This window comes from Watersipora subatra, chromosome 11 (assembly GCF_963576615.1).
Source record: "Watersipora subatra chromosome 11, tzWatSuba1.1, whole genome shotgun sequence".
NCBI lineage: Eukaryota > Metazoa > Bryozoa > Gymnolaemata > Cheilostomatida > Watersiporidae > Watersipora > Watersipora subatra.
The window spans coordinates 43,600,965-43,662,238 of record NC_088718.1 but is presented as its reverse complement, the minus strand read 5'-3'; the positions used below and the strand labels follow the sequence as shown (position 1 = coordinate 43,662,238).

Below are 61,274 nucleotides of genomic sequence, written 5' to 3'. Positions count from 1 at the left end.
GTAATTAAACAGTGTCATACTAACTAGGTAGTTACTGCAGAAAAAGATCAGGTAAGGTAACAACTAAAGGTCTATTTTTTGACAAGTTTGTTAGAATTTTCAGCTGTTCTGTGATCTGTGAACAGCTTTCTTAAAGCTTTGTAACCTACTTGATACTTGTTTAAATAATTTCTTTGCTCATTTTATTGTGTATGTTATGATATTACACTTTTAATTTTATATCAACAATTTTACTGTCGTAACACCAGGTTTACATTATATTGCCATTTTATGATAATATAATCAATGCTGAAATAAGACTTTTCCTAAATACTGTGTACCATTGCAGCAGGTAATACATAGTGTTGTTAGCATCTTAGCATAGCGTGGTTGCATTTGACATGCATTCATATATGTAAATTATTCACATTGCAATCTGATCGTTATTTGTTCTAACATGGATGTAAAAGTAGCAGGTGTTATCTGAATTGTAATGTAACAATTATCTAACCTTGAATTTTCTGAGCTGAGAATTTTTATTTCTTATCCGCAGCTCCAAGCTCCGCCATCTGAAAATGAAGTCGTAGACTACTAACTGTACCCACAACTCATTTTGCAGCTTTCTATATGTTACAGCTCTTTATTTTACTCTTGCTTTCAGTTCATTTCTCATCAGCCTTCTTTAGTCATTAACCCATTTACAGCTTCTTCATTCATTCATCTAATAAAAATAGGTGACTTCTGCTGATCTCCTCTTAATGTTCTCTGTTCCTCATCTCTCTTCTCTGCTGCAGTTTATTTTATGATACTATGTAGAAGCAAGAGTTTGGTTGCATCCTTTGTAAGTCAACAATATCCTAAGTAAAAAACAAGGGCAGACTAAGTTGAATGCAATTCCACAGCAAAACGCTTGCTTTCTGTCATGAGAACATGTTTTGCTCATTTTTCAAGTGTGCCTAAAAGTCTACAGTAAAGGTAATTCAATAAATATTGATTTATAGCCATTGTTTACAAACACAAACTTTTAAAGTGTAAAACACAGTTAAACTAGAGTGCATTGATCAGATAGAGCAAGTTTGAGAAAGAGTGTAAGCCACAAGTTGGCTTTAAGGCGACAGTCTGTCCATGCTTATTCCTTGCAATTTTCTAGAAGTGTCTTACTTACACTAGAAAATAACTTAGGTTCTCCTAATAAAACCGTTGCATACATAGATATATATACCTAGATTGGCCAATAATAGCTATTCCCATTGGTTGCCTTGTCAGACTTAAATAGCACGACGTAACGTCACTGTATTGTACCTCACGCTTGACTGCACTGCTGTTTACAATGAATCTAATGGGAAGAAGGTAACAAAATTACATTTATTTTCACATAAAAACCTTCTTGTATACATAATCCAGTAAACTAAAGCAATTCTGTGATAATATCTGATAACCACCATAGATTAAAACTATAAAAGCTATGAATTGTTGCACACAAATCATGAGCCATCATGGCTTTATTTGCAACCCTCTCTTATCCCCATTCTCTTTTTTCCCCTTCTCCAAAGAATAAGTTAGAAGGGGAAAAGAGAGAAGGGGAATGGGGAGGGGAGGGGAAATAGCTCACCCACTCAAAGAGCCAGACCTTGGCTAGGTAAATAGACTAATATGCTGAACTAAACATGACTAAATATGATGAGTATGCAAGTATGTCTGAAGTCAAAAATGAAACAGAATGATTATTTTACAGCTGGCTAGGTCACCAAAGCTGAAGTGTAATGATTGTATCACTAGCATCGTGGATGTTACCAACGTTGATGTAAACCAAGCAACGAATTCCCTAATTACAGCTAAGAATCAGGGTGGCTTGACTTTGTCTTCGCCTGTGGTGATTGAGGTTTGCAACCACAGCGAGAAAGCGACAAGAGTGTTGCTTAGTAGTGCTGGATTGGTGAAAAACTTTGCCAGGCTAGCACTAATTGCCACCACTAAGAAGGCAGTCACAAAAGGGCAATACCAAGTTATTTGTACAGTATGCAAAAGCAAGTTAAAGGTTGACTTGCAACAAAATTCACATTGCAGTTATTTGGTATCATAAGATTCACCATGCCTTACTCTGTTGTGTTGTAGGTGTGAAATATATGAGAAGGTGATTACAAGCTCTTAAAAGCTAAAAACTTATACAGTCATACTTCAACTTACGAGCTTAATGCGTTCCGAGACTGAGCGCGTATGTTAATATACTCGCATGTTGGTGCAATTTATTTACATATCAAACAATTAAATATATATTGCTTGGTTTCCATACTCTAAAAATGCAAATAAAACACTCAAAACAAGATATTGTAACAGAAAGAAGATGTTGGTTATTGTCATAATTTACTACATGCTTTCAAAAAGAAACAATCAAAAAATAATACAAGGAAATGTGATTATTTAAAATGTAAAATTAAATACATACAATAGCAGCTAATGCTAGCATTTGCGAGCGAGGGAGATATAAGTTATCCTTCATTACAACAGTTGTCTTTGATAAATTTGAATTTTATCAATGTCTTAAAAGACAAACTCTAATGTTGGTATGGTATTGGCCTTCAATCTAGCTTTTTTCCCAATACCAGGTGATACTTGGTAGCTTTCACTAGTGAAGTGGTCTGAACAAAGTACAGAAGATTTACTTGGGGTCCACTGTTCTCGTTTCACTGCTTTAATCCAGGCATCCTTGCGATCAGCAGCAGTAGCAAAACTTAACAAGTAATAAAAGATACATACAATTAGTGGTGTTTTTTGCTCATTGGATTATTGACTTTTTGCCTTTGAGAAGTGTAGCATTAACCTTGCCAAATAATGGAAACTTTTAAGCTTGATCATAGCCAAAGATAACCATGCTCCAAGCCATGCTCATGTAGTATGTTCATGAATTCTCCCAATGATTAGCAGGGTGAATGTTTGTTATATTGTCCTACCTGTGGAAGCTTTTCTCTGGGCATTTTCTTGGATAATTGGAACATCCAAAAGCAACGCAGCAATTCTTACTAGTCCTCTCAGGTGACTGTGAGCTTGATGAATAATGGTGAGATCGCTGCCAAAATAGCAATGAATATGAATTCAATTCTGACTTAGTGATTTATAGCAAGATGGTATCCAAATTAATGACTCAAGCATCACAAAGTAGCAGTATTACACAAGCAGCTCCTTGGGCAAAGTTAAGGAAACCTTCCAAGAGAGTCAATCAGTTAATGAATCAAACAAGTTGAAGTTGATAGTAACTTGACAAACAATGATGTCTGCTGATTTGATTGTCTTCAATAATTTTTTCAAAGTGTCAAATATGGGGAAAATATGTCCACTATTGGTATGAAAACTGTTCTAGTTTTTACTATAAAGCCTTCAGCTGATATTTAGGAGTTCCAAGCTTATCTTTGATATTAAAAGTAGTAAAAAACTCACCTTAGTAGCAGCTGACACACCCTTCTCAGCTTCAGCCATTGTAAACTAATGATGAATCTTGCGGTCAGTCAAGCGTAAGGTACAATATGATTACGTTGCGTCATGGCATTTAAGTCTGACAAGGCCACCAATGGGGCTAGCTATTATTGGCCAATCTAGGTATATATATCTATGGTTGCATACAAGAAAAAGAAACGCTCGAAAGATTTTGCAGAAATTTTTTTTTAAGTTCCGCTAAACGACTTCGGCAAATGTTAAAATTCTATATAAAATTCTAAAATAATTTTGAAGTATTTTACAGTACTCTGACTTGTCTTCATCAAAAAAACCATATCAAGATAAACCAATTATTATCTTCCTACAAATTTTTGCCAATTTGGCAGCTTAGTAAGTAATATGATCGAACTATCACTGCCTGCAGACCTTGAACCAACTTTTCTGCATACATCTGATTACTACTAGCTTTTATTAACTAATTTAGTAACACCTTAATACACTTTTAGGGTTGGTAATCTGAAAAGGTATAGTTACTATCTAGCACCTTCCTTAGAACCTATATATTTGACACAAGTGGTAAGGTTGTTACATCCATCCTATTTAAAAACAAAAGAGAACAATCTAGAAAAAGTTTTATCATTTGTTCTTTTTACTTTTGCTTGTAAGTTGTACTTTAGAGAATGCAAATTTTTATAGGTAGTATGAACTAAAAATTTCAGCATAATCTACATAGTTGTAACATAATTTAGATTTAAACTATGTAAATTATGTTGAAATTTTATTTTTAAGTAGATCTTACAAATAAATATTTGCCTTAGTAAAATATCGAATTTGTAAAATAAGAGTTAACTACTACTATTCAGGAGCCACAATAGCTTAAGCTCTTCAAATTCTCATCTTACTCGCCAACTGCACAATGCTGCTATTGATGAGACAGCTTTCAGTTTTACAAAAGTTTAAAATGTTACTGGCCTTTGAGTTCAAATACAGACACAATTTTGAGGTAATTCTTCACATTTATGGTGCTCATAATTATAAGTAAATACGCATGTATATATAAATGCCTAAGCTGTGTTTTTAAGGATCTAAGCTGTGACTACTTGATTGTCCACCAAAAGAAATTGACATTATTCATGCTCTCATTCATTTTTAAACTTCTGTTGAATTTGAGTTGTCAGTCTGTTTACATATAATTTGGGTGTTACATTTTGTTTTACATTTTAGAGGTTCCTACGTAATGCAAGCTTTTCACAGACTGAGTTATAAACTGGCTTCATGTTTTCCTTGTTAATTACACCATTCAAGTATGATTGTCTTGTAAATATGTAGTCTAGGAAGTGCCAGAGTCCTGATCATCGATACATCAAAGTAGTTTAGTGATTTATTTTATGCGTTAAACAGTGCTTTGATGATCAACTTGTACTCCTACCTAGAATTCAGAAAAGTTGACAGCCCAAGTTGTAGTTGTCTGTACTTGTTGCTCCCAAAATAGCAAGTGTTGCTCTTGTATAGTACAACACATGTTTGTTTGAAGATGTACTTGCACAAAGTTTTAGTAGATTTTATCATAAGGCACCAGTATTATTATATTACTAGTAAATGTTCTTAACGCTTGAGGTGATCTGACTACCATAATGTTTCAAGACAAAGTCGGCAATTACGATTAAAATTAAGTCAACAAAGCTGGATCACGGGTGAAATGCCCAGACCTTGCAAAAGTGTGTTTTTGATGTTTATATACAGTTGCAAAGAGACTGACAGTATAAAAAATGTGTAGGCTGCAACTTGACCACGCAATAAATATTTATGGTGTCATAAATAAATTTATGACATCATAAATAAATTTATGACACCATAAATTTTAGTCTTGAAACATATTGACAGTCAGATCACTTTAAACATCAAAAATAAATGCAGAGAATAAAAATAATGATACTTTCTGTTAAAATCAGTAAAAGCTTTGTTCAAGTTCATGTTTAAGAACCGTTAGCCTGAGATTAAATTCCTCATATACACGATTGAGGCATTTAAACAAGAAAAATTATGCAGATAAAAAAAATTAAAAATAAATGGAACAAAACTGGAAATGTGGAAAGTTTCAGTATTTGAAAAAGCGCTGTCATCATCAAATACCAACTCTGGTATTGAAACAGAAAACTGACATTGATCAGTCATTACCTTTATTGAATAGCTAACAACAAAAGACTTTTAAAATAAAAATTTAAAGACAAGAACTGAGTTTATGGTACACAGAGCTAGCTTTGTGCTAACAACACTGATTCACAGTTTAAAAACCTGAGTAACCTTCAGCAATGACCTTCAGCTGCTCAAACAATGATGTCAAGAAGTTTATAAAAAATGAAAAATTCTTAATGCATTCAATATGCACTGGTAAGAATATTGTACCAGAAACAATGTTCATACAAAGTCAACGGTTTTTAGCATAAAAGTGCACATAGTCAAGAATAGGCTCAGATAGACAGTTTATTTTACACAGTTTAAACACTATAAAAGTCTATGTTACACAGCTGAAACATGATAGACTTTCATCAAAGCTCAAGTATAGAGAACTGACATATGACAAACAGAAGCAAAGAGATCTAAGAAAAAGCTTTAAGTATAATCTAAAACGTTATATAAAATAAGAAACTCTCTCACCTTAAACCTGGGAGTATTGTTTACATGTAGATGATAATAAAATGGAATACAAAAACATTTCAGATAAGGAGATATTAGAAAAAGGAAGGATACAGCATCACAACGATTTCAAAAATGCTAAAAGAACAGCATCAGAATTTTAGCACAGAAGGTGGTGACTTCCTTTGCTTCCTGACTTCAGCTTGATATAAGATTCTTGTTGAATAGAAATGTACTTCTAAAGCTATTTTAGAATAACCTGAAGGCTGTTTTACTTGGCAAAGATTATTGAAAGTTTCTATTTTCTGAATGCAAATATTTTTTGTCAGAGAACTTGAGATATTGTCCACTGTAAGTGAGAAAAATCTAAATATCTTCAAATAATTATCACCGGTGTGCTGTGGTCCAAAAGTCGATATGTGACTTACAGAATTTTTACAAATTGCTAAAGTAATTCAATGCGATTCAAAGTTAAAATTCGTTTAACAGTTTCAAATTTTTTGTTGGTGGACTACGGTTATAAACAATATTCATAGAACTATTTTTGCAGGAATTTTTAATTACACCTGGAATATGCAAAACATAATCTTGCGACAGAAAGTGAGCATATTGGTGTAGAGTTACATTCAGCCTAGTTTGCCGCTATGTATAATGTGAGCAGATTTATTGGGGACAAGACATGTATTACTCCCGATATGTGTATCGGGGACTTGTGTTCCTATATAATGTTTACTTGATGTAGAAAAACAGATGCAACTACGCTGTGATTTTTACATACTGTTGGAAGAAAAACTGATGAGGTGTCAGTGACTGGGTCATTAGCTAAGAAAGTCTCAGCACAAAAAGCATTACAGCGATCAGGAAGGTACTATTGAAAGGGTACAGCTGTTGGTCTAAAGTTTCATTTTAATTGATGGTTTAATTGATTGGATCTGTAAATAAGGAATACCGAATTGTTGCTCCAAAAACCAACGTTGACTAACCGCTGCAATAACATTCATATGACATCTCCTGCTTTCACATATACATGAGAATTAAAAATGATGAGATTGCAGTTTGAATAATACATATAAATGCGTTTATATGCAAAACTGCCTTGCTAAAATGTTCTAAAAAATTATATCACTATATAAAGACAATATAATATAAATATGTTATCACAATTATATTTTTGTTTATGTAACAATAAATGTGTAGAATCATGACTCCCGTAATAAAGTGAGCAGTGAAACTCATCAAATAATAAATTATCCTGCGTATTAAAAAGTTCTGACAGAAATATTGAAGAATCGCAGATTTGCATCAGACTTGTACCAACTTAATCTAGTTATAGATTTACAGCTCCTGCTCAGTGATAATTGCAGTTGCCATGTATGAGGATGTGGTAACAAAACCGACAGACATAGACATGAAGGCTTTGTCTAAATTTTCAAAGAAATACAGAAGCTGGTGACTGTTATCGTTTACCGATTACATCATAGGGATGTGCATCGGTTGATGCTTCTGGTATTTCATATGCGGCATTTGCATTACCTAAATTTTTGTTTTCAAAGCTTGAAAAACCGTTAACAGACATTCCTTCTCTAAGCTCCAGTGTATCAGCAATAACATCATACTCATTATTGATTTGGGGAATTGCAACTCCTTCATCTTTCTTCTCCTCTCTCCGAATCAGTTTAATATGTCTGACTAGTAGGATGGTCAGAAGGCAAGTTAGAATGAGGACAATTATTATCAGAACAATGACTCCAACTGTCCATCCAATTAAACCTAAATAAAAACAAAAAAGTATTAACTACTTACTCTTTTTAATTATTAGCAAATGTATTTTATTTTTTCAATCTGTATTATCATGTTTGTCACACCAATGTGTTCAATGATAACAAACAAGAGCTAAGGCAATATTTGAAGTTGCATCGCCAAATGTACATTGATACTAAAGAGTAAAACAAAGAGGTGCCAAAAGACTAAAATGTTGCGCGGTGTATATCACAATCATTATATCACACGGGACACGGGAACACACTGTCATGCAGCTCTATTAAATGTATGTCGAATATGTAGCCTTCGGAGTCAAATCTGCTTTATCTGACCTTCATGTGTAATGCAACTTCTTAGCAATAGTTCTACTAGAAGAGTACACGGAGTAATCTTTAACATAAAAATTCAATCAATTCAGAAAAACCAAGTTGAACTTCAAACTGCCTGAATAATGAGTTAAAATAAGTTATTATAAGCCTAATGAGAAAGGTCTATTCTAAATGTCTGTACATTTATACTTTTACAACAAAGACACATGGCTAAGTTGGGTGACACTGTAAACAAAACTTTCTCAGTCAGGTCAGGTGCTAGCCTGCTACTGGTAACCATGTAATCCAGTACTACCTGTGCCATGGGTCGGGTCGCCGGCGACTAAACCGGCAACCCCTCCCCTTTCTTTGAAAGGAGGGTCTGGAGGGAACCAAAAACAACATCCACCCAACATTCGGGCATGTACTATCCCGACAGCAAAAACACCAGTTGGAAAGGGCGAAAGAATCTCTTGCAGATCAACGGCCGCGTACTGCAACTTGTCATACTCCCAATTGTCTAGGTCTTCTTGCCATTGGATCTGAGTATGACTAGCCAAGTTAGTGGATCTCTGCAGTGCATCAGAAGAACTACTTAAATCCACGCACAGCTTTCTGCTTGCACCAAACCAACCAACCAAGCCCTGCGGCGTTTGGAAGGTGGCAACGGGGACTGGGTAGTGAAACTTGGGAGTCCTCAGCTCCCAACCAGCACGCAGGCGGTGGAAGTTTATCAGTCGCTCGTCTCTTGAATGGAACAGGAGAGATGTTCGGTAGTTGCTTTCACGACTGAGCAGCCCTTTTTAGGGACTGCCCTGCTAACCTCAATCCAAGGAAGGGACTAGAAAAGGTGTCCTATACATGGTTTGTTCCTTTCTCACCTGGCTGGATTACCGCGTCCAGATGGTTCACCTTATTTGCAGTAGAAAACAGCAGATTACACTAGCAACATGGAATGTACGCACGCTCATGGACAATCAGCGCAGTGATCGACCTGACCATTGCACAGCTTTTGTGGCACGTGAGCTCAGAAGACATGATATTGATATTGCTGCACTACAGGAGACAAGACTTGCTGATGAGGGCCAGATGACAGAAGTGGGAGGTGGTTATACATTCTATTGGAAAGGGAGAGATGGTAAAGATCATAGGCTGTATGGAGTAGGTTTCGCTGTTAAAAATGAGCTTGTTAAGCACATGGACCATCTTCCTGTCGGCATTTCAGATCGACTGATGACCTTACAACAAAACATCAGTAAGAACAGGAAAGTAACACTGATCAGTGCCTATGCTCCGACCCTTATGGCCAAGCAAGAGGATAAAGAGCTATTCTATTCAGCTCTTGATGACACTGTATCGCATATTCCTAGAGCCGACAAGGTTGCGCTTCTTGGAGACTTTAATGCAAGAGTTGGTACGGACAGCACGACATGGAAGAACGTCATCAGCAAAGAGAGAATTGGCAGTATGAATGACAATGGTCTCATGCTTCTCACCAAATGTGCAGAACTTAACCTTGTGATTACAAACACCCTGTTCAGATAGAAGAATAGAAGGAAAACAACCTGGAGGCACCCTCGCTCCGGTCACTGGCACTTGATAGACTATATAATCACCAAACAGCGGGACTTGGCAGATGTAAGAGTAACCAAAGCGATCAACTCAACAGATAGCTGCTGGACGAATCACAGATTGGTGAAAACTCTGCTGAGTTTCACTCTACAGCCCAAACAGAGAAGAGCTAAACGGACAGCAAGGCCAAAGTACAACAAGAATCTACTCAATAAACCGGATGTGAAAAAAGACTTTCAAACAAAAATCAATGAAAGACTATCAGCTGAAATCTATGCCCAAAATGTCAACTCGACTTGGACAAATCTAAAGAGCTGTATTACTGAGATATGCAAAGAGGTATTAGGCAAAGCGAAAAGGCACCACCAAGACTGGTTTGATGAGAATGACCTAGAAATAGAACAACTTATAAATAAAAAACGATCTAAATTTGCAGCCTGGCAAAACGATCTTAGAAACAAGGAGAAACAGAAGGCATACCACAGCATACGAACAGATGTGCAGCGACGAGTTCGAAGGATGCAGAATGAATGGTGGACACAAAAGGCAGAGGAGCTTCAGAGCTTGGCAGATCAGAATAAGACAAGGGATTTCTTTGCAGAGACACGAAAACTGTACGGTCCTCTGTCACATGGCTCTGTACCTGTTCGAGACAAGAATGGTGTGCTCCATAAAGACAAAGATGCCATCAGAGATTGTTGGAAAGAACACTTTTCAAATCTTTTGAACCAAATATCCACTGTAGCTGATCCAGTCCTGCAGAAAGTCCCACAGCTGCCAACTCATCAGCATCTAGGAGAAGAGCCAACACTAGTCGAGACAAAATCTGCCATTTGAGCAATGAAGAGGGGGAAGGCTGCTGGCGCTGATGGAATACCTGCAGAAGTTTTCAAGCATGGTGGAACTAAACTTACCAAGAAACTGCACTGCCTTTTTACACTTGTGTGGACAACTGAGAAAATAACTGATGAATTACGTGATGCACTGATCGTTACCATCTTCAAAAACGGAGATAGGACAATGTGTGGGAACTACAGGGGGATATCCCTCTTGTCAATAACAGGGAAGATTCTAGCTAGAATTCTGTCCTATAGACTCTCCAGTGTTGCGGAAAAAATTCTTCCAGAGACGCAGTGTGGTTTTAGGCCTGGCAGGGGCACAGTAGATATGATATTTGCTGCTAGACAGATCCAGGAAAAATGCCGAGAACAGAACAAGGACCTTTACATGGCCTTCATAGACCTTACCAAGGCTTTCGACACTGTTGACAGACAATCTCTTTACAAAGTACTTGAGAAAATCGGCTGCCCTCCCAAATTTGTGGCTATTGTGCAGCTTCTGCATGATGAGATGAACGCATCAGTTTTTGTGGATGGCTAACAAACGGATCATTTTGGAGTAAAAACTGGGGTGAAACAAGGCTGCGTGATTGCGCCAACACTGTTTTCTATCTACTTATATGCTGTACTACACCTTGTGAAACAAAAACTCTCTGAAGGTATCACATTGAACTACCGACTAGGCAATCTGTTCAACCTGCAGAGACTTCGGGCTAAAACTCTAACTTCGAAACAAAGTGTTCTTGAGTTCCAATATGCTGATGACAATGCTCTCGTGGCTCATACAGAAGAACAACTTCAAGAAGTCATGACAGCTTTTGAAAATGCTTACAGGGCTCTTGGACTCAAGCTGAATGCAAAGAAAACTCAAGTATTGTACCAGCCGAAACCTGGAAACAAATATAGTCACTCCACGCATTGTTGCCGGAGGTGAACCACTTTGCCCTGTAGATGACTTTGTATACCTAGGTAGTAATCTCTCCTCCAAGGCCGACCTAGGGAAGGAGATAGAGAGAAGACTGCAGGGAGCTAGCATAGCATACAGCAAACTGAGACAAAGAGTGTTTGAAAATCCAGTCTTGCAAGTCGACACCAAGCTAAAAGTGTACAAGGCAGTAATTGTCCCCACACTACTGTATGCCTCAGAAACGTGGGCTACTTACAGCACTGACGTCAAGGTTCTGGAGAACTATCACATGAGGAAAATGAGAGAACTACTAATGATCAAATGGTCTGACAAACGCACTAACAATTGTGTGTATCAACAAGCTAAGATGTCCAGCCTCGAAAGTATGATCGTTAAGAACAGACTTCGTTGGGCTGGACACTTGGTTAGAATGCCAAACTACAGACTACCAAAACAGATTCTGTATGCCGAACTAGAAAATGGGAAGCGGTCACAGGGGGAACAAAGAAAGCGCTATAAAGACTGTCTCAAAGATAGCTTGAAGCGTTGTCACATCAGATGTGAAACCTGGGAATGGAATGCCACGAGAAGAACTGGATGGAGAACTCTAACTCATAAAGGGGTGAAGATACTTGAAAATGAAAAAATGCGTCACAGAAAAGAGCTCAAAGCAGCACGAAAAGTGCGGCTTAGCTTATCTGATACTTTGATGAATGATGACTACCAATGTCCACATTGCAATCGTCAATGCAGAGCAATGATCAGACTACGGAGCCATCTTAAAACACACCAAACACAGCAATAAAGCAAGCAGACATCTTACTCTAAAGAGAGGGATTGCATAGAGAGAGAGAAACAAAACTTTAGTTAATAATCTAAATCATCCTAGTAACAATGAAGTGTTATGCAAAGAAACATTGCATGGAAATGCATAAAAAACTATCTTGTCATTCCAAATTTATAAACGAGAAATGTTCGGCTTCATCACAGAAACTAGTGTAGTGACTCAAATACAACACAAAGCTGGTAACAAGAAAACTAAAGTCTCCATCTACCGTAAAACCTCTATTTGAGCGCCGTGGTGGTGTATTTTAAACCCTTTCTTATCCTGGCAGTTTATTAGTGGTAAAATTTGAATAAATAATGGCAATTTGTTTTCTGAAAAGATGGTCAGAATTTTAAGAAGTTATATTTAAAACTTTAAGGGCTAAGGGATGCCGCTAATGTTGTATATATTTTGCCATTTCTTTTAAATTTTGAGGAAAAACACCAAAAAACTTTGAAGTTATAAAACAAACTTTGACATGCCGTAACATTGGTGTCTATTATGTCGTACACTTGCTGAAGAGTAGGCCTATTCTCCTTGCTCATCGATATGTTTTGAAGTCTTCAGATCAGATGAATGTGGCAACAAAGGATTGGGTTTAAAGCTTAGTGACTTTAAATCAGATTGTTGTTTTGTTGGTTGTGACAATTGATACTCTTGACACACCGTCACTAAATCATAGCAAACACTACGGCAACGATAAAACTCTTAATTGCTGTAGATGTAATCGAGTCATTATTAATACCATTTTGGGAAAAAAAATTTCTGATCACTATTTAAGCTTGGCTGTTAAAAACCCCAGCATAATGAGGGGAACAAAGCAGTGCAATAAGGTGACGTTCAATCAAGGTTGATATTCAAAAAAAGTTTCTCGGTATTTTAAATAACAGAGGCAGTGTTTCATGAACCTACAAACGGAACTAATAAAAACAAAAATGTCAAATTGTGTCCAGTTAAAAATATCCCGCTTCTTACCTGCAGCAAAAGTGCTTACATGGATAACAGCTGGGAGACCTTCCTCTCTCTTTTCATCTACATTTATGTATGCAGTCAAATTAAATTCATAGAGTGTGTCCGATCGTAAATCAGAGGCGGTGTATTGGTTTTCCTCTTCGCGGAGATCAACAGTGGCAATACTTTTAGAGGTAAGGTTGTATCTCAATATGTACCCTCTGCAAGTGCATACATGAAAAGTTTGTTTGAATAAAGTAGATACAAAGACAATGCATTCCATTGCAATTCTACTAAAACTATAGATTCTCAAGTTAAATTCAATGCTATGCCCTACATATTCTCTGGATGAATATGGCTTGTTAAGCAGAAGGCGTGCATCAAATGTGGCACAATATCGGCATATAGTGCATGTGACTGCATAGATTCACCATCTACTATCCAACCTACTAGCTAATCAAAGAAGTGAACACATTTTATTTCTTCCTTCTGATATACTTACTAGTATAATACCTAAAATAATAAAACTAGTACGAGTCCTGATGGTTGTTGAACCCAATACAAGTTGTTGTACCTAGGCCTACTACAAAAACAACTGTAAATATTATAAAAGTTGAGGTTATTAGTTCTTGCTTTTGGGGAGTTGCTAGATATAAATTGTTAAATTTTTTACATACCCAACATTCTTACTTCTGGTCCAACTCAGGTCTACTGATACTGATGAAATGCTGGTATCTATAAACCCTTGTGGAAAAGCTGTAGAGAGGAAAAGACAATATCAGTTTATAGAGAGTAACTTTCAACTTCATATTAAAAATAAACTTACCTCAAGTGCTTAGTAAATGTTATTAAAATGAATCAGCATATTTCTATTAGTGCTATTGGTTTTGATGTTTTAGGCGATCTGATTACCAGGAAGTTTCAACATTCAAATTGACAAAACGGGATAACGGATAAAATGCTCAGATCAATCATACATGTAAGCATGCCGTCTATAATTGAAAAAAAACCGACAGATTAAGGAGGCATAAAGCCTTAAGTTTAACACAAAAGCCGATATCAACCATAGCAACGACGACAACTGGTGATGTCATTTTGCACGTACTTTTCTTCTACATTTTCTCATCAATGTTTAGTTTAACAAATTTTAATCTTCAAACATCATAGCCTTACGATAGCTTCAAACATCAAAAACATTTGCAAATGATAAAAAATATGAATAACTTCTGATGAAATCTTCAAAGATTTTGTTTAATTTAATCTTTAATTAGAAACTAGTTGCAAGCACAAATCGCTATTCTTTCAAACAATATTTAGTTTTCAAAAGTCTCCATAAATTATGTTGACGAGTAAAATGAGTGCTAAAAATTGATATGCTCTAAAAAGGTAGTAAAATTGGACAGTTCTATTCACAAAGATTCCTTGGTGGTTTAGCGAGTATGTTAACATTAAAACGTTGCACCCTGAAGGGATTAAAAAGTGATCGCTTTATTGTGGTACTAAAACAAGTAACTACTGATTATGACTCAGTTTGTATTACAGCACACTTACTTTATGTAGATTTTTAGAGTTACTACGTTATTTTTAATGGCCCAAATTGTTTTTAGGGAGAGAAAACTTTTCTTTAAACTATTTCCTGAAAATAATGAGTTGTTCTACATTTATACTGGATAGCTTACACGCTCTTCTAGACCAGACTCAACTGCTAGCAGGTAAACCTATGTTTTTTGTGTAGCAGGAAGCTTTTGTACATTATACTGAATGGTGGCAATCTTGTGATAAATACTATAACATTCACAATGATGAAAAGAAAAGCGAACTGAGTATAGAGACATTAATTATAAACATTTATTTATTGTCATGAAGGTATCAAAAACTTCCTGAAAGTATGTAGGTGCTAGCAAAGTGATTTCAAATTGATTTTCAATAGTACCAACTTAATATTCAAGATACCTGGTTTATTGGTTGTCAAATATATCTCAACAACTGAAGGAACTTTGGTGTTGATAGCAAAGACTTTGAATCTATAATTTGTAAAGACTTTGAGATCAGTAAACTCATATGAAAACGTGTCTGTATTTTCATAGCTCCTGTCAGGTTCCTGATGTAAGCACTGACTTTTCAAGTTGATAACAGTGGTGCTGTAGTCATATTCTCTTCTCTGGTAGACAGAGTGAAGGTAATAAAGGCGAACAAATCAAGTAATCATATAAATCAAGATTGGACTCACTCGAAGCTTCAGTTGTTAAAAACTGGGTCAGGCAAGAAAGCAATCAGAAAGCAAAGATACTGAACAGTTTGTAAAATTGTGCATAATTTTGTAAGAGTGACATAAAAATATATATGAAAATATATATTTTTATATAAAAAATATATAAAAAATAGATAGCTTTATATATTTTTGCTTAATTTATTTCTATAAAAAAGTATATATATATATATATATATATACTTTTTTATAGAACTGTTACTAAACTTAACGTAATTGTTTGCTGCTAATTTTTAACATATATACAGTATTTATATAAAATTCCGATGAGTTTCACCAAGGGGTCTTTGCATTAAATATTTACCATGGGCTTTTACACCCTTTTATACCTAATGTTTTGTCTTACAATGCCAACACTAGAACGAATTAAAATCACATGATGAGGGTCCACTGTACTTTATTTTTAGGTAGTAAAACTATGAAGCAGCCTTTAATACTGATTCATAAAGTATTTATTTATTGTTAAATGTTATTTTGATAGATTGGAGCTTTTAGTTTAAGACAAAAAAAACACTGATGTCACACTGATGGATTTCTCATTATTTTAACTCAACATTATATTGCTGTATGACATGTAACACAGGTTAATCAAACTAGTGTTTATCAAGTAAAATGTACACATGCAAAGTTAATATGTTACAAACACTGAACTGCCTCATAGTTTAAAACTGTTATAGTGGAGTAACTTTCCTAAAAGATCCATTGTGATTGATATAATTCCATTAACAGTCTAAAATCTATTAATTCTCATTTATAAAAACTGCGAATGATTACATCAAGTACAAAGCAAAACTTTATTGAATATTGACATTAATAATGTGGTAATCAATAAAAGCTATTTTTATTCCTTCACAGCAATAGGAAGAAAAAAGTTTGTTCGGTTATTCAAAAGTTCAGAGGTAAAGGAGGGTAAAAAAATGCAATAGATAGACAGCTCCAACTCGTCTGTTAATGTTTACTGACTATATACCTTTTACTGTTTTTATGTTATTTAATTTGGAAATATTTTTAAATTATTGGATAACACGATAAATACTTAACTTCACCAAAGCCTTAAGTTGTCTACATGTTCTATTGATCTTTGAACATTTCACCTCTAAAACAAAAAGTGTGAGCGTGAAAGTTTAACAAACTGTTAGCCTTCAAAGGCTGAATACTAAATTTTAAATAAAAGCGCACCAAAGACAAGGGAGAATAAGTCAATAATGTTTAGATGTTATAATGGATGAAAGGAACTACATTTTTGATGTCTTTGAGCTACATGATATTTTCATATTATATTTTCTCATGATATTATCACATCAAGTATGCTGCATTCTAATAATGAAATAGAGATTAAAATCTTTAAATTGTTTTTAGTAAAAAAAGTTATTTTCAAATTGAAATATATTGTTTTATGAACCGCCTTCTGGAATTAAATCTGGTTCAAAATCAAACTTGGACCATACCTGTCTGCAGCTTCAACTTTTGAGAAATTTTTATTCTGGTTGAACTTTTTTCAGTAAATATTAATTTCAAGGGAAAAAATTGATATCTTGTTTAAGTTTATTATACATTATATATTATTTAATTTGAAATATGATTTGCAATTAATCTTCTAGCAGTAATAATAATAAAAACTTGATATTTAAATAATAATATGAAATGTATTGTTTTTATGTGTTTCCTCTAAAAATAATATTATGGTTTTATGTGTAATGGTTAGCATCTGGACCTTGAGTTCAAGTTCTCCCAAAACAAAATTTGACTGCAGAAAAGTGGCACTTCTGCTCACAAAAATCAAACTGTTGCTATAAGGCAAAATTGAAACAACAACTCAATCAATGGAGATTGGCACTCCTATGGTTCTCCTCGCAATTTGTTTTGGCAGTAACACTGTTGCAATGATGAGCCCAAGTATCAAAGTTTACAACAAGTAGTATTGATATTGTAAGGTTTACTACTACTTGTAGGGAATTATTCTAATAAACAACAAGAATACACCAGTGGTTTGTTTTCAAGTGTCTGTAAACTCTATTTCCTTTCGAAGATCAAAGATAACAGTAATTCTGTCAATACTCACTAGTAATAACTAGCCAAATCAAAATATTATACATTTAGCCCTAATGCATGTGGTTATGGCCTTTCTAGGTTCAATAGTTACATGGGTCTACGAGGTGTGTAGTGACGGCTCCTTCTGCTGGTGAGGGGGGTTGCTTAATAGACTCTTCTCTCAGGGCTTTATAGTTTCCTGACATAAATAGTTTTCTATGTATGTCCTTGCTTGTGCTTGTTCCACTGCAAAGTTGTTTGCTCTGTAGAGTAACCTGTGGTACTTTTTGTGATGTATTGTTCTCTTTTATTTGTAGTTGTGAAATCATATACGGTCATACATCTACCAAGCTTGTTAATGTTTGTCATCAACTGTAATGGTTAGATGGCTACTACGCTTGATAAATGGGAGCATAGGGGTAATACATAGTTTTCTACGCTGTTTGTAGCAGCGGGAAGAGATTGCCATTTCTCTCAGTTTTTCCATGTTTCCTATGCTGGCATTACCTGTCAAACAATTTACTTATACATTGTTTGACAAGTAATGCGCTGTTGCAGCAAGGCTTCTAACGCGGATGCTGTCCTAGCTTGGCAGGTTTTTCATGGTGCCCTTTCAGCACTTCCATCACTGATGCAATTCTATCTTTGGAGTATGACACGCTGATCTGTCAGAGCTTCTAATACCGATGTATTCCTAGCTTGGCAGTTTATCACTCTTTTGTTTTAGCATTACAACACTCACGATGCCAATTTTAACGCGATTGCTGCTTTCTGAAAACTTTCAAAATTTTCAACCCTGACACTAATGTTATAGCAGGTATTTATAGATTCAAAATAATGATCACAGTTAAAATTGCCTCTGGTCATGTTTTAGAATGTGGTAAGTTTATGGTTGATCCAAGAAGTCACAGAAGGATATTGAGCAGTTTTCGGTAAAAAATTATTTTTGTTTTTAATTTTGTAATATGACCGATAGTGTTACTGCCTAAAAAAATTGTTTTATGAAATTTGAACTTTGGTAATACACATTAGTATTTCTACAGGAGCAGACACAGTGTGTATCTGTGACAAGTAGAATAAGAAAAAAAAAGAACATAAAAGAGTATTACTGATTATTACAGTAATTAGAACTGACCATCTTAACCATTTCAGTCATACAAGCCTCTGTGGAGGCTTGGAGTTGTCTGCACACAGTCCTCCTAGCCTCTGTAGAGGCTTTAGTGTAACTCTATTTGGCATAGACTAATTTCAGCCTTTGTCCAATCCAAATGAAGTTTTAGAGTAGCCAACCAATAAGAAGAGATGCTAAGCTTCCCTTATTGGCTAATATTGAACCATGTTACAATGAAAGTTTTCTGAGTAAAGGCCAATGAAAATATACGGAAGGAAACTCACAACTACGCGGCCATTTTTGATTGTTGAAAGTTGTAACATTTTGAAGTGCTGGCTTATTTATGGATTTTTCTAGTGATTTTGAGTATGATTCAGATGATTTTGTGGACAATGCTACTGGAGCTCATCCTAGAACAAGGGACATTGTTTTTGATGCTGATACTGGTGATGATGACTCACAATTAGGTGCTGATTTCGACTCGGATTCAGATTTTGATCAGCTGGACTCAAATTCTACTAGTACTGCTACTACTAGTAGACCTACTAGTACAACTGATACTGGAGCTGCTAGTACTAGTACTGCTACCAACATTTCTACTGGAGCCTCTGGTGATGACGGTAGTTCAGGAAATCTTGCAGCACCAGGTTATCTGGGATTCATCCTGTCTGACTTGGATAATACCCCAACACCCACGTTCGACTGGCAGCCTACTGAGAAAGTAATGTGCAGCCCTAACTTTGACCCAGCTGCACCACATGGACCAACAAGAGTAATGCCTGCTGATTCAAAGCCAGCTGACTTCTTCATGCTGTTCTACGATGAGAAACTTTTACAATCAGTATGTGATTTCACGAATGAGAATGCTGCCAGACGAAAGATAAGCGAGAGTACCATCCACAGCGGTTATGGAAAGTGGACTAAACTCGAGACAGACGAACTCCGAGCGTTCTACGCGCTCCGAGCATTCATAGAAATGTTCTGCAAGGATAGGCAGCGAAGTATCTGGAGACCGAAGTACGAGCTTCTCCAGATGCCTAAAGCTTCAACTGTCATGTCATTACGACGGTATGACCAGATAAGACGTTACCTGCATTACTGTAATGAAGAGACGTTAATTCAGGATCGTAGCCATCCTGAATATGACAGACTTTACAAAATCAGGTTCCTCATCAACCACATGAAAGAGCGATTCACAGCAGAGTACTCTCCCTCCCAGGATCTGTCAGTAGACGAGTGCATGATTCCTTTTCGGGGTCGCTGGAGTGGGAAATGTTACGACTCCTCAAAGCCAATCAAATGGGGAGTGAAAGTCTGGATGGCGTGTTGTGCTTCCAGCGGATATGCGCTAAACCTAGATGTCTATTCTGGGAAGGACAGAGACTTTGAGGACTTGACCACAGTGAAAAACTCTGCCGCAGTAGTACTGAAACTAGTTCAAAGTTACTGGGGTCGAGGCTACCATGTAGTTACTGATCGCTACTACACGTCACCTTATCTTCTCCACTGGCTACGTGAGCTTCAGAGTACCCGAAACAGCTAATAGCCACCAAAGCGGAAGCTCGGAGGTTGGAGCAAGGGGATTCTAAGTGGCTCCAGTGTGCGAAAACAGGAATTGTAGCAACCCGCTGGAATGACAAGAAACCGATCTACTTCCTGTCAAACTATGCCAGAGCTGAGCTGTCTGAGCCACCAACTGTAATCCGTAGAAATAAGAAAGGTGAGAAGCTGACAGTGAAGGCCACACCATCCGTCATCGTATACAATCAGATGATGGGTGGTGTGGACCTCAATGATAAAATGGCAAGACTCGATCGCTCTCGAAAGTCATATAAGTGGTACACGCGAATCGACCGCAAATGCTTTCACTGGTCCCTGTACAACGCTTATGTGCTCTATAAGCATGGCCAGGAAAAGCCGATGGAATTCAGAGACTTTGTCCTGCAGATACTGACAACATGGATAGGTGAAAAGTCATTCTCTCGACAGTCAACTAGGACAAACACACCAGCTGCCACTCCCAACAATCCGGAGATACGTCTAGACATGAGCAAACTACACTGTCCCGAGTGGCCTACTGATGGGTCAAAAGATCACCGCTGTGCAGTCTGCCAGAAAAAGTACCTGATAGAATCGCAGCAAAATCCAAAGAAGGTTTACAAAGACTTACAACACAAATCAGTCAAGAGTTCAATTTGGTGTGAAACCTGCAACGTGTACTTGTGCATCAAGCGCGGTTCAGACTGCTGGAAAGCGTACCATACCAGAGTTCAGTATTGGAAGTGAAAATCTCGAACATTTCCTCTTTTTTTGCAACTTCGTCAATCCTCTGTTATGTTTTCAGTCATGTCATAATAATAAAAATAATGTCTTTGAAATCATGTACCATTGTGTTTTTGTCAAATTTTTATATTCACCAAGTTTGACATTCTATACATTCTTCAGTAATTGAGCTACAATTTTGCTACTTATACCATTAGAAAGCCCAAAGATTTCTGATTTGAATGAATATAGGTGTTCTTATAAGAAAATTTACTCCCAGATGGTCTAAATGACAATATTGTAAAATGAGACATAAACCTTCACTCTAACAATGAGAATGGAGAATAATTAGATAATTGCTTAATGGCTTGGGGACTGAAATGGTTAATCCTCCAACCATACCTGACAGCCGGTGCAATTGAAAAACACGCTCTGTGCACAGTCACTCTCATCTTCCATGTATCTATGTACAACATATCCAATAACTACACCATTTGGTTGATCAGGTGGATTCCAACTTATGGTGATGGAGTCAGTAGTTGATTTGACTTTTCTCAGAGCAACTACCTTGCCAGGATCTGTAAATAAGTGACCCCTTACCATTACCAAGAAGAGATGCCTTGTAACAACATGTTATATACTTAGAACCTGAGTTGATAAAGCCATACGTTACAGTTTAAAACAGGAAGACTGGATACTCAGCTGACTGCTCAATAAGTCTAAGACAGAAAATTATGATAAGAAGACAATCTGGCTCTGCCATGTCTCAAGAGGATGTGTATCTAGTAACTGGTAGTTAAGGTTTGTTTCTACTTTCAACTTATTCACAATTATAAATCTACTTTAAAGCTTTTTTCAGGGAGTAAAACAATACTTACTGAACTCATCGGTTCGTCCACTAGCGGTGATAAATTCACTAAACTTGTAACTACTAGCACTAGCTGCATCTTGAACTTGTGTTCCGACTCTGAAATTATACTCAGTGTCCACAGAAAGACTGCTGTATTTCAAGGTAAAAACATCAGATTCATTCATCAGGAATACTGTAATAGAGAAGATTTCTGACTGCTAACTTGAGTTCTATCCAGCTAATTCATAAAGCATGAGAGACTAAGGCTATGGTAAGTTACCAATATACAGGGGTTGTTATCACATACTGGTGGAGGTAATAAGAACTACAGCTTAATAATACTATAGAAACTTTAATTGAGTTGACTTCTGACTTCTGAGTTGACGTCAATTTACTCGTTACTTAAGGGAAATTATTTCTTATAGAAAATAACTAAATATAGTTTAACTTGTTATTAAACTAAACAAAAACTACCCAAACAAGATACTCTGATAGAAAAGTGTATCCAACGGTTAATTTAAGTACCTATGCTAACAAAGTAACAAACAACTATTTAGTTGTTACAATCTGCAATAACATTTAACATCATTATGTACACTTAATGGAGTTTTTATCTGAATAACGGTAGTCTGAGAGAGTCTTGATAGCAACACAATTTGGTACACTAAACTTTTTTTTAACTTAACTAATAGAAACTTTGAACTTAACTTTAATAAATTTAGCTTACCAAACATACACTGGAAGCTAAGTTTCAATCTTTCACTAACCTATTTTTATTTTTTCAACATAAATTTTAGTATTTATTTTCGGCTATAAACTTTGACCAATCTGTTAAAAACTGTTTTCATACTCATTTGAAAAAAAATACTGATCGATGCTGTTCTCGAAAGCGTCTTCTGGCATACTTTGCCATATAGGGTGGTTGCCATCAAGAGCTGGCTTGCACGCTCATTTGTAGAGATTACTAGTCTCTCAATTAGCTTTCCATCCCTGCTAGAAAGTCAAATCATATTGCAAGTTTTTTGCTTGTTTGGGCACTGGAATGCAAAAAAATATAGGACCCAAAGGCAATGGTATCACACAAAACTTTTCAGGACAATATTAGTTTCTAGTGATGTTAACTTCAAAAGATAGTGTACCATCAGATAAAACAATTCAAGCTTTTTTGTGTTTGGGTTATACAGTACCAAACCTTTTGCTAAAATCAAGGTGTATACATATAGTCGATGTTCTCCTTTAGCTTCTTTCCCCACATAAATTGCTACCACAAGTCGCTGCCCAACAACATTAAATAGAACAAAATACTACAGTGTTGTTAATAATCATACCTTGACTGCCAGGAGTATCAGGAAAGAGACTGTAGGTAAAGTTTTCATATCTGCCAGTAAAGTACCAGGTAAATATAAGTGTGTCATGAGAAGGAGGCTTTAGAGTTAGTCCAGTTACCTCAGAGGGATCTGTGAAAACAAGGACAAATAATCCTATCAAAGTTACATTTAAACTCATACTAAACTCTTATCTAGAATGTATGAATATTCTTGTAACCTTGCAAGAAGATGATAAAGTAGAACTGCCAGAAGCCAGCCTGAAGTTGACCTTATGAACTCTTTACAAATAAAGAAATAACTGGTTTGCTTCAAAGTATGATAAAATGCATTAATAATTATCTAGTACCAACTGCCATGGTATTAACAATGTCCATTATTGGAGAACTCATGAGTTACTCTGGTCATAGTAGCTTCAGTAGAAAAAACCAGAAATAATGCCTACATACAAAGAAGTACATCACAATAAAACAAGTTGGTTTAGAAAATAAATACTTGTATAAATATAATATGTACAATCTAGCAAAATGTTTGAATAGCTTTAAAAGTTGTGCGGAGGAAATCTAGACTTCCATAAAATGCCATCTGCAACTTCTCAGCAGAACCTAACCAGAAATTGTTCAAGTTTGTTGTGACTGAGTGTATAGAGAAACATAGTTATTGTGTAGTAGTGGTTTAGGACACCATCAGCTATTACTGAAATATAAACATAAGTATCATTACACACATAGATATATTCGAAAACACAAACTGAGATTGAAACACATTTTCTGCACATTCTACCTATATCGATATACACCGCATATATAAATCTCAAAGTTGTTTTTGGCATCTCTGTGTTCAGTTATAGCTTTTAAGATATAGTAATGAAGATTCTGAACAGTACTGGAATTGGACTCACAATGATTGTGATTGCAAGTAAGTTTGCAAACGCGCGTAGCTAACCACAAAGCTAAGCTGTCCTTATCATCACAACTCTGACATATACAGGCTACTTATTGTGATTGCAGTTACAAAATGAATGGGTATGTATTTCTTATTAATAAATATTACCGTTTCTGTTTATTTTTCTTTTTAAAAATATTTAAAACTCTTTTAGAATCTAATGCCTTTTTTATTTGTAATTTTCGAATTTGACACTTTAATTTCAAATGTAACATTACAGTGCATCTGTAATGCCGCAGTTTAAATCTTCAATTTCCTATCTCAATTTACAATTTAGAAATTGTGAAACTAAAAAAGTTTCACATGGATATTCTCGACTAGGAATTGACTCTACATTCGTTTTTAGTTCGGTCAGGCAAAGTACTTTTGCGGGCGTCACTGATGTATTTAAGTTCAATATATCATTTTTAAAATTGAGCCTGTATCATAAGGTGCCAGTATCAAGAATGACATAGTGAATGAGGGTTTTAATGACTTACATTTCTATTTGATGATCCTACTCTTTAATGAATGCACATTCTGAGAAAGATTTGTTTGAAGGAATAATTCTATGTATTTTCATTACTATGGGTCAAATAAACTGTAAAGAAGACATGCTTGTAATACTGTACTTCACTATAAGTCATAAGATAACAAGGCAAAAGATAATAATGTGACAGGCAGATGGCAACTGAAAATTGCCATAACGGATGATCAATAATGATATTTCAAGAGATTTTATTTTGGTTTCTCATGTTTTGTAAACATTCCTTGTTAATGTTTACAAAAGTATAACTATTCCAATATGATGATTATGAAAAGAACTAGCAAATGGTGGTAACTACAACAACACCAACTAAAATATAGTTCCTGATAGCAAAAAAAAACTGTTAAACAGTCTCGTTAATTTGCATTAAACATTGCAACATTGCAATATTTTTATTAAATGGAGACGAGCCTTTTTGGTTGTTGAACAGCAATAAGCAAAAGACGTTGCATTGACCAAGATCCTTTATTAGGTTATTGTACATCGCCAACACAATTTGAAATCATCTCAACTTTGCTTAACACTGCCAAACATATTTTCAAAGAAAGGGAAATTCTCAATTATAAAACAGAAGTTTTACAAAATCATTCATTCATTATTTGGCTCAGACTTTCTTTGCTTACGGAATGCTTTATATTGCTTGAAATCCCTTTTAACATCGGGCTTCATCAAAACATAGTTTTGTCCTGCACTCAATATTCGTCTAAGTTTTACTATATCTGGTTGTAGTTTCTCATTGTTTCATATGCTAATTTCAATTCTTGGTTTTGAGCGAGCTGCACTTGACAGATTTTCATCATGCCACAAATGGGCCCTTTTCTTTTTTTTCAGATTACTACAATGGGTTGGAAGTAGTTTACATATTCTGCTCTCTCTTGGATTTATTCTGCGACATCAGAAACCAGCCTTCTTATCAAGACGTCAAACGTAAAACATAGAACCGGTTCTCAATAAGCTTGCTTTTACCAATTGCACAGATACCCATTGGCATATGATGTGTTTATACATTTACAAGCTGCAGTTTACCATTTCATACTCGTATCAATTTTAACAATTAATGTTTTATTGTATCACCATGCTAAATCGTTATTATTTGATGTATACTAGGTAGTTTAAACTTCTTTAAAGCATCCTCTTCATTCGACGCCAATTACAGTGTACTAATTATGGCGCATCGATAAAGACTTTTTGGATTTTGCTGCGCATACAACGCTATGCATACAATGCGTACAGGCTACACTTGGACACGCATCGCAATACTGTTGCAAATAATGCTACATAAAATCTTCTTTTTTTTAATATCGAAACTCAGTTACGTAGATGAAAATTTACAGGTGATCGACTAAAACCACAACACTTCATGAGAGATTGTAAGTAGTGACAATGGAATGAAATGCTGCTATAGAAAGTTAATGACTTACAAGCTGTGTATGAGATCACATTGCTTGCTGAGCTCAGAGCCCCAGAGTAATTGAAAGATGCTACAGAGAAGTCATAGCTGTAACCTGGCTCAAGTGTAAACACAGTGAGAGTTGTAGTTGTGCTATCCTTAGTATCTGTGTAGTTACTCGGTGCTCCATTCTGTAGTTGTATAATATAAATTACTTAGACTAGTACTTATTGTACTGACACAGCAGATTATATAACAAATGAATTAAACTATGAACTATGCGAAGTGGTGCATACATGTTGCTAGGTAACTCTCCCAAAATTATCAGGTAAGGTAAACCCTCAAAAACTATTTGGCTATTTCTATGGCTGTTTTCACAAGCCAATGAAATTCAGAATAAGATAGCGCAGCTTTCTCTGGCTAATAAGAAATAAATTTTGTTCAGAGCAACTATTTTCTAGCAACATAGACTAACCAAGTCTACAGTCTAAAACCACAGTCTAACAAAATGTTTTATTCCGACATTTGCAAGCTAACCGTAGCATTCCAGTAGAGTCTATAAGAATGCAAAACGGCGTTGTAAGGGGCATTCCATCGTAATGTTACATTATCTCTGTTCTCTTCAATATTATGAAGATTTGATGGACGGGCGGCATCTGTAGAACAAAAACATGTTGGTAAACAATCCAAAAGAGACAGTAAAAATGCAGAAAACAGAAATATGAAGATGACTGTTGATCAGCATACAGAACTCAAAAATTTTTTTTAAGTAAAATGAAATGAGATTAATGTAACCACCAATGTAACCAGATTTTAGAAAGAATTTTAACGAAGAACATTTTTAAGTAAGTAACTCCCAGTATGGGTATTGAGTAAGTCAAATAAAACTGTGGTGCAATAGTGGCACATCTTTCAAAGAAGAGATAAATCATATACTAGTTTGTACCTAACGGGAAGCAAGAGATGGCTGAGCCTAATTGTAGTACATGATTGTATTACAAATAGAAATGAACTTTTGATTTATCCTGTAGCATGGAATACTAGTTATTGACCTTAGAAATACCTAAGTATGGCACCAAAATCATGGTATGTTTTAGACACAGAGTTAAGCTAGCCTAAATTGTAAATCTTAACTTACAGAGAGTATTTAGACCCATTTGCTACTAGATTCTAAAGATTTAAATGTGCTTATATATGATTGAGGTTCATCATAAGGGTCATGGTAATCATATACCCTTTACTTAAACCTGAACTCCTTTAAGATATCAAATATCAAAAACCTTGGCAATGACTCACAAATAGAGGGCAACTTTGTAAACAACTGCTGAAATGGCCAAATCAACTAAATAAACCTGAGTTAGCCCGATGAGATCCTTGCACCCACACTAAACCTACTCTCCTATATACATCTACATACTCAACGTTTTATACATACAAAATCTATTATCCTATTTACATATACATTGTACATACCTAAATTGATTATCACAGAAGTTCCATCACTGTTCACTTTAGAGGCAGCAGGACCAGATTCTGCCTTCAACGTGAGCTTGTATGTCTGACCAAGTGTTGCTCCAACAAGGGTAATTGTTGTTGAGTTTTCACTACCAACTGGTTTCCATGTACTATTGCAGCCATCTGAAACAAGTATATTATCAAAACTAAAGATGTGTTCACATTTCTACTCATTCTTATTATTAATAACTGATTGTCTATATTAGTCTAATCTTGTTCCCTAAGAATCTCAGTCAAAGACAATGCGCTTTTTGCATGCACTTTTTGCTGCTTGATTCTGATTGGTTAACCGAGGCATTTCCAATATTTTTCATATAATTTTTAATATTCAGTGTTTTAACACAAGTTATATTCAAACACAAATAAATTTTTTGATAGTCATAAGTAGAATACAACAATGATAATACAAAATAATAGTCAATTTTGAGAAATATACAAAATTCTACATGAGCTTTTAATGTTTGCGTTAAAAAAGTCAATTATATTTTCTACAAATCGATGGCCCCAATTAAACTTTTGTGCAAAGTAAATAACCTATTCTGCAAAGTAAAGCTAATCACAAATAATTTATATGTCTACAATGAAGAAGTACAACAAAAATTATTGGTAATATAAAAAGAACGATACTACCTGTTTGTAGTTTATCTGCATCTGGGAGGATTAAATTATTACAATAAAAGATAACTTTTGACAATACCATAACTTGTGACATTCAGATTGGTAAACTCAATGTTGTAACACCTATGAACAATTGTGCAGCTACCTTGCTCTCTGTTTTGTTGACACATCTGACGATTTATCACAACGAACTAGAATGTCGCGAAAGTTTAATATATTATTGATATTTCGCTATACGCACATCATTTTTTCTCTTGCAAGTGCCTTGAGATAGGTTACCATTCATTTTGAGGAGTAACTAGTGGTAATGGTAGGGCAGCTAGTGAGTTATGAAAGAAGCTAATATGTTTTTGTTATCATTAGCTAAACAAAATCCTTATTACAATAACACTTGGTACACATGTCACACTACTATTCCTGTGATAGGTTATCAATAACTAAACTATCCTAATTTAAGTTAGCATAATCATAAAATATAAGCAGAATGAAGGGTGTATATAAACAATTTAGCCAGAAAAGTTATAAAGATATACAAACCAATAGATGGACTGCAAAGGAGAGAGAAGCCTGATGTAACATGACCAGCTGGGTAGACCCAGCTAAGAGTTATGTTCTCACCATTAGCACTGGCCCGAAATGATGCTGGATCAGATGGCTCTATGAAAGGAATTACAACAGAGTACTAAACAAGCAGTAAATAGAATGATTAAATAATGTTTCCTGTAGTCTGGCAAAAAGAATTCAGGCCAAGCTAAATTTTAGAACATTCATGCAATGAAAAGCGAGAAATAAAGCAATAAAACAGTTGTTGTTTATTGTTGATATCTTTAGCTCACATTTTAAGATATTTTAAATATGGGAAGGTCTACTATTTAGTATACACTATTATTGATACATGACTTCATCTTGTAGCTAAACCATTTTAGATAAGTCTGCTAGATTCTAGAGAATCTCATGAGCTGACCTAGTAGCCATCAACATACGTGGTTAGTAAGAACAGGCCGTGCGCCTAATCATTCTATGACTCATCGGCTGAAATATTTTAGCCGATGAGTCGACTTGACACGTTTAGACATTAAGCAAAAGACAAATAGGTCATAGTAAGGTTAGCACAGGTTTTAACACCTGTACTAGATTTTCTCGACACCGCTGGTCATTTTGAACATCTTCAGAAGACAATGTTCCCTTACCAAATATGGTTATTGCTGTATAGTGTCACAACTAACGATTCATACTGATTTTAACTAATGACTGCACTGTTCTAACAAAACGTGTCTTACTTTCTGGCCATCCCTGCAATATATCCATTTGGAGTGTAAATATCAAAAGTGGTCAGTTTTAAAAAAGCCTGTAAACCAGTTTAAATGAATTTGTGGTGGAGTACATTGTACTTGTAGACTTTCTAACAGTTATGATGAGGTGATCCATGTTTACACCTGATTTTCTGATATGCATTTCTTAGAAACTACATTCTGATTTTGTAGAATTGCATAAAAACCAGGATAGCTGAAAAAAAATATATCTTTTTTAACGTTTTATTCCTAAGTGCAGGTTCAAAAGGGAACCAAGCAGTTAAAAAGAACAGGAGTCTGGACTAAAATAGGCAGGTTCTGACAAAGACATGGCACACAGAAGCAGCATGCTGAAGGTAGTTGCTCATCTTGCAGTAAATTAGTTTGACACTATAATATATTTAATTGCTCAAACCAACGCTAACTGTTCTGACAGAACAGCTATTGCTTAAACAAGCAGTAACTGTTATGTCAGAGCAGTGATCGCGCAGTGAATTCTTCAAAATCAACGTTTTAACTAAAAATCAACAGGGAATAGTGCCAAATAGGACAATTATAATTTGGTTGTGTTTACATCAATGGTTCACTCAAGTTGTCTACCCTCAAACATTACTGATAAAATCAAAGCTGGTTTTCCAAATTGCTGAGGTGAGTGTAAATTATTTCAAAATAATCTATCGTTCAAGTACAGGACAAACAGAACAAACCTAGTATTAGAGTACAGAAGTACAAAGATAAAAGAACAAAACAAAATGAAAATATTGAAAGCGAAAAAAGAATATGGTTTAAAGATTAGAGAAGGCTTCTGATTACCAAGGTATGGTAAGATCGAAATCTGTGGCAAACTCACAGTGCATGAGCAAAAAGGAACCAGTATAAAGATGAGAATATTCCAGCAACTAGAGAGAGAAAAAAGCTGACAATGATGTACAGCTATGATTTCAATGTCAGAGCTGTAGCGAGTGACTTTGGTATTATTTAAGCCAAGCATCTGGTGTGAAGTTACTACAGGTAATACTTAGTGCAATAGAAAGTGACATAGAAAGTCTCAATTAGGTATTTCTACTTGCCACTACAGTCATGAAAATGTATGTCTACCCAGGCAACAGTCCAATAATTTTAGCATCATTAGCAGGAGTTTAAGTTTTTGTCTGCATAACCTACAACGCCATAATTTCTACAGTATCTTAAATGATGTACCATTTATTGGACCAAGTCATCAACATAAGTTGTTATTATGCAATAAGAAAGGTGTGGCAAAAGGGGTTAAATATGTGCTGTTAAGATATTTGTCTGATCAAGTTGCAAAAAAGTTAGTAAAACCTATGTTATGAGACTTAAGATTGCAAGTGCCGCTAGCCTACATAGCAATAACAGAGCATTGAAACTAACGTACACAGAAACTATTCAAAGAACCAGTGTGAATGTTTACAAACACCAATTTGTGGGTCTACCATAACCTAATGCTGATTTGAGACTGCATAACCTACTGTAGGACCTAGTGTATAACAAACCTGTCTATTATTGAAAATCTCAAAAAGGCTTGTTGCGCTACACAAAGAATGCAGGAAACTCTGACTTCAGCAACAGTGTAGAAACATCACAAGGGAAAGGGCTGTTTATAAATTTGGGCTCATACCACCACTGCAAAAACTGTTTAAAAGTTTTTTGCAACAACGACATGTTTCAGGTTTTGTTGAATGAAAACAATAAAATTAAAGTAAAGAAAGTTTCAACCACATGTGTAAACTGCTAGCAAATTCAGGATAAAACATTTTGGATATATAGAACTTATCTCTGCCGATTTTAAACACGGAAACCGTAAAATAAACATAACATATGGCTTATTATTAGGTTGGTTGCCGTCATTTTTACACTTTTGTACTCAGGTATAACATTTGCTGGAAAATCTAGAAGTGTTAACCCTATGATGCTCACTAGTGGTGAGCAAATTGTTACTACTATTGTTAGCCTTGTAACCAGTGATCAACATCAACAACACACTAAATATCAAAACCTTGAGAAATATCATTCACAAAAAAGTTTCCCAAAATTTTAATCAAAAAGAATTAGTAATTTTTCATCATTTGCAACTTTTTTCTGTTTCAAGATCAAAATCAACGAACATGATTGCAGTTGAAATACTCCAATAATGTGAAAGTGTGATTGTGAGGTCTATAGTTGCAAAGGAGCTGACAGAATAGAAACATATATATGTAATGTTGCAATTTGAACGCAAGAGATAGTATCAACTATAGCAACATCGACTAGTGATGCAATTTTAAATGTATTTTTTTCAGAGCAATCTAACCGCAGTCAGGTTTTGATGATTTTAATCTACTAAAGCTTTGTGTAAGTTTTTCTTGGTTACTCCATTGAGGCATTGCATCAGTGCCATTGAAGTTAGCTTCAGCTGAAAGATGCTGGACTGGAAAGGGCTCTGTACTCATTTTAAAAATCTTAACAATGATAATAAATAACGACTCAGTCAAGGCTTGAAAGAGCTTTGAAAACGCTGTCAAAAAAAGCAATTCAAGTCTTGCAAACAATATGCCTGACACTAATTAATATTCAGAACCACTTAGGTTGGACCAACTGTAAGATAAGTATTTCCCTCAGAACCATTGCAAAGATTTGAATAAAATTCTTGAAAAATTTTAAAGATTCAAGGTACTCCCAAAACTGATAACATGTTAAAGTAGTTTGTAACACACAGAGTGAGGCATATACAATACTCAACCAATTCATTAACTCTCAGCGATGAACCTTTGGCAGACATGGGCTCTGAGGTCTGACATTTTAAACATTTACAGGGATAAAAATATCGGAAACCTTTAACACATAGAAAAACTAATATGGCCAACTTATTTATGTACAAATAATACTAGTTACTGTACTTTGTGTGACTACTGCATTCATGCTATTCATTTTAAAGGTAGCAAAACATATTGTCAGATAAACCAAGAGATATGAACTATAATACATAGAGACAGGAGACTTGTTCTTACATCAGCCTACACTAATGGTGGTTGACCTCTAAACGATCTAGTTTTTAGAACACCCGATGACAATTGCAGCACACACTGCATGTACAATGTATCTAGGCAGCTGTCATATATACTGTAATCGCTACAGTACATTACACATAACATAAACTACACGTGGTACCATGGTCTAAGTTTTGTTTACATAAAAATAGAACATAATAGCATATTTAATAATATAATCTATTATACTCACATAAAAAAGAGAACTAATGTGAAATAAAGTAGATGATGATAAGAAAGAGAAGCAAAAAGAATGATTACTATATGATAAGAATACATACTCATTGTGAGAGGAGCAGATGTCTGACTGGGACTAGATTTGACTCCATAGCTAGATACAACAGTTGTAAAGGTATATGTCTCTCCAGGTGTTAGCCCAGTTATATTCACAGTAGATGTTGGTTTATCACCTGTTTGGTTGGTACAATATGGTTGACAGGAAACTGTGACATCATCCCACTCAGTGTTAGTTGGATTGCTCCAAGACAGAGTAGCGATGGTAGAGTTGTCAATAGAAGCTCTCACAGCAGTTGGTACTCCAGTTGGGTTAGGAACTGAACAGCAAAAATTAAAAGCAGTGTAAGCATAAAACACACAAAGCTTAGCAAAATAGGGATAGATGGAAACACTCAAATTTTTAAAAATATAAGTTACAAAGCAAAAGCATGGAGGGCAGGAAACTTAAAATTATGGTTTCATGTATTTTAAATGCTCATAAAATGTTAACAGCAATGCAACATTCATACATACTACATTAATACACTATAATGAAAAACATCATTGCTTCTGCCAAACAAGCACAATACTTGATATAAAAATTTAATTTATAGTTTTTTAATAGAGCATCATGGCATTCAATCCATTTCTATAACAACTGCGTTTAAAACAAATAATTAATTTTTTTTAAACTTGCAGACAATAGATTAATAATGCATTATTTAGTAAGGAAATATTGAGACTAGAGAACTTAGTAATATATAATAATCATCAGTAGTTAGACCTTCTATTACTGGGAGTGAAAGGTTTATCAGAAATCTTACTTAAAGTGGTAGGACCATAGTCTGAGTTACTAGATGTTGTGTCTTTACTCATAGTAACAGCACGGAATTTATAGCATTTGCAATAGTTTTTGATGTTTGAGATGATCTGGCTGCCAGGATGTTGTAAAATTAAAATCAACACAACTTGATTGCCATTAAAATGCTTGGAGAAAAAGTTATGCTAAATGGTGTTACTGGTTGTTATTGCTGATATGACTGATATTGGCTATAGTTGATATTCTGTCCAGTCTCTTTACAACAATTATAGATATCAGTCACACTTTTGGGGATCCGAAAATTTTAACCCTAATACAGTTTGATTGATTTTAATCGTGAAACATTTAGACAGTCAGATCACCATAAACATCAAAACAATTATAAGGTTAAGAAAATACTGATACTTGTTGATAAAATGTGATAAGATTTAGTGCAAGTTCATCTTTAGACAGTCAGCTTCCTCGTGTCCTGAGTAAAAGTTCTTTTTTTGTAAGTTGAAATACATTTGACTGCATAGAGTTACAAGTTACACTCAGCCTTCATTCCAAAACTCAGAACAACCTTGTCAATTATTGCGAATCTCCAAAGCTTTGTTGTGCTACAAGAATGCAGAAAATATCTGAGGATTTCCGCAAAATCTCAGATATATCGCAAAGCAAAAAGCAGTCAATAATTTTGGGCTCAACCCACTGCAAAATTATTTCAAAGTTTTTTGCAACTTGAAACTCGTGTCAGGTTTTGTTTAATGAAAACAATAGAGAAGAAATATATAAGGTTTTATAAGCGTATTTAAATTACTCACAGATTTTAGATAAATACATGAATACATCAAGTTTTTTATTTCTTTTGATTTTCAGCATGGCAAACTTGAATCTAACAACATACGACACATTGTTTAAGGAGTTTCCATAACTTTCATGCCCCTGTACCTGTAATATTTGCTAGACATTCTAGAAGTACTAACCCTGAAGCACACTGGAGGCAAGCATATTGTTACTACTACTGTCAGCCTTGCAATGAGTGTTGAAGAGCAACAACACACTTAAGATCAAAACCTAGAGAGACACTATTTATCCGGTAACGGTGCATCTTAGGTCGGTACGTTGCATATACAACGCATGAGCAACCCACATACAAGGCACTAGCAATGCACATACATTGTGGATACAACGCTGGCACAAGTAATTAACGACACATTAGCTACAAAATGTTTATACTTATCGTCTGTTAATGAAACAGGTCTAAAACATTACACAAAGTATTCTATTTATTTTCCGTTTTCAAACAGGTCTAAAAAATTACAACTCTTTTGTTTATGACAACCCTGAGCTCTTTAGTGCGTTTTTTTTCCGTTGTGATGCTAGTGTATATAGGCTTTGTATCCGCAATGTTTGTGTGTTGCTAGTGCCTTGTATATGCGTTGCTAGTGCTTTGTTTTGTACATTTAATTTCTAAGTGCAGGTTTAAAAGGGAACCAAGCAGTTAAAAAGAACAGGAGTTAAGATTAAAATAGGCAGGTTTAGACAGAAACATGGCACACAGAAGCAGCATGCTGAAGGTAGTCGATCATTTTGCAGTAAATTAGTTTGACACTATAATATATTTAATTGCTCAATCCAATGCTAACTGTTCTGACACAACAGTTATTGCTTAAAAAAGCAGTAACTGTTATGTCAGTACAGTGATCGCGCAGTGAATTCTACAAAATCAATGTTTTAGTTAAAATCAACAGGAAATAGTGCCAAATAGGATAATTAGAATTTGGTTGTGTTTACATCAATGGTTCACTCAAGTTGTCTACCCTCAAACATTACTGATAAAATCAAAGCTGGTTTTCCAAATTGCAGAGGTGAGTGTAAATTATTTTAAAATAATCTATCTTTCAAGTACAGGACAAACAGAACAAACTCAGTATTAGAGTACAGAAGTACAAAGATAAAAAGACCAAACAAAATGAAAATATCGAAAGCAATATAAGAAAACAGTTTAAAGATTAGAGAAGGCTTCTGATTAACAAGCTATGGTAAGATCAAAATCTGTGGCAAACTCACAGTGCATGAGCAAAAAGGAACTAGTATAAAGATGAGAATATTCCAGCAACCAGAGAGAGAAAAAAGCTGGCACTGATGTGCAGCTATGGTTACAATGTCAGGCTTGTAGCGAGTGACTTTGCTTGGCTATTATTTAAGCCATGCAGCTGATGTGAAGTTATTACAGACAATACCTAGTGGGATAGAAAGTGACATGGAAAGTCTCAAGTAGGTTAGTCTACTTGTCACTACAGTCATGAAAATGTATGTTTACCCAGGCAACAGTCCAATCATTTTAGCATCATTAGCAGGGGCATAAGTTCTTGTCCGCATATATTTTGGCGCCACAATTCCTACAGTATCCCAAATGCTGTTTAGTTTAATGGACCAATCTAGCAACACAAGTTAGTTTTGTGCAGTAGGAGAGTCATGGCAATAGGGGTTAAAAATGGGCTGTTAAGATAATTGTCTGAGGATGTTGCAAAAAAATTAGTAAAACCTATGTTATGAGACTTGAGATTAAAAGGGCTGCTAGCCTATATAGCAATAACAGAGCATTGTAACTAAACAACACAGAAACTAACCAAATAACCAGTGTGAATTTTTACAAACGCCAATTTGTTGGTCTATCATAGCCAGAGGCTGATTTGAGACTGTATAATCTACTGTAGGATCAAGTGTATAACGAACTTGTCTATTATTGTAAGTCTCAAAAGGTATTGTTGCGCTACGCAAAGAATGCAAGAAACATTTGAAGACTTCAGCAACAGTGTAGACATATCACAAGGGGAAGAGCTGTCTATAAATGCTGACTCATACCACCGCTGCAAAACTGTTGAAAAGTTTTATGCAACAAAGACATGTTTCAGGCTTTCTTGAATGAAAACGATAGAATTAAAGTATATAAAGTTTCAACCACATATGTAAACTGCTAGCCAATTCAGGATAAAACATATTCTGGGTATATAGAATTTAGCTCTGCCAATTTTATGCACAGCAATCGTAAAATAAACATAACATATGACTCATTTTTAGGGCGTATGTCACCATTTTTACACTGTTGTACTCAGGGATATTATTAGCTGGTAAACCTAGAAGTGTTAACCCTATGATGCTCACTAGCGGTGAGCAAATTGTTACTACTACTATTTGCCTTGCAACAAGTGATCAAGATCAGCAGCACACTAAAGATCAAAACCTTGAGAAATACCATTCACAACAAATGTTCCAAAAATTTTAATTGATTTTATCAGAAAATATTAGTAATTTTCATCATTGGCAACTTGTTGATGTTTCGAGGTCAAAATCAACAGAACATGATTGCAGTTAAAACACTCCAATAATGTGAAAGTGTGCTTGTGATGTCTATAGTTGCAAAGGAGCTGACAGAATAGAAGCATATACATGTAAAGTTGCAATTTGAACGCAAAGGATAGTACTAACTATAGCAACATCGACTAGTGATGCTATTTTAAATGTATTTTCCTTTGAGCAATCTAACGGCAGTCAGGTTTTGATGATTTTAATCTACTAAAGCTTTGTGTAAGTTTTTCTTGGTTACTCCATTGAGGCATTGCATCAGTGCCATTGAAGTTAGCTTTAGCTGAGAGATGCAGGACTGGGAATGGCTCTGTACTCATTTTAAAAATCTTAACAATGATAATAATTAACGACTCAGTCAAGGCTTGAAAGAGCTTTGAAAACGCTGTCAAAAAAGCAATTCAAGTCTTGCAAACAATATGCCTGACACTAATTAATATTCAGAACCACTTAGGTTGGACCAACTGTAGGATAAGTATAATTTCCTTCAAAACCATTGCAAAGATTTGAATAAAACTTCTGAAAATTTTTAAAGATTCAAAGTACTCCTAAAACTGTAAACATGTTAAACTAGTTTGCAACGCACAGAATGAAGCATATACAATACTCAACTACCTCATTGTCTCTCAGCGATGAACCTTTGGCAGAAATGGGCTGTGAAGTCAGGCATTTTAAACATTTACAGTGATGAAAATATCGGAAACCTTTAGCATATAGCAAAACTAGTATGGCCACTTCACCCATGTGCAAATAATACTAATTCCTGTACTTTGTGTGAATAGTATGTTTTAGCAAAACATACTGTCAGATAACCCAAGAAACATGAACTACATAGAAACATAGTACATAGAAACTATAGTACATAGAAACATGAGACTTGCTCTTACATCAATCTACACCAATAGCTGTTGACCTTCAAATGATCTAGTTTTTAGAACACCCCAGGACCATTGCAGCACACACTGCATGATCTAGGCAGTTGTCATATATACTGTGATTGCTACAGTACATTACGCATAACATAAACTACACGCTGTACCATGGTCTAAGGTTTTACATAAAAATAGAACATAATAGCATATTTAATAATATATTCTATTCTGTCACAAAAAAGAAAGGGAGCTAATATGAAATAAAGTAGATGACGATAAGAAAAAGAAGTATGAATAAGGATTATTATAATATAATAATCCTTATTCATACTACTTATCATATTATGATAAGAATACATACTCATTGTGAGAGGAGCAGATGTCTGACTGGGACTCGATTTAACTCCATTGCTAGATACAACAGTAGTAAAGGTGTATGTCTCCCCAGGTATTAGCCTAGTTATATTCAGAGTAGATGTTAGATTATCAACTATTTGGTTGACACACGATGGTTGACAGGAAACTGTGACATCATCCCACTCTGTGTTAGTTGGATTGCTCCAAGACACAGTAACAATGGTAGAGCTGTCAGTGGAAGCTCTCACAGTGGTTGGTACACCAGTTGGGTTAGGAACTAAACAGCATAAGGTAAGCGTGAAACACACAAAGCTTAGCTATGATAAAGTGTAGGTAATATGGAGACATTCAGATTGGTGAAAATATAGGTTACAGAGCAACAGCATGGATAGCAGGAGATTTTAAAATTAAGTTTTAACGTATGTGAAAAACTATTAAAGAGTTAACAGTTAAGCAACTCTGCATACAGAGTCTAACAACAAATATCATGGCTTCTGCCATGGAAGCTCAATACTTTTATATAAATGTTTAATTTGTAGTTCCTTAAAGAAAACTTACACGGCTTATGTAGGTGACATATTAACTACTGTTGTTAGAAGTCTAGTTTATCTTGCTATTGAATAATATATAAAGTTAAATAGACATATGTAAAGGTAATAGTGCAACAAAAATTTCATACAAATATTAAACTGATAACTGGCATACAGGGTTTCATCATTTGATTTTTCTATAATCATAACAATTTTGTAATAAATTTCATTTATATATAATATAAGGATTCAGGTAACAGACATTTTACTCAACTGTCAGTATTGTCGACTCGGAACTTTAAAGACACAATATATTATAAGACAATGAAGCTGAGCGTAGAATATGATGCAAGACCAAGTAACTCTTTAAATTGATTATGTAATCTCAATATACTTGTAGACTCAAAAGATACTGTGGCTGCAGTTTACAAATACAAATGTGTAAATTTTACAGATAGCTATAGTACATACAACCTATATTATGTTTAACAAATATCTAAAGTATTGAAATACACATGAATACTACGTTTAGCAGATAGCTATAGCATAAAGACTTGTGTATTTATTGTTTGACGGTTGTTATAGCACTTAGATGAAGAGTTATAGAAAGTCCTTAACATGACAAACAAGGTAAAGGTAAAATTTTAATGAAACTTCCCAAAGAACTACATCTAACAGCAAATATTAAATGAAAGAATAAAGATAATAGTAAACTTTCAAGGTAGCGCCACTCTGACAGAATATTGACCTTAAAAAAACACTATAATTTTACTGCTTTTGCTTTGTGAAAAGTATTTTGCTCTGGATTTCTCAAAATAATTGAACTGACTGTTAACCTCCGATGAAATGTTAGGTAAGTTTGTGGTGTGCTTAACTTTAGTTTTAGTTTTGTACTTATCATACTTCAGTAAGGAATAATTTTAGAGTACAAAAGGTCTAGAAACATTTTAATATAGCAATATATACTAATCATGTACATCTGTTTGAAAAAAGTTTCATGTCAAAACAATATTTTAGATTTTTTATACTACAACATACAAAGGCAAGAAAGAAAGTTCACAAATTGTTTAGTTTGAGTGGTTAAATAAACATAGAGCCTACTCATTGTGAGAGGAGGAGATGTCTGACTTGGACTAGATTTAACACCATTGCTAGATACAACAGTAGTAAAAGTATATGTATTCCCAGGTGTTAGCCCAGTTATATTCACAGTTGATGTTGGTTTATGAGCTGTTTGGTTATTACAAGATGGTTGACAGGAAACTGTGACATCATCCCACTCAGTGTTAGTTGGATTGTTCCAAGACACAGTAGCAGTGGTAGAGCTGTCAGTAAAAGCCCTCACAGCAGTTGGTACACCAGTTGGGTTTGGAACTAAACAACATGAGTTCAGCATGATACGCATGAAGCTTAGCTATAATAAAATATAGGTAAGATGGGAATAAAGAGAAGGCGAAATTAAAGGAGCGAGCCAATGAGAGATAAAGTAGATTATGGTTACAAAGAGGAGCATGAAAAAGGATTACTACATGACTATATGATAAGGATACATACTCATTGTAAGAGGAGCTGATGTCTGACTTGGACTAGATTTAACACCATTGCTAGATACAACAGTAGCAACGGTATATGTCTCTCCAGGTGTTAGCCCAGTTATATTCACAGTAGATGTTGGTTTATCAACTGTTTGGTTGGTACAATATGGTTGACAGGAAACTGTGACATCATCCCACTCAGTGTTAGTTGGATTGCTCCAAGACACAGTAGCGATGGTAGAGTTGTCAATAGAAGCTCTCACAGCAGTTGGTACTCCAGTTGGGTTAGGAACTGAACAGCAAAAATTAAAAGCAGTGTAAGCATAAAACACACAAAGCTTAGCAAAATAGGGATAGATGGAAACACTCAAATTTTTAAAAATATAAGTTACAAAGCAAAAGCATGGAGGGCAGAAAACTTAAAATTATGGTTTCACGTATTTTAAATGCTCATAAAATGTTAACAGCAATGCAACATTCATACATACTACAATAGTACACTATAATGAAAAACATCATGGCTTCTGCCAAACAAGCACAATACTTGATATAAAAATTTAATTTATAGTTTTTTAATAGAGCATCATGGCATTCAATCCATTTCTATAACAACTGCGTTTAAAACAAATAATTAATTTTTTTTAAACTTGCAGACAATAGATTAATAATGCATTATTTAGTAAGGAAATATTGAGACTAGAGAACTTAGTAATATATAATAATCATCCGTAGTTAGACCTTTTAGTACTGGGAGTGAAAGGTTTATCATAAATCTTACCTAAAGTGGTAGGACCATAGTCTGAGTTACTAGATGTTGTGTCCTTACTCATAGTAACAGCACGGATTTTATAGCATTTGCAATAGTTTTTGATGTTTGAGATGATCTGGCTGCCAGGATGTTGTAAAATTAAAATTAAAATTAAAACTAAACTTGATTGCCGTTAAAATGCTTGGAGGAAAATTTATGCTAAATGGCGATACTAGTTGTTATCCCTGCTATAGCTGATATTCTGTCAGTCTCTTTACAACAATTATAATAGATATCAGTCACACTTTTGGGAGATCCGAAAATTTTAACCCTAATACAGTTTGGTTGATTTTAATCGTGAAACATTTAGACAGTCAGACCACCATAAACATCAAAAACAATTATAAGGTTAAGAAAATACTGATACTTGTTGATAAAATGTGAAGATTTAGTACAAGTTCATCTTTAGACAATCAGCTTCCTCGTGTCCTGAGTAAAAGTTCTCTTTTTGTAAGTTAAAATACATTTGACTGCATAGAGTTACAAGTTACACTCAGCTTTCATTCCAAAACTCAGAACAAACTTGTCAATTATTGCAAATCTGCCAAGCTTTGTTGCGCTACAAGAATGCAGGAAATATCTGAGGATTTCAGCAAAAGCTCAGATATATCGCAAAGCAAAAGGCAGTCTATAATTTTGGGCTCAAACCACTGCAAAATTATTTCAAAGTTTTTTGCAACTTGAAACTCGTGTCAGGTTTTGTTTAATGAAAACAATAGAGAAGAAATATATAAGGTTTTATATGCGTATTTAAATTACTCACAGATTTTAGATAAATACATGAATACATCAAGTTTTTTATTTCTTTTGATTTTCAGCATGGCAAACTTGAATCTAACAACATACCACACATTGTTTAAGGAGTTTCCATAACTTTCATGCCCCTGTACCTGTAATATTTGCTAGACATTCTAGAAGTACTAACCCTGAAGCACACTGGAGGCAAGCATATTGTTACTACTACTGTTAGCCTTACAATCAGTGTTGAAGGTCAGCACCACACTTAAGATCAAAACCTAGAGAGACACTATTTATCCGGTAACGGTGCATCTTAGGTCGGTAAGTTGCATATACAACGCATGAGCAACCCACATACAAAGCACTAGCAATGCACATACATTGTGGATACAACGCTGGCACAAGTAATTAATGACACATTAGCTACAAAATGTTTATACTTATCGCCTGTTAATAAAACAGGTCTAAAACATTACACAAAGTATTCTATTTATTTTCCGTTTTCAAACTGGTCTAAAACATTACAACTCTTTTGTTTATGACAACCCTGAGCTCTTTAGTGCGTTTTTTTTCCGTTGTGATGCTAGTGTATATAGGCTTTGTATCCGCAATGTTTGTGTGTTGCTAGTGCCTTGTATATGCGTTGCTAGTGCTTTGTTTTGTACATTTAATTTCTAAGTGCATGTTTAAAAGGCCACCAAGCAGTTAAAAAGAACAGGAGTTAAGATTAAAATAGGCAGGTTTTGACAGAAACATGGCACACAGAAGCAGCATGCTGAAGGTAGCCGATCATCTTGCAGTAAATTAGTTTGACACTATAATATATTTAATTGCTCAATCCAATGCTAACTGTTCTGACACAACAGTTATTGCTTAAACAAGCAGTAACTGTTATGTCAGTACAGTGATCGCGCAGTGAATTCTACAAAAATCAACGTTTTAGTTAAAATCAACAGGAAATAGTGCCAAATAGGATAATTAGAATTTGGTTGTGTTTACATCAATGGTGCACTCAAGTTGTCTACCCTCAAACATTACTGATAAAATCAAAGCTGGTTTTCCAAATTGCAGAGGTGAGTGTAAGTTATTTTAAAATAATCTATCTTTCAAGTACAAGACAAACAGAACAAACCCAGTATTAGAGTACAGAAGTACAAAGATAAAAGAACAAAACAACATGAAAATATTGAAAGCGATATAAGAATGCAGTTTAAAGATTAGAGAAGGCTCCTGATTACTAAGGTATGGCAAGATTGAAATCTGTGGCAAACTCACAGTGCAAGATCAAAAAGAAACCAGTATAAAGATGAGAATATTTCAGCAACCAGAGAGAGAAAAAAACTGGCACTGATGTGCAGCTATGGTTACAATGTCAGGCTTATAGCGAGTGACTTTGCTTGGCTATTATTTAAGCCATGCAGCTGATGTGAAGTTATTACAGGCACCTATTGTGATAGAAAGTGACATGGAAAGTCTCAAGTAGGTTAGTCTACTTGTCACTACAGTCATGAAAATGTATGTCTACCCAGGCAACAGTCCAATCATTTTAGCATCATTAGCAGGGGCATAAGTTCTTGTCCGCATATATTTTGGCGCCGTAATTCCTACAGTATCCCAAATGCTGTTTGATTTAATGGACCAATCTAGCAACACCAATTAGTTTTGTGCAGTAGGAGAGTCATGGCAATAGGGGTTAAAAATGGGCTGTTAAGATAATTGTCTGAGGATGTTGCAAAAAAAGTTCGTAAATCCTATGTTATGAGACTTGAGATTAAAAGGGCTGCTAGCCTATATAGCAATAACAGAGCATTGTAACTAAACAACACAGAAACTAACCAAAGAACCAGTGTGAATGTTTACAAACGCCAATTTGTTGGTCTATCATAGCCAGAGGCTGATTTGAGACTGTATAATCTACTGTAGGATCAAGTGTATAACGAACTTGTCTATTATTGTAAGTCTCAAAAAGTATTGTTGTGCTACGCAAAGAATGCAAGAAACATCTGAAGACTTCAGCAACAGTGTAGACATATCACAGGGGAAAGAGCTGTCTATAAATGCTGGTTCATACCCCTACTGCAAAACTGTTTAAAAGTTTTTTGCAACAAATACATGTTTCAGGCTTTCTTGAATGAAAACGATAGAGTTAAAGTATATAAAGTTTCAACCACATATGTAAACTGCTGGCCAATTTAGGATAAAACTTATTCTGGGTATATAGAATTTAGCTCTGCCAATTTTATGCACAGCAATCGTAAAATAAACATAACATATGACTCATTTTTAGGGCGTATGTCATCATTTTTACACTGTTGTACGCAGGGATAATATTAGCTGGAAAATCTAGAAGTGTTAACCCTATGATGCTCACTAGCGGTGAGCAAATTGTTACTCCTACTGTTTGCCTTGAAACAAGTGATAAAAATCAGCAGCACACTAAAGATCAAAACCTTGAGAAATACCATTCACAACAAATTTTCCCAAAATTTTAAAATGATTTTATCAGAAAATATTAGTAATTTTCACCATTGGCAACTTGTTGATGTTTCGAGGTCAAAATCAACAGAACATGATTGCAGTTAAAATACTCCAATAAAGTGAGAGTGTGATTGTGAGCTCTATAGTTGCAAAGGAGCTGACTAAATAGAAACATATATATGTAACATTGCAATTTGAAGGCGAGGGATAGTATCAACTATAGCAACAACGACTAGTGATGCAATTTTAAATGTATTTTCTTTTGAGCATTATAATCGCAGTCAGGTTTTGATGATTTTAATCTACTAAAGCTTTGTGTAAGTTTTTCTTGGTTACTCCATTGAGGCATTGCATCAGTGCCATTGAAGTTAGCTTCAGCTGAGAGATGCTGGACTGGAAAGGGCTCTGTACTCATTTTAAAAATATTAACATTGATAATAATTAACGACTCAGTCAAGACTTGAAAGAGCTTTGAAAGTTCTCTCAAAAGAAGCATTTCAAGTTTTGCAAACAATATGCCTGACACTAATTAATTTTCAGAACCACTAAGGTTGGACCAATTGTAGGATAAGTATTTCCCTCAAAACCGTTGCAAAGATTTGAATAAAATTCTTGAAAAATGTTAAAGATTCAAGGTACTCCCAAAACTGGTAACATGTTAAAGTAGTTTGTAACGCTCAGAGTGAGGCATATACAATACTCAACCAAATCATCGACTCTCAGCAATAAACCTTTGGTAGACATGGGCTGCGAGGTCAGAAATTTTAAACATTTGCAGTGATGAAAATATCAGAATTCTTAAACGCATAGCAAAACTAATATGGCCAACTTATCTATGTACAAATAATACTAGTTACTGCACTTTGTGTGATTTCTGCATTCATGCTATTCATGATAAATGTAGCAAAACATACTGCCAGATAAACCTAGAGACATTAACTAGAGTACATAGAAGCACGAGACTTGGTCTTACATCAGCCTCCACCAATGGTGGTTGACCTTCAAACGATCTAGTTTTTAGAACACCCTATGACAATTGCAGCACACACTGATATTATCTAGACAGCTTTCACATATACTGTAATTTCTACAGTACACTACACATAACATAAAGTACACACGGTACCATGGTCTCAGTTTTTTACATAAAAATAGATCATAATAGCATATTTAATAATATATTCTATTCTGTCGCATAAAAAAAGAGAACTAATGTGAAATGAAGTAGATGACGATAAAAAAGAAGCATGAATAATGATTACTATATGATAAGAATACATACTCATTGTGAGAGGAGGAGATGTCTGACTGGGACTAGATTTAACACCATTGCTAGATACAACCGTAGTAAATGTATATGTCTCTCCAGGTGTTAGCCCAGTTATATCCACAGTAGATGTTGGTTTATCAACTGTTTGGTTTGTACAAGATGGCCGACAGGAAACTGTGACATCATCCCACTCAGTATTAGTTGGAATGTTCCAAGACACAGTAGCAATGGTAGAGCTGTCAGTTAAAGCTCTCACAGCAGTTGGTACACCAGTTGGGTTAGGAACTGAACAGCATAAGTTAAGCATGAAACACATGAATTTTAGCTATAATAAAGTGTGGGTAAGATGGAAACATTCAGATTAGTGAAAATACAAGTTACAGAGCGGCAGCATGGATGGCAGGAGATTGTAAAATTAAGGTGTTATGTATTTGAAAAACCTTTAAAGAGTTAACAGTTAAGCAACTTTACATACATTGGTAGTCTAACAACAAATATCATGATGTCTGCTATAAAAGCTCAATACTTTTATATAAATGTTTAATTTGTAGTTCCTTAAAGAAAACTTACCCGGTTTACATGTATGTAGATAACATATTAGCTATTGTTGTTAGATGTCTAGTTTATCTTGCTATTGAATAGTATATATAGTTAAATAGACATATGCAAAGGTAATAGTGCAACAAATATTTTGTACAATAATTAAATTAGTAACTGGCATACAGGCTTTCATCATTGATTTTTTTTATAATCATAACAACTTTGTAATAAATTTCATACACATAATATAAGAATTCAGATAACAGTCATTTTAATCAACTGTCAGTATTATCAACCCAGAACAATAAAGACACAATATATCATAAGACAATGAAGCTGTGTGTAGAATATGGTACAAGAAAAAGTAACTCTTTAAAATGATATGGTCATCTCAATATATATGTAAACTCAATAGATACTGTGGCTGTAGTTTATAAATACACATGTGTATGTTTTACAAATAGCTATAGTACATACAAACACACTAATATTATGTTTAAAAAATACCTTAAGTACTTAATGAAATAAACATCAATATTATGTTTAGCAGATAGCTATAGCATAAAAACATGTGTATTTATTGTTTGATGTTTTTACTGTATTTAGATGAAGAGATCTAGAAAGTTTTTAACATGACAAACAAGGTAAAGGCAAAATTTTAATGAAGCTCCCCAAAGGACTACATATAACAGCGAATCTTAAATAAAAGAATGAAGATAATAGTCAACTTTTAAGGTAGTGCCACTCTTACAGAATATTGAATTTTCACCAAAAACTAAAATTTTACTGTTTTTGCTTTATGAAAAATATTTTGCTCTAGATTTCTCAAAATAATTAGACTGACTGTTAACCTATGATGAAATGTTAAGAAAGTTTGTGGTGTGCTTAACTTTAGTTTTAACTTTGTACTTATCATACTTCAGTAAGGAATAGTTTTAGAGTACAAAAGGTCTAGAAACTTCTTTATATAGTAATAGATACTAATGATGTACATCTATCTGAAAAACTTTGCATGTCAAAACAACATTTTAGATCGTTTTATACTACAACATACAAAGGCAAGAAGGAAGGTTCACAAATTGTTTAGTTTGAATGGTTAAATGAACATAGAGCCTACTCATTGTGAGAGAAGCAGATGTCTGACTAGGACTAGATTTAACTCCATTGCTAGATACAACAGTAGTAAAGGTGTATGTTTCTCCAGATGTTAGCCCAGTTATATCCACAGTAGATGTTGGTTTATGAACTGTTTGGTTTGTACAATATGGCTGACAGGAAACTGTGACATCATCCCACTCAGTGTTATTTGGATTGCTCCAAGACACAGTAGCAATGGTAGAGCTGTCAGTAGAAGCTCTCACAGCAGTTGGTACACCAGTTGGGTTGGGAACTGAACAGCATAAGTTAAGAGTGAAACACACAAATCTTAGCTACATGTATAATAAATTAGTAAGATTAGAAACTAGACAATGCAAACTAAGTAAAAAGAAACAAAGCGTAGCAAACCTCAAGTTAAATAAAGACACAGAAGGAGTGAAATTACAATCTGAAAGTTTGATGAGCTTGTGTGAAGGGATAGTCATGACATGGAGAAAAATATTGACACTTTAAAAAAGAGTAACGTAGAAGAAATATATATTAGAGTCTGATCTCGATGTTATCTGTTAGTTTACATATTAAAATATTTATTATATGGTTAAATGCTAACTATGAGCTGTAATGAAACGTTTAGACTTCAAGAGTTCATGCGTCTATCATTTCACATGTATAAAGATCTTGTAATTGACATAATCTGGCAATATATCAATCCTATCGAAAGAAATGAGTTAAAACTACTCTGCAGTAGTTTTTATTGTAGTTTAAACTGTTACAGGAGTTGTTTGCCCATTACAAATATTTTTCCCATAATACAAGTTCCTGTGCAGTATTTTTAACAAGTGCTTTTTCTGGGATTAATAACTTTTATAACTGTAGTAGTTTAATAGTAATTTGATGCTCAACACGGTTTTGATACTATGATTCATGCAAAAACTGCTTACTTTTATGTTAGTATATGAACAGCTAGTTTTAGGCTAAAAGTTAGGTTTTAAAGCCAATGTGGCTATAGGTTTATCATTAATAGCAAATTGCAGCAGGTAAAAGTTTTGTTCTGATAAAAATGGAGTTTCTAATATTAAATATTAGATATAAATATTATTTATATTAATATTAAAAATTCTAATATTGAGTAACTCGACAGGGCAAAAAAAGAGTCGAGATCAGAAGACATTGAGGAAGGTAATGACCAAACAGCACATGTTCGTTTCAACAAAAGTAACAACCTGACTGCAACAACAATGACCATTACATGATGCAAATAGTTTTGTTTCAAAAATGTTCATTTTTGTTTTTGCATATACTATAAGTGTTCATCGTTTATGTCACTTTTTTAACATAAATTTGTAGCATTTGGTAAATTGTTAATATATAGCTTCTAGGTTTGCAAATTCATAGCATTTTTATAACACCTTTACAGTCATCTAAACTCGGCTTACAACAGGTCGATGCTAACAACTCATCTTTTATTGCACATATAAACTAGTTTTGGCTGCAAACTGTAGCAAACATATCAACGAGCGCAATGAGCTTTTCTACAAAATGGGGTAATATAGTTATAAAATCAAACTTTGCTTTCAAAATCAAACTGAACTAAAGAATTGAAAGTTCCAAAAAATTAAAAATTTGAACACAGGATATAACACCATCATATAGGCTAATTTCAAGCATTAGATATTAACTGGTATAAGTATTTCTCAGCTTCCAATGCATATTTGTTTAGAGATTTTTTACACCTTGGAGGTAATTGAGCAGATTTATTGCATCCAAACGAGTTAATGTCAAAGGAGAGTTCAAAAAATAGATGAAGTTAGCTTTGCCCGTGAAAATGTTGAATTTATTTTTTTAAGATTTTGACGAGCTACCTGAAAAATACAACACAAACTTTTATTTAAAAGGCAACTTTATTTGACTGCTACTATAGGAGAAAAGTTTAAAAATGAAGTATCATGCATTTCAAATAAGGGTGTTAAGGTATTTTCATTTCTATACCAACTGTGTTTAAAACAAAGAATTAATGATTTTAAACTGGTAGCCAGTAGATTAATAATAAGCTTATTTTAGTAAGAGACATATTGAGACTAGAGGAAGTTGTACCATATAATAATTACCAGTAGTTAGACCTTCTACATGTAGTACTAGGAGTGAAAGGTTTATCAGAAATCTTACCTAAAGTGGTAGGACCATAGTCTGAGTTACTAGATGTTGCGTCTTTACTCATAGCAACAGCACGAAATTTATATGTTTGCCCAGCTCTGAGGCCAGCAATAACTGCTCTGGTAATACCATTTTCATCACTGGACCACTTCGAGCATGATGCAGTGCCAATACAGGATATTGTAATGTTGTCTCTGACTCCTTGACCATTGTTCCATTTTAACTTTATAGCTGTAGTGTTTTTATCTTCAAAGCTAAAGTCTTGTATACTTGCTGGAACTAAAACCGCAGAGAAGCAGCTCAGAAATAAACCTGGGATTGTTAGACTTATATCTAACAATGACTTTAAGAGCAGCCATAATAGTTCTTGTTGTGCAAAAGTTAATTCTCAGACTTGAAGGTTAATTTACACAAAATTTTAGTAAATTTTATCACAAATTATCAATATTTTTCTATCATTTGCGATTGATGTTTACATTTTAGATGATCTGGCTGCCAGGATGTCTCAAGATTAAATTCAACAAAACTTGATTGTCGTTAAAATGTTTGGAGGAAATTTTTTTTTAAATTATGTTACTAGTTGTTATCACTGCTATAGCTGATATTAGCTATAGTTGATATTCTAGAATTGATATTTTAGGTAGGCTTAATATAATTATGACTTTAAGAGCTGCCATAATAGTTCTTGTTGTGCAAAAGTTAATTCTCAGATTTGAAGGTGAACTAACACAAAATCTTAGTAAAATCAAAAATTATCAATGTTTTTAGCATTTGCAATAGTTTTTGATGTTCAAGATGATCTGGCTGCCAGGATGTTTCAAGATTAAAATTAACAAAACTTGATTGCCATTAAAATGCTTGTAGGAACATTTGTGTTATATGGTGTTACTAGTTATATTCGTGGCTATAACTGATATTGGCTATAGCTGATATTCTGTCCAGTCTCTTGACAACAATTATAGATATCAGTCACACTTTTTGGAGATCCAAGCATTTTAACCCTAATACAGTTTGGTCGATTCTTGAAACATTTAGGCAGTCAGATCACCAAAAACATCGACAGCAATTATAATGTTTGAAAATTATCGATACTTGTTGATAAAATGTGATAAGATTTAGTGCAAGTTCATCTTTAAACAGTCAGCTTCCTCGTGTCCTGAGTAAAAGTTCTCTTTTTGTAAGTTGAAATACATTTGACTACAAAGAGTTACAAGTTACACTCAGCTCTGATTGCAAAACTCAGAACAAACTTGTTGTCAATTATTGCAAATCTCAAAAGTTATGTTGTGCTACACGAATGCAGAAATATTATTATTTCATTATTTTTTATTTCATTATTTTTTATTTCATTATTTTATTATTGTTATTTCAAAGTTGTTTCGCAACTTGGAACTTGTGTCAGGTTTGGTTGAATGAAAACAATAAAGATGAAATATATAAAATTTTAATTGCTTATCTAAATTGCTCGCAAACTTTAGATAAAAATGATAAATAAAGTTTCTTATTTCTTGTGATTTTCAGCATGGCAAACTTGAATAAAACAACATATGACGCATTGTTTAATGAGTTTTCATAACTTTCATGACCCTGCACCTGTAATATTTGCTAGACATTCTAAAAGTACTAACCCTGAAGCACACCGGAGGCCAGCAAATTGTTAGTGCTACTCTCAGCCTTGCAATGAGTGTTGAAGACCAACAACAAACTGAAGATCAAAAACTAGAGAGACCCTATTTATCCGGTAACGGTGCATCTTAGGTCACTGAATTGCGCATACAACGCATGCGCAACGCACATACAAGGCACTAGCCATGCACATACATTATGGAGACAACGCCGACACAAGTAATTAACAACAAATTACACTATTTATATTCATAGTCTGTTAATAAAACAGGTCTAAAACATTACAACTCCTTTGTTTATGGCAACCCTGAGCTTTTTAGTACGTTTTTTGTTGTTGTGATGCTAGTGTATGAGCGTTGTATCCGCAATGTTTGTGCGTAGCTAGTGCCTTGTATGTGCGTTGCTAGTGCCTTTTATGCGCACTGCGCATGCGTTTTATACGCAAATTACCAACCTAAGATGCACCGTTACCGTTTACCCTTCTTATTTATATGTATGATGTTTTAATGATTTTATAATATAAATTGTTTACTTGGCAGTGTATACATTTAATAATAGTATCTATACAAATATTTTTGGAGTAACTCAACATACTGATGGTTTTAATGTGCATCTGAACAGATGAACATTCACCACTAGCACCAGCTACAGCGTATGTAGATTCACAGCTAAACTCACTCAATGTTACTACACTCTGCTTCAGTAAAGCGGGTAAGCTACTAAGATTATATCAAACAAACAGGTCAGAATAGCACACAGTAAACTTGCTAACAGGAAATAGACAAGTCCCAAGTTGTCACAACTGAGGTGAGATCTCTAAATCAGCTGCTGACCCAGGTGCTGCTTACCAGTAGTGACAGTGACAACTTCTAGTTTAGAATTTACCATTCTACTCTGAGTGACTAACTGAAAACTGTAGGTTTGGCCTGGCACTAAAAACTTCATCTCTGTTTTCCACACGCCATACGAAATTCTAACAGCATTGCAAGAGGCTCCATTTATGCAGGTTATATGAATTATATCCCACTTTCCTCCTCCACAAGGAGCTGCCCATTCAAGTTTTACTTTCTCTCCTGTTTTTCCATGTACTCTTATGTTTGAAACTGAATTAGGTTCTATAAAAAGAAATTTGGAACAAGTTGGTGTTAACACAGCAACTGGTAAGCTGTGTATCTACAGCTACAGAGAACCTGGTAAGCTGGCATATAGCATTATTATCTACTAAAATTACAATACTTAGTTCTATCATTAGGGCATCTAACCTAGAGCTGTAATGAGCTGCGGTGAAAAAAAGATGAGTTAGAGAAATCATATGTAGATCAACTTATACTAGTATAATAAACATACTCATTGTGAGAGGAGCGAATGTCTGACTGGAACTAGATTTAACACCATTGCTAGATACAACAGTAGTAAAGGTATATGTCTCCCCAGGTATTAGCCCAGTTATATTCACAGTAGATGTTGGTTTATGAACTGTTTGGGAGGTACCAGATGGCTGACAGGAAACTGTGACGTCATCCCACTCAGTGTTAGTTGGATTGCTCCAAGACACAGTAGCAATGGTAGAGCTGTCAGTAGAAGTTCTCACAGCAGTTGGTACACCAGTTGGATTAGGAACTAAACAGGGTAAGTTAAAACCAGTGTAAGCACGAAGCACTCATATTTAGCAAAGTATAGGTAAGATAGAAACATTGAAATTAGTGAAAATGTAAGTTACAAAGCAAAAATGTAGGTGACAAGAGAGTCTTGAAATTAAAATTTCACCTACTTGAAGATCTCATGAAGTATTAACAAAAAAAGATACATACATTGATATAGTCTAATAAAAAATAACATGATGTTTGCCATGCGATTCAACACTTTTATATGAAGATGCATTTTGTAACTCTTTAAAGAAACCTTACACCATTTAAGTATATAATATATTAACTACTGTTGTTAGATGTACAGTTCATCTCCTTATTGAATAACATATAAACTTAAATGGACATATGTAAAGGTAATAGCACAACAAATATTTTATGCAAAAATCAAACCGGTAACTGGCAAACAGAGTTTCATCATCGGTTTTTATGCAATCATAAAAATTTTGTAATAGATATCAGGCTTGACTGTCAATATAACTTTTACACAACTATAGCTTAGGTTAAGAAGAGTGATAGCATAGCTCATTAAACCTAATACTGAGTACAGACTATATAACATTAAGGAATTACTCCCCCGTACTTGTGGTAATATTTGTAGCTGGGCCTGGAACACCTGTGCCACCAGTTGCATCATTGTAGGCTATCACTTTTATACTATAAGTTTCTCCAGCTATCAGGCCGGTAATTATAGCTGTTGTGACATTTATCCTGTTTGTCAAGGAGTCATTCAGAGTGTTTCCAACTCTATGCAGCAGCTGTAACAGCAATTATTTATTAAAAATCACAACAAAATATCAGTCTTTATTGGGTATGTTTCATAGAAGTATGATGTTTCTTAGAGGTATGATGTTTCACAGAAGTATGATGCTTTATAGAAGTATGATGTTTCTTACAAGTATGATGTTTCATAGAAGTATGATGTTTCATAGAAGTATGATGTTTTATAGAAGTATATTGTTTCATAGAAGTATAATGTTTCATAGAAGTATAATGTTCCATAAAAGTATGATGTTTCATAGAAGTATGGTGTTTCATAGAAGTATGATGTTGAGAACAACTCTAGATTGTAAGCAGTACATGGAGCTGAGAAGTTGTTAAACTGTGGCTAACTTATCAACGTCAAGACTTACACCTTACTAATAGTAAACCTATCTTACTAATTAACATATCAAGAATAATTAAACAAGAGAACTCTTTTTGTGTCAGAGAAACTAACATGAGCTCTGGGCAAACAAAATATTAAAATACAACAGACTAATACAAGATGTCCGACTGCATCAGTAAGTATAATAAATCACACTTAAACTAACACTTTTAATAGATCTATTGATTACTAATAGTTAAATTTTTAATACCTCGATAAAAACTGAGTTTTATAACTATATTATAATGAAAACTATAGAAACTGGTCAGTTTGCTAAACCAATGGAGTTTTTTCTACTGCAGAGAATATGTATTTACTGCATTCATGTGCAGCTGTTTCTGAAATACATAAGAATTTTTTGTCACAATTCAAATGTGCCAAAAAATCATCGAGTGGCAATTTGTATGACTCTACTATCCTATTAGATACCTTAATTTTATGATACTGACTGGTATTTCTATTAAAACTTCCGTGATAAAAAACATTAAACAGTTTATTCATTTATTTAGTAAAAATTATATTAAAGAGGTTTCAAGTCATGGGAAATACTGACTCTTTATTTAAATACCTTAGATATATGTAGAGCATCAGCTCATAGGAGCCTGAAAAGAGGGAGATTAACCCCGTTGGAAATATCAAAAGAATCTGTTGTTCAATGACCCTGTACCTTAATGACTTTGTAATTAAATGGCCTTGTAATTCAATAATATGTCTTGACATCTTTAACCCTATTATGATGTCAACCATGAGAGATTAAATGCAGACCACCATATTTGGTCTTAAAGGGTTCAAGGACTATCCAACTTCTAACGCGAAGGTGAATGGAGGGACAATAAAAAGTTTTTTTTATAATTGTTTTGTTTATTGAGTTTCTCATCAAATGCTGTCAGTAGAAAGATGTTGTAGAAGCAAGTTTATGCTACAACATAGAATTTCAATCAAACAGGTCGCTGACCTACTAGACAGTAAACTCTATGTCTAACATAACCTACCATGTAAAAGCTCGCATTTCCTGTCCAGCTGACATTAAGTGAATCAGTAGTTCTGGAAAGGAGTTCTGGTGCAGAGGGTGGACTTGGTGCAGAGGGTGGACTTGGTGCTGTAAAAGACCATAATTAGCTTCATCAGCTAAGAAAAGACAGAAAGATGGTCAACAATAGAGCACTTCAGGTTAAATAAAAGTATCCAAGATTGATTATCTTCATACATTTTATTTTGTTTACTACTACATTTCAGGTTGCACTTTCATATAGGTCTAATGTAAGACAAGAGATATGGAAGACGCTAATGTAATGCCAGGTTTAGTGATCGACCCAATGGACTAGATATGTATTATATTCATAGGTCTTACGATTGGCTCATAACTTATATACTGTCATATGATTTATACATTACATATCACCTTATGAATGGTTTGTTATATTTATACCATCTTATGGTTAGTGTTTTATATGTATACCATCTTATGGTTGGTATATTATATGTGTACCATCTTATGATTAGTATGTTATATGTGTACCATCTTATGATTAGTATGTTATATGTATACCATCTTATGATTAGTATGTTATATGTATACCATCTTATGATCGGCAGACATTTTCGATATATCTTGGCATATCATTTAGGTAAAGAACTAATGCTAACCAATTTAATGACTATGGGTTAGAACTCTTTTCCTTCAAAAAAACTTTTACAAATTTGATCAAAGAAAGATTTTTTCTCCTTTCTCAGGTGAAATTTGTTTTGTGCTCATAATTTTATTGAGTCGAATTAGAATACATTTTGGATCCAGTTTTTAGTGTGTGTTTATGGGACAAGATTCTATTTTACTCATTAATCAGGTAGACGGACAGTTAGTCATATCCAGAATTTGTCATGGTGTCTTCGTGTTTTTGGTGATCTGTTTCTCTAAAGTTAACTAGTGTTCTGCTAAAGTAGCTATGAAAGCCGTCAGTTTAATATCTTTTGCTGAATCCATTAAACTCGATCAAAAACAGTGAAAACCTGCAAGTCAAGCGAGTTTTGTTACTCACAAATATTATATAAAATATTTCATGCTTGCAAAAAGATGGCAACAGCCATCGCGCAGGATGCACAAAAAATACCATACAAGCTATTCCATTTGAAACATTTTTCACACATTAGTTGTTTCTATTTTGTGTTGAAGAGATCAAGCGACATGCTGACTGTGTTACATATATGGTTTCCAGTGTGCTGTTAAATGATAGTTTAAAAAGAATGGCTAAAAATGCGACTAACCTGCTGGGGTAGTTGTTGGGGCTGCTGTAGTCAAAGTTGTTAAGGACTTTGTAGTTGTTGGGAATAGTATGACTGTGGTTGGAGCAGTGGTGTCATCGATTGTGACTGTAGAAGCTACATGAACAGGTGTGCCAAGAAAGACTGACACCAATAAAACAAGTGCACCCTGCAATAAATGCATACACATTGTAATGTTAGATATTAAACTAACATTACTGGTGTCAGCCTTTCTTAGCAGCTGCAGTCAAGAAAGACTGACACCAGTAAAACTAATTCACCCTGCAATAACATTGTAATGCAAAAATAAAAACTTAATAAAAATAATAATAATGAAAACATATACATTGTAATGCCAGATATTAAATTAACACTGTTTTAATGATATAGAATTAAAAATAAACACATATGCATTGTAATGATAGATATTATATTAACATAATAATAATGCATATGCAATTTTAAAACTTAATGGATAAGTTTTCAACTAAAATTATTTGATAGGAAAAAGACTGGCCAGCTACATAATTAGCTTCATTAGATTCGGTATCATCATCTGAGCATTGTAGCAATGTGACAAGGTAAAATTGTGAAAATGTTACAATATGACAAAAGGCAGTTTGTAAGTTTACTGCAATAAAGTAAATGATTGTCAACTGGGTGTTTTGTCACACTAAAGTTTTCAACACATGATTATGGCAACACCAGTACCTATTACAGCTGATCTGAAACACTGACATGTTTAACAAATAATTAGAACAGCATTGGTTCTTAGTTAAGCTGATGTGTCACACTAACATTAACAACATATGATTACAAGAACATCAGCTGTCAGTTAAGCCAATTTGTCAAATTGATGTTTTTTCAAAATGTGACTGCAATGACATCATTACTCAGTTCAGCTGTTGTGTCAAAGCAATAGGTTCAACATATAACTAGCGCTATGTTCAACATATAGTTACCAAAATATCAGTTATTGTTATATCAGATATAATATCATACATTTTCAACATACAATTACAACGACATCATTACGCGGTTCAGCTAATCTGTCATGCTTATTTGTTTAACATGCATATACCGAATTCTCAGTTCCAAATTAAAACTCTGGTTTTCGCATGTATGTCATGAAAAGGAATGTTGTAGTTAACTTATAAAGAGTGTTTGTAGAAGGTTTTGCTGTCACCATGATTAAATATACAATTTTGGCTGCAACTACCACAGTTACAAATTACAAAGCAGAATCAAGATCTATTCAACTAATCAACTCACATTATTTCAACTACATGTACATGTGTGTCACCAAGACTTCTTTTTGTAAAGGATCCAAAATCAGGTCTGCTACACTGTACTGGTTTTTTGACTCAGTTTTTAATGTTGCACACAAACACAGTTTGTTTTAATTCGTAAAAAGACCATTATAAATAAATATACAGTAAATATTTTTCAACATTTAATAATTAAATCACTCTACAAATTTTACTTCAGAAGACAGTCGTCAAAATACCTTAGAAAGCAGAAAGGTTACTCCTCAAAGCCAATCTAGCTTATGATTTAACATAATTATGGACGAGCTTGGATTTGCAAAATCCTTCAGTTAGGGGCATGATTTGGCAAAAATAATTGAATATAGCTAAACATAAAGGAAAGAATCGCGTCATTGCATATGCAGGAAACAATAGTGCTTAAAACTCACACAACAGAATATGAAAAAAATCATACTTATAAAATGTTTGGGCTGATCCTACCAGATGTTTGATGGGTTGTGAAATAAAAATCTAGCAATTTAAACACGAATTTGATTCAAATCAATGTAAATGTAATGCATCAATTATTTTATACAAATTTTACGTCATAGATTAGATTTTGATATGACCTGTTGCATTGCCTCATTACATATAAAAGCGTCAAGTATTTCACATTTCATTATTAATAACTATTGACTATGATTTAGCTGACGAATACATCAGCTGATATATATATATATATATATATCTATATATATATATATATATATATATATATATATATATGGTTTATATGGTTTTAGATATATATATATCTATATATCCTTTGATATATATATCTCAAACTTCGCGTGTCTGTGTTTCCGTGTGCTCATGTCTAGCTATAGCTATTAAAACGGAGATTTTGTATTGCAGATGATTTGATCTCAAACCCTCCCATTCTCCAGTCCAATTCCTTACGAATTAAGCTAATTAAGGATTAATGAAGTAATATGCATCGTTATATGGGTGCACATACCCTACTGCTCTCTGTTACCATGCACAGTGTTGAAGAGCGGTAGCATAGTTTTATGCATTTTCGATATAAAGATGAAGTAGTTAGCACTTATACTTACTCAAATGAGCCATTAGCAATGTGCCAGGCTAATAGCAAGTGGCAGGCAACTACATTACTTCTCATTGTTTATAAGCTGATTATAATACTCAGGCAATGTCGAGCAATTTGCTAGTAATAATATATATAATCATTATTGACGTCAATACAAAAAAGCACATACCAATCATAGACCTAGCTTGTCCCCACTACTAAATCAATAAGTGTTGTATTCAAACTTCAATTATTAGCTAGATTGTTTGCTTGCATCGATAGCAGTTAGAACCTTATTATGTTTTTGGTATCGTTAAGTTAAGGTTTCCTTTAACACTAATAATAGAAGCCAATATTTTATATCTCAACTTAAATTTATTACATACAAAAGGAAAAACCTGACACAACTTTTTAATTTGTGGGATATACTGCCGCTACAGTATTATTGGTTTGCATTGACAACTTCTCTCCTTTTCTCACCAATTTCACTAGTTTGATAGAACACGATTGTGGTAATTTTACAATAAGTTGATGGAGAGCGCACATCTTTGACGTTCTTTACAAGGATTTGCCTATTTTATCTAACAAGCAAAGTCTATTATGCAAAATTAAACTAATAACAAAAGTTTTATGTCTACAAGAAAGAAAAACAACAAAATATTTCACTTAAAAAACGGTACCAACGGCTTATCACCTATCTGTATCCAGTGGTCAAGTTTAAGATGAAAACAAACTTTGGACATTACACCAACTCAAGACATTCAGATTGGTAGACCAACACTGTAACGCTTATATCGTTCAATCATCGTTAAGTATTTATGACCAATTGAACAGCTCTGTTTTGTCAACACATCTGACAATTTATTACAATAAACTTGAATTTCATACATGTTGTATATATAATAGATATGTCAGTAACATTGTACCCACACCGTTTTTTATTTTTGAAACCAAGATGGAAATATTGTCCAGCTCAGCACTTGATGTTGAGCAGATTTTTTACATTGTACAAAGAAAAAATTCACAAAAGCTATTTACGCTTTCTAAAATTTGTGTTGCAGAAGGTATACGCTGTAGAAGCGTGTACTGTATCTATGTCGTTTTTTAGCTATGCAGCGCTATTTACAAAACCTGTGAGGAATATTGCAAGCAAATTGAACACTTATTAAGACATTGGTCTGCTAGTGTTACGTCTTGTATGAATTGTCAATTTGAGTATGACTGATGCTTAGAATGTGAGTGTATATATTTTTTCCGTTGACCGTAAAACTGCAAAGCAAATGTCCATAATGAGTGCAGCTATACAGTATGTACATAAAACACAAACAAACTGCAAGTACGAACCAACCAAAGAAAAATTATTTACATCTAGTCATCTGTACATACAGACGAGCAGAATTCTGGATACAAACAGTGTAGTATGAGTGAGGACGAGTGTTTATTTGCTGAAGTTTTCCTTTGTCTTGTCTACAACAGGTAAGGTGTGTAAGGTGTGCTTTTATATGGCATGGCAAAGATTAATCTTTTAACTTGTGTTATAAACTATGAGGTGCCTGACGGATATCAAGATACTAATGCACAGCAACCTTCTGCAGCGGATTACGGAAAGCCTGCACATAGCAAAATAATAACCCCTGATTACCTCCATTACACCCTCTCCAAAAATCCTTTAGTTTTCTAGGTATTTGGAGTTGTATGTAGAAGTATTAGCTTGTGAACTGGTCTCTACAGTTTATTTTTGGGCGTTTGCAAAGTCATGTGCCTCACATAGCCATCACTGTTTGTTTGCGCTTCAGTTACTCTTCAGTTGCATGTAAGTAGTGCATCTTCCATAGCATCTCTCATCCACCACATCTCCCGTCTTGAGGTTCCACTTTTGCTTTCTCTGTAAAATCTGAAAATACTCTAACTTCCAACTAGACTAGAATTGCTCAGTCCAGTACTGCACGTGTCTCTATCACTTGTGGATGTAGAGGTCTGTGAGGTAAAAGAGCCTAGTGGTGGTAAGAGGCTTTTAATTTTCATTGTCAAGAAGTTGTGAGGCGTTAGTTTCTGACTTACTGTAGTGAGTAGGACTAAATATAGTAATTGCATACTGTGTATTCTTGTAGCAATAACTGAATATAAAGATGTTTGACATGCTTTTAAAAGCAACTCCTTTTACATGGCCAACTTGCCAGTCATCACTCTCATAGCATCAGTCTGATTGCCTGCTTTGTCGGTCACTTGTCTTGTGCTATCTGACAAGGACCAAAAAGTAGATGAAGCGGTCCTTTCTAGGCGGCTAGCTCTTTTTGTGGATGCATTACTTTAGTTGGCTCATAGAGCCTGTGTCATGGCTTTAGCTATGTCTACATCAGTAGAATCTTAATGACTCCATAATAAACAGACTGTATTGAAAATTGTTGGCAGCTCAGTTAAGGCTTTCTGTGTGCTCGATGAGAATGCTGTCATGTCAACTGTTCTAGGTACATCTTGAATTATGATATGGTTGTCAGGTCCACGAATGACCACTTCATGGGTTGCTAATTGTTGATGGGTTTTATGGTTACAGCATTGAGCCTGATATTACTTGTCGGGTCATTTGTTGAAGCAACTAAGTCAGCTGTCATGCTGACGCACTGTTTCGACAGTTCTAAACTGTGCTTCTTAGTACCTTCAGTTGCTTCGGTCAGCTTCAGTTGCTTCAAAAGTAGAATTACGTGTATTCACTTCAACCACATGATCAATATCAGTCATTGTTAGCAAACTCATGCCAGGTTTGGAAATAATTCTGTCAACACCTCTTGTAGTTTCTAATAAATGGTCAGGTCTGATAATGTATGCGACCCCAATATAACTAGGTGGCCTCTGTATATGTAGAGAGAGTATCTGTAATAGCTGGGCTAGCACCGCCCACTATTTCCAATGGCTGGTCAGTAATGACAACTACAGCAACATCATTTTTAAGTATTAGGACTGTGTCAGTTTCTATCTCTAATGTTTCATTCGTTGGAGATGTTGCCATGCCAGCTTTCGTATGTTCAAATGTCTGACCGATTGTCGTGTTAGTCAGGTCAGCATCAGATGCCATCAGGGATTTTTGTGTTGTTACTAGGTTCC

At 34.5% G+C, this 61,274-nt stretch overlaps 1 protein-coding gene and 1 pseudogene across 1 annotated transcript; one reads left to right on the top strand and one right to left on the bottom strand.

Annotated features, from left to right (window-relative positions):
• The first annotated feature begins 8,539 nt into the window (after positions 1-8,539).
• On the top strand, positions 8,540-10,526 carry LOC137408104 (uncharacterized; annotated as a pseudogene).
• Positions 10,527-12,789: 2,263 nt separating this feature from the next.
• Positions 12,790-60,784, bottom strand: LOC137408103 (uncharacterized). Its single transcript, XM_068094498.1, has 22 exons — positions 60,725-60,784; positions 55,842-56,007; positions 54,572-54,678; positions 53,016-53,190; positions 52,134-52,406; positions 47,026-47,298; positions 45,381-45,653; positions 40,094-40,366; positions 39,785-39,913; positions 38,014-38,286; positions 32,675-32,947; positions 28,592-28,711; positions 27,395-27,559; positions 26,459-26,577; positions 25,953-26,112; positions 23,064-23,192; positions 21,764-21,928; positions 21,288-21,463; positions 15,166-15,373; positions 13,890-13,968; positions 13,237-13,433; positions 12,790-12,932 (listed from the first exon to the last, which is right to left on the bottom strand). The coding sequence occupies exons 1-22, from the start codon at positions 60,782-60,784 to the stop codon at positions 12,790-12,792; spliced, it is 3,936 nt and encodes a 1,311-aa protein (XP_067950599.1).
• Between the last annotated feature and the right edge of the window lie 490 nt (positions 60,785-61,274).

Excerpts from the sequence above, each read along its gene's own strand:
- LOC137408103 (XM_068094498.1), bottom strand. The coding sequence starts at position 60,784 with ATGACAGCTGACTTAGTTGCTTCAACAAATGACCCGACAAGTAATATC. Across the intron at positions 38,287-39,784 it reads AGTTTCCTGTCAACCATCTT|TTCCTAACCCAACTGGTGTA; the intron begins GTAATAACCAAA and ends TATGCTGTTTAG. Across the intron at positions 23,193-25,952 it reads TGTGATCTCATACACAGCTT|ATCCCTCTGAGGTAACTGGA; the intron begins GTAAGTCATTAA and ends TTGTTTTCACAG.